Source organism: Trachemys scripta, chromosome 7 (assembly GCF_013100865.1).
Source record: "Trachemys scripta elegans isolate TJP31775 chromosome 7, CAS_Tse_1.0, whole genome shotgun sequence".
Classification (NCBI taxonomy): Eukaryota; Metazoa; Chordata; order Testudines; family Emydidae; genus Trachemys; species Trachemys scripta.
Window position 1 is genome coordinate 69,487,317 of NC_048304.1, and position 72,089 is coordinate 69,559,405.

The window sequence follows — 72,089 nt, forward strand, 5'->3', positions numbered from 1 at the left end:
ACGTCGTTTGGCAGCTGCCTGCTTTGTCCACTGCTTGCAGAAAGAGCAGCCCGTTGCAGCTGGTGGGGGCTTGGCATCAGCTCCTCCTATCAGCTCCCTGCTCCCCTAAGTTTGGTGTGCAGCAGCTGCCCAGCAGGCTATCAATTGCAGCTGTCCCTCCCCCCACTGCCATGTGCTACTCCAGCCCTCTGCCTTGGAGCTGCTCCCCGAGACTCCTGCTTGCTATGCGGGGGGGAAGGGAAGGAAGAGGGGGGCTAATGTCAGGGTGTCCCCCTCCACCCTGCTCCTGTACCTGGCTTACCCCATCTTCCATAGAGCAGGGGGGACACATGACAGGGCTAAGGATGGCGGGAGATTGCTAGCAGCAGCTGCGGTCTCAGAAAGCTGATCTAATTAACAAGGCAGTGTACTTAAGAGTAGGGTCAGCGTACTTAAAGGAGCAATGCGCATCTCTCTCTCACACACACACGGTGTGTGTCTCTGCGATGCTGTCTCCCCTCCCCTCCCTCCATTCCTGCTGCCTTTCAGAGTGTGAGAGATAACCCTTGAGGGCTCAGCCAATTGCTAGTTCATCATTTAGCAGTAAGGCATTCCCTGGGAAATATCCCACCCTCTGACTCCTCCACCTCAACCAAGCTTCACAATCATCATCACTGTGTACCAGTATTACATTGTTTGTTTAAAACTTATAGTGTGTGTGTGCATATATATATATATATATAGTCTTTTGGCTGGTGAAAAAAATTTCCCTGGAACCTAACCCCCGCATTTACATTAATTCTTATGCGGAAATTGGATTAGCTTAACAGCATTTTGCTTAAAGTCACATTTTTCAGGAACATAACTACAACGTTAAATGAGGAGTTACTGTAATCTTCAAGCAGATTTTTTAGAAAAAGACTTAAGTGTGTTTTTTCTTCACAGATTCAGGTCTTAAAAGTGAGGAAATCATGGTGGACACTGTCTTGGCACCATGGACAATAATCCTGGTGATCTTTGCTTCAGTGCTGATAATGAGCTTTCTGATGTTTCTCCCCCCTGTTGCCGTGGTGATCTGGAAAATGAAGCATATGCCCCAGATCTCTTTGCATGGAACTGTATAACCAGGCCTAATGGACAAAGAATCCTGCAACTAAACAAGCTACAAACTTACTCACAACTAGCAACTATTTAATAGGATCCATCACAAAAAAATGAGCTTTTCCCAGGCCTATGGCTGCTGAGGTCCTGCACGACACTATATATATAACTTTATATTAACTTGCTATAGTTCCTACCACTCTTCCTACATCTAATTGACTGCACTGTACTTCATATCACTTGTTTCTTGGATTGTGCTTCTATTTATGACCATAACTGACCAACGTATGACAAAAAAAAAAACAAGTAGCACATGCCTTTGTAGTTATGACCACTTGTAAACAGCACCAAAAAGACACAAGGTAACTATATTAGTCTGAAAAGCATGGTAAGCCCTGATAGATATATATATATAGTTTGATAGAAGCTGAATATATTTTCCCTCAAAGGGAACAGTGCAATGAATGGCATAGTCATTGCTATTAATTAACCACAGTCTTGTGTCTGTTTGGTTTGAAAACTTGTTCTTCTGTTTTGACCATTTCTTGTTGTTGTTGGGTTTTTGGTTGGTTGGGTTTTTATTTAATTTTTTCCCCAAAATTCTAAGTGTCACAACACAAAGCTATCCCCATCCCTTGGCTAGAATTCTTATGTTCTTTATAACCCAGTGCTCAAAGCTCAACGGTGCAAATGTAAAACACAAACTGTGGCAAGTTAAAGCACACATGCTGCAGGAATTTCCCCTGAATTGTAGTGACCGAATTTACTATGGAAAACAGAATGTGATTATTTAGGTTTAAATATGTCCTGTAGTTTGTGTTCCTTAGTGTGCCTTAGCACTTCTCAAACTGAATATTTGAGAATATTTGAGTCCCAAAGGAGGGACTAGGACAATTAAAAGCTTATTAGCACTCCTATCAGGAAAGCAACCTCCAGCATTTTATGTCGAACATACCCAATGTCATAAAAGACTGTGGGCCTGATTCTGCCCTTCTCATGCTGCGTTTAATAGGATGATTTGTATTATATGTGGTTAATGCTTTCCACTACTATGCAGGTTTGCTCTGAGCCACATTCTGATCTGTGTAAATCTGGCATAAACATGTGCCACTGATCAGACTCTGTAGTTTGTCCCTTTATTGGTCACTATTATGTCAACTTTAAATAATAATAATAATTAATAATCAAGAGGCTAAGTCCTGTTGTTCTTACTCAGGCAAAAGTCTATAAAGTTTAGTCTAAACAAGGCTCAAAGACTAGATTTCTTTATTTTGGGGGGGGGAAAAAGAGAAACAAGTCTGCTTCTTTTGAAAGGAGATAGCAATACTTTTTGTCTCACATGTAGGGAATTAAGCTACTGCCTGCAGTGTAACTGACTGAACCAGAAGACTTTTTTCTCTTTCCCTTGGCATCCTTTTCCACTTCCATCTAATAAATAAAGGAGGATTGTTCTGTTTAGTTATTGGGCTGAAATCAAATATTCTAGGTAATTTTACAGTCTGGTTTTTTATTTACTGACTTTTTAAAGCTATAACTTCACTTCTCAGATGCACAAAGTACAGTTGCCCTAAAATGACCTTCAGTGTCCTTGACGATAATGGCTAATGAGAGGGAAGGCTACTGAGGGCCAAGTGCAGCATAACAACGCTCTTTCTTTGGAACTACTGCTAAGAGTCATGAGGATTGGAAAAAGGAACTGATATGAAAAAGAACACGAACTGTGGGGGTGTCTGTTATCAGAGCTGTGGACATGGTGTACAGTCAACAAAAAAATAGAACAGAAACCTTCCAGACTCAGATAGCTTAGAAAACTAAGTAGCCACCAAACCCTTTGTTTATGTTTCATAATTGTTTGCTATCATGTTCTGTAACTATGTCACCCAACACAGATTAGTGCCGTATTTGAAAAGGACCTGGGATTGTTTTCTCGCTTTCTGCTCCAGGTGACCAACAGCTAAGTATTCTTTTCCTCTTCATGTTTCTCATTTAACTTGCTAAATGGTGATTAGATTTTTAGCAAAATGGGCTTAGCCTCAATCCTCCTCCAAACTTAAATGAGAGACCAAATCATTGTGTATCTCTTCTACCAAACCTGCCTCAGTATTGGATTGGAATCAGACAAGGAAGTATAGAAGGGATGTGGTTGGAAGCTATTGAAATCTTTCACGCAGCTAAGGGATTTGTACCCTCTCTGAAGGTAATGCATGAAGATGGGCTACTGCAAGTTCAAGGCCATGTGTCTCAAAACTCTTACAAGTGACATCATTAAAGGTGCCTAGAAAAGTTCCATGCTAGCAGCCATCTGTGGTTAAATCCTCTGAAGAAGAATTTAGTGCTTAATTGAAGGGTCAAGGTAAAATAACCAGAGACATTCATGATCCTAGTAGAGCATGTAAAAGTAGACCATGCTCTCCCAACTGTCTAGCCTTTGCGAGTGGCAAAAGTGACTTATGCTGCTTGCTTATAACCATCAATTGAGTTCATTACACAGTTCATTGCTAAGGCCAGCTAAATAATGGGGGAAGGGGAAATAATGACACTTTTTTCCTATGCGAAACTCAGAACGTACAGACATTTTCAGCGAGGCATGTCCATGGGCATTTAAAGTGTATAAACTCTCCAACGTTCTTGGCTATTGAGTATCATTAACTTTGCTCCTGCTCTGCTAAAAAATGTAGGCAGGAGTTGGAGGTTTGTGTGACATTAGGCATAGACTAGAAGTTAGTGCAAGATGTCCATTTGTAGCTAATCTGTTTAAAGGAATAACTGCACATGGGTCTTCACTGAAAACAGATATACTTGCATAGGTTTTTTAATCTGTTTTTCATTAGCTCATGTGAGCTACTATTTGCTCTGTTGTGTTGCAATACATCTTCATTGGCAATGAAGTTGAAAATCCAGCTAATCTCATTTTATCTATTTATCAAAAAGTCTGCTAGGCTTGGCCAAACTGAGTAAATAGCTTTTACCACAGTGGTACATGATGCATCTCTAAACGGTTAATGCAAAATTTCCAAGCTGTCATTTAATCAGACTTGCTATATCATTATACCATTGATGGGACTCCAGGCACTGTTATATCATCACTTTTCTATGGCATACAGTCCATTTCAAAACACTTTTCAGGGGTTTTGCACTCTATTTGTAGACCAGGCTATTAAAAAAGACACGCTTGTTTTACACACAGAGAGGGGATAGCTTCCTGAATGGACAGTTAATATCTTATAAATAAAATATAGAATTTTTAACAAAATGACCTTTTTAAAAATGTGTCTACTTTAAAAATGTAATTAATATCTCAGTGCTATCATTCCATATTCACTAAATGGTCTTAGATTTGACACATAAGTGGTCTCAGAATCTTCACATAGATGGCCTTCGTTTTGTCATTTGGTTGGCGTGAGTTTTGCACTTTAAAAGGGCTCAGGAGTGGTCTCAATTTTGCCACTTTAGTAGGGTGATTTTGGTATTTAAGTGGTTGCAGGGGTAACTTTTCCCACGGAAATCATCCCAGTTTTGCCACTTAAATGCCAAAATCACCCCACTAAGTGGCAAAATTGAGACCACTTAAGTGACAAAAGTCACCATACTGAGATACTTCAATGAGCTCTTTAATGAGATGATTTATGTGGCAAGTCCCCCCTTAGACTTCTTAAGTGGCAAAAGTCTCCTAATGTGGCAAAACTGAAACTATTCAAGTACTAAAACTGGAATATCTTAAGTAGGAGAAGTTACCTCAGAGATAGCACTAATATGGGACTAGTAAGACACTAGTAAGCACTAGATAGCACTAGTAAGGCAACTAAAGTGGCAAAACCACCCCCCAGGACCAATTAAATGGCAATCACATCCGAGACCACTTATATGGAAAAAATGGGACTCCCTGAGTGGCAAAAAACACCTCTTAGACCACTAAAGGGGTAGAACTGGGAACATCTACGTGGGAAAAGTCACCCCAAAGGCCACTAAAATGGCAGAAGTCACCACACTAAAATGGCAAAACAGGGGCCATTTAAGTGGCTAAAATCAACCAAGAGACTGCTAAAGGGACCACTAGTGGTAAAGACCACTTAAACAACAAAATCGGGGCCACTTAAGTGGCAAAAATAACTCATGAGACCACTAAAGTGGACGACACCAAAGCTGGGAGTGGTTGCAAGCATTTCGGAGGGCAGGATTTAATTTCAAAATGACCTTATAAATTAGAGAATTGGTCTGAAATCAACAAGATTAAATTCAATATAGATAAGTGCAAAGCAAATGTACAACTACAAAACGGGGAATAACTGTCTAGGCAGTAGTACTGCTGAAAAAGATCAGTCCAGGATTGTTAAACTGACATGAAGAAAGTTTGCGCATTCACTACTCATGCACTACCTGTTCCCTAGATAAAGAGAAGACTTCAGTCTCCAAGGCTGTCAATTAAGCATCTTTCATCAGCACTGAACAAATTTAATCTACATAATTGAACACTTTCTTTATTACATGATACACACGTTGGGAAATAGACCGTACTGCCTTAGCTTCAGCTCTGAATTCTATGCAAACTCCATATTTGTGCGCATCTAAGGGCTGAAGTTAGTTCAAATGATGGATGTGCTCTTCAACCCTTCCTAAAAATGCCACATGTTCATTGATCTGAGAACTATCCCATTAGATTGATATGAATTGACCTGCCTTTAGCTTTTAAAATATCCTATGACAATAACAAATATAGTAACCCACCTGCCTGCGCTACGTTTGTTGAACCATACACCTAGTTACCACACAATATACAATCAATTGCCATTTCACATTTCTGAGAGACATCCTTCTCAGCCTCAGCAAGTTCTCTGAGGAAGATTTCTATCTGCTCGCTTTCAGCAGTGGCATTGGCTATTGTTTGTTGACAGCACATGTGAGTGGGGAAGTATGCAGACTTGACTCCACTGATGGCAATTGGTGAGGCTGTAAAGACAAAAGGAGATTAATTACAAATCTGAAACCAGTGGACTAGGCATGGCAAGGGAGTTTGGGTAGTGGCCCCAGAGAAACTATATCCACCCCTACCAAGTGAAGTTCAGGAATAGCTTTTGCTGTCTGAAATAAAGCTGCTCCTCATTTTGACCCTCGCAATCAGCTCAAGTAAGAGTGAAATGAGTCTCCATAGTTCAGAGTGGAATGCTTTTATCAAACACAGGAAGGATGGCCTGGTGGGCAAGGCACTGAAGTAAGACTCAAAAAGTCTGTGTTCTATTCCTGACTCTCTCCCAGACTTCATATGTGACACATAATCTCTCTAGTCTTCATCTGTAAATGGTAGATGATAATGCTTTCTGTGTGCTCCCCTTTGTCCATCCTATTTATTTAGATGCTTTGGGGAAGAAATTGCCTTTTTATAGTGACTTGCACAACAGGTCCCTAATTGGGTTCCTTGCGCACTACTGTAATATAAATGGCAATCCTTCCTACTAATATCATTCCATGCATTGATACACTATCTACAGAAGACGTCAGAATCCACACATTGATCATCAAGCACACAAAAATAAAGTAGAATATATGTTCAGGTATAATGTCATAAAAGGTACCGCACGCACCAAGATGATTATTGGCTAATAAATGTGAAAAACAAAGCTGAAACACAAAGTTGACCTTTCCTTTACTGTGGGTTTAAAGCTAACAGTATTTCTAAACTTGCAGTAAATAAAACGGTACTATTACCCATATTGGAATATTTGCTAGTTAGAATTTTGGGAGTTTTCTTAAATCAGTGGTTTCCAGGGGTCCGCAGACTATATCTAAGATTTACAAAGGGTCCGCACCTCCATTCGAAATTTTTTAGGGGTCCACAAATTAAAAAAAAGTTGAAAACAACTGTCTTAAATAATAACAGGTTTCAGAAATACTCACAGATACAATCAGCCAGCCTGTTTCCACCAACTAGTTGTGTTGTCCAGGAATAACCAGTAGACTCTCCACATTTCTCATATACCCTGCTTCGTCTCAGAAATCCAAAGTCATAACCCTTGTGTAACACACATGAAAGATATTCTATGAATTAGATGACATCACTGAATCATGTTTACTACAATAAACTGTAATATTAGTCCACCGGATTTCAATGAGAGTACTTGTGTTAATAAATTTATACATGTTTGCAGAATCAAGGCCTTCATTCGTATATATGTGTGGTGATATATCAGGAGTTACAATATTAATTGGCAAATTGGAGGGAGTGAGAAGAAAGGCAAAAAAGAAGGAATTTAAAAGGATCTGAAACTATGATGAAAAAAAGGCAAATATAATCAGATGGCAGTTATAGGATAAAAACCTTGGGAGGAAATAACATTAAGGAGGCATGATTTAAGGTGTAAAATTAAGGAGTATTGACTTAGAACTAAAACAGGGGGAACAACAAGTTAAGTATCAGGACTCCATGAGACAACAAAGGAGGTGACTAGGTGTTTAGAGTCCAACAAATCCAATAAAACCAACCATAATGTGAAGTCATAATGAAATCTTCCTTTAGACAGGTCAAAAAAAATACAGCACAATTCTGTTCTGCAAAATCCTTCCTATTCCAAGCATCATTCCCCCCAATACAGATGGTGAATTATGGCGAGTGTGGAAAAGAACTCCAGGGGCTGATCTTGTTTGCATAGGCACACCCACTCGCCTGGCATGAAACAACAGCAACTCAAAGTGGTTACTTTGGCTGGTGTGGGATCCCCAATTTCTCTGTTATTGGGGCAGGAAGAATAAAGTTTTGTTACCCTGATTCTGTGAATCAAAGCCAGTGGAACTGTTGTATGACAGAAGGACTGAGGGAGTCCTTCACCATTACCTAAGTAGCACTTGCTTGACAAGGGGCATGGGTTACAAAACCCAGTGAATGGAGAGAGGATGGGGACAGGTATTTGTACCTGATGGGATGGGCCCCTCTCTGAGGGGTTGAAACACCAATTGCACTATCCCCTCTCTCCACTGTTGAATATCAGAGCTAAATTTGATTCCATTAGAAGTCTAGTTACAGACTGCTGAGCTGAATTCACTTTGGGCCAATGGTGCACTAGCACTGGGGCTCCCCTACTACTATGAGCTGAAATTGCTAAGAGCTGAAATCACAGAAGAGCTGAGATCACTGAGGCTGTGTTAACTAGTGGGGGAGCCTGAAGCTATATTGCTAAGCGGCTGGCGGAGCAGCGAGCAGAGTGGAGCCTTGCGAGCGGAGTGGAGTGGCTGGAGGAGCAGCGAGCAGAGCGGAGCCTTGTGGGAGCGGCCCAAGGGATGGCTGAAGTGGAGCAGAGCTGAGCGGCTCACAGGTCGGTGAGCAGAGTGGAGCAGCTGCCAGAGCAGTTCGTGGGACTGCGGGAGCAGCTCACGGGGCAGCTGGTGGGGTGGAGCGGCTTGTGGTGAAGGCTGCGGCGGAACCCCGTCGGCCTCGGATCACATAAGGTGCCCCTTAACACCCTGCGTGCCCCCCCCCCCGAACTCTGGAGCTGCACTGACCAGGGACAGAGACTTTGGGGGGTTGTTGGACTTTTGGGACTTTGGTGAACCTTGGGTTGCTGGTTTCAAGAACCCAAGGGAAAGGACACAGCCCAACTTGCTGGGGTGGGTTTTTTCGCTCATGGTTTGTGTTATGAATCCTGTTTGTGGTGTTTTTTCCAATTTAATGCTGATGTCATTTACCTCATGTTATTAAACATTTTCTGTTACACTCAGACTCCGTGCTTGCGAGAGGGGAACTATTGCCTCTTAGGGGCGCCCAGGGGGTGGTATGTAATTGTCCCAGATCACTGGGTGGGGGCTCGAGCCGGTTTTGCATTGTGTTATTGAAACAGAACCCCTAGATACAGAACCCGGCCCTTGTTGCTGCCAACTTAGATGGGCAGAAGGGTTACACAGACAATAAATGCACAGCGATATATGGACATATGTTCATACAAAGATTAGGCTAAGGGTAGCCTTCAAACTTAACACTGTGATCGAAGTATTCAAATATGTCTGTGATGGGTGAAGGAAAGAACTAGAAAAGAAGAGGATAGATGAGACCAGAGGTTTCAACACATACCTTTCAGGGTAGAAGGGCTACTGTATTAATGCACTGAGTTATTATAATACTAACTGTAAAATGTGTACAATACCTGGTTACACATTGGCTTGCAGTACTGGACGCTGTCAATGCTGACACACACAAGACCACCATTTTGGGGAGCCACTGGAACAGGGCAATTTTTTGGCATGAAGGCCTTGCAAGCTTTAGAAAGAGAAAATAATTCAGCGCATTGGAAATTTGGCAACCTTACAAAATTATGCCGTGTATGATAGGGTCAGGCCAGACAGCTACAGGAGAGTGCAGGGAAGGAAGGTACTAGCCTCAGGATAAGCAGGTCCCTCTTCCCCTGGTAACTGAGCAGGGGTTACTCCAGGTTAATTAGGACACCTGGAGCCAATTAAGAACCTGCCAGAATGGGTTAAAAACCTCCCCCCAGCCAGTCAGTGTGGGTGATAGGTGTTGTGAGAATGAAGCTAAGTGGTGTGGAAGCTGACAAGGACCAGGGGAGAACTCCACAGGTATAGTGATTGGGGAGAAACCCTACCCTAAACAGGAGCTAAGGACCCTTCCAGGTCCAAAGACCTGAAGAAAAGGACCCTGCCAGAGGGGAGAGATTGAGCTGTGCATTTGGTGTGGTGCTGCCATATCTGGAAGGGCTACTAGAGACTAGGGGCTCTCCCTCCCCTGCAGGAGGATTAGGAGGAACCCTGCCCAAGCAAAGTGGGAACAATAAGCCAAGGGGCATGGGGAAGTAACTCAGGAAAACTGACAGCATGAGGCTGCTATTTGTTGGGGCCTGGAGTAGAGGATGGGACTGCCCTCCTGCCCTTCTTTTCCTCTCACTGGATGTCCACCAAGGAGGCCAGAAGTCCTAGTGAGGGCCTAACAGGCCCAGAAATGGGAAGGCTGGTTGGAGACAGAATTTACCTGCCCACTATACACTGGGGGAGGGGGGATTCTGAGAGGCAAGAAGCTATCCTGACCAACTGCTAGAAAGAAGCACGGGACCCACTGAGGCAGAGAAGAAGCCCTGCTACATGTGATTGAAACAAGTCATAATTGCACTCAATGCAATTATCACCATCAAATCTAGGGTCCACATTCTCTTCCATGCTTTTGTCTCTAAGTCTCGCTCAGGAGGCTCAGAGCACACACTTTTCATGAAAATATTAGTTTTGTCAAACACAATTTTCCATCAAAAACTGTTTTGATAGAATGATCTTGACCAGACCTAGCTGTTATGTTTTAAAAGTTCATCATGTTGTGTATGGCTCAGGTTGGCATTTATAATCAGTGCAGAGAAATTTGAAAATATCACATTTAAAATAATTCAGATATTAGACAGTTTTATGAAAAATATGATAAACTGCCCATTCCTCAGTGCTACAGATTCAATAAACCTACTTACTGCAGCTACTTACATTTCTTATAACATGAAAGGCTAGAAACATTTTGTTTTTAATAACATCTTAGGGTTTAGCTACACTGGTGCTGAAAAGTTAGTAATGTCCAATTCAAGGAGAAATATTCACACTAGCTTTGATCAAGCTAGCGTGCTAACTAGTATCTCTAGTGTAGACACAGCAACACAAGGGGTGGAACTGACAAGCTGCCCAAGTATGTATTTAAGATTTCAGACAGGATCATACTTATAGTAGCTAGTCCCTCCCATCATTTGCACCACCATGGTTATATATTTTTAGCATGCTAGGCTGATCAGAGCTAGTTACACCTTCCAGCTCCAGTGTAGACATTGTCTTAGATTCTGTAGAAAATGTGATCCCCAGAATAATACTCTTCACTACTTACTCAGGGGCATAACCCCAACTTTGAATACCTCTGGTCTAAAGCCTCGTTGTAAACACTAATATCCTCCCATTTTATGTAGATTGTGAGGAAAAGACTTGATAGGAGAAATGGACAATATTGCTTCCAAAATCTCAGTAAACATCATTTTCTGTGTTTGGACATGGCGAAGGAGGAGAACTGGACCCAAGGAATATATGTATCTGGAAGGAATCCATGTCCCCAGCCAGGCCCATAGCAATCCAGACAAGGATGTAGGTACACATGTGTGCAGTGTGTGGAGCTGCATAGGAGAACATCTCTTGCCTCTCAGATGCCCTTTGCATCTCAGCCTACTGTGGAGTGTCTAGAGGGCAGGCGGAACTGACGAGGCCCTTTTACCCTTGCTGGGGTTAGGGATGCTGGTGGCAGGATCTTCCTTTCCCCTCTGTCCCCATGAAGGAGAGGGAAACCAGCAAGGGGACAGATCTACCTGTAGCAGAAGGGAGGCTGTTAAGGGACTCAGAGCTTGGACAATTCTTCTCCAAATCCAGTTCAATATCTCTCGCTTCCTGGGTAGAAATTGAGGCAAAGGCCTCTCTGAGGTTGCTGGCTCTACACCTCTGGCTTTCTGGTCTGATTTCAAGGGCTAGGCCTTTGTGATGTCATTGACTAACCACATCTAAGCTTGCTTGTCTGAGGTCAAGGGACAGGCTGTTGTGAGATCACTGGTTCAGCATCTATAGCTTGCCAGACTGTTGATGGCACAGGCCCCTGTGAAGTTTCTTAGGCCCAGATCTTAAAAGGTATGTAGGTTTAGGCTTTAAGTACCTTTGAGGAGCTGGGACTTAATCATGATTTTTTCCTGTTGCTTCCACTTTAGACCTGATAAGTTCTCATTTTGTCAGCCAGCAAAGAGCAGGAGATGGGGTGGGGTTGGAAGAGCTGAAGGGGGTTGAATCTGACATTCTGGTTCAAGCCCATCATTAATGATGCCCAAAAAATTCCTCAGGCTAGTACACTATGAACATAGATTCCCCTTTTTCCAATAAAAGATAGGATCCTCACCTTCCCCTTGAACCTCTCTTAGGCGATTAAGTACCTGTTGCAATGACCATGCAAGGGAGTTGATTTCAGTTCTCTTATCATCGGGAAGCATTTCAAGGAAGCACTGAGAAAACGTCTGTGGAGGGAGGAAAGACTGGATTGTTAATGTGGGAAAGGCTTGTGAAATTCAGAGAAAAGAGAAATCTCATATTGTTTTTCATTATCGTAACAAAGATAATTTTTCCTAAAAATAATTAACCTAAACCTGAAATTTGTGTGCTTATAATCAAATCTGCTTAAATAAATGCAGAGACTCATGTGTTATTGCCGGAGAGCTCTGGGATATTGACCTTGGTTGTTTTATTTATATTATATATGTATAAGGAGCAGTGTAAAAGTGATTTTAAGCACAATTACCCCCACTGCCACCACATGCAACCTCTGATGCCTTCAGAATTACACAGAATTTGCAAAGAGAGGTGAGACAATAAGTAGGTACAAATCTGGGTTCCGTCAGAACAACCATGCTTGGATTTCCTAATGACCTAAGCGCTAAGGGTATGTCTACATTGTATTGTAAGCCCAACAGTCGACTGGTATTGGGGAACCTGGGCTTACGCATCTACATTGTATCTTAACCCTATGTTATGACTTTTCTAACCCGTGCTCGAACCTAGGGCTCTGGCATCCACACTGCAACGAGCAGGCCCCCAGAGTCCCTAGCATCCACCCCAAAATGTGCCTGCTCTAGCCCTATGACCATGGTGCACTGTGGGAAAACTTTACTGCCTACCCTGCTCATTACCAGGAAGCAGCTCACTTTCCAAAAGGCTTGATCGGTTCGTTCTCCATTGCGAACCCGGGAGGCTCTCTGATAGCGTGCTTGCAGATCAGTGATCAGAACAGAATGGGTTAATGCTGCCCTGAGCTACTCATTCACAGGGGGAAGGAGGTAGCTTCCATTTTCAAAAGAAGGGATTGCAGATTGTTGGAACAGAGAAGACTAAGAAAGTTGTCCCATGGAATTGTGGGATACTTCTGGAGACTCCCGGGACTCAAGACAAGCAGGGCTGCATCTACACTGCAAAGCAGACCCTGGGGCCTGGCATAACTCAAGCTCATACCTTCCAGCCCTACAGGGTCCCGGGACCCTGGGTCATCCTTCAGCTAGTACAATTGCAGTGTAGCTGCAAGGGCAGTTAGGCTTGAGCCTGGGCTTATGTTGCAGTGTAGCCATACCCTAAGACTACTGTGGTGCCAAGGAGAGCTGCAGGTGGCATGAGTGGAAGGAATAAAAAGCTGCAGTCCATGGATTGTCAGCAGAACCACTCCTCAGAACTGCAGCTGTCTGTGTGGTGGGTGTGCACCTTCTTTATGGTGAGAATGGAAAGAAGATCAAATGTATTTGCTTATCCCCCTGCCCCATCCCAGCTCCTCCATCTCCCTTCCTCTGCTCCACCCTTTCTCCAGTGCGAAAGGAGTCTTCTGCACAGAGTCCTGACATCCTGTTCCACCATTTCTTCACTGAGTGATTTGCTCCTAATAATGTTGTTAGTCCATATAAAGATGAGGCACAATTCCATGCAGAATCCTCCAGCCCATGGCTGCATTTATGCTTGTCTTGTACAGTCTTACAACTGAGGTGCAAACTCCAATCTGTCTGATTAGTAGGCAACAGCTCTACCAGCTGAACTAAAAGTGACCCTCTTCGTTCTGGTCTAGCCAGAAGGAACTGTTGCAGACTAGTGTACAATGTAAATCCCTCTTCTTTATACATCTTAAACCTCATCAGCTCCAGCCCCATACATACATACAGCTATGAGACCACAGAGTGTATAAAACCAGGTCTTTACCTTCACCTGATGATTCAAATCACTTAAATCAGCATTTTTACAATCAGCAGTTCCAGCTTCAATAAAATCTAAAAACAAACAGACAGGGCAGCATATATATCTGTTGATGCTTCTAAAAATAAAAAAAGGTACATTTTTCTCTGCCTGTTGGAATATTAGTGGAGCACTAAAAAAAGGTGAAGGGGGGGGACATTATTCTTATTATATTTATAATTACATGCACATTTTTCCTCCTTAGAGACTCATATCATAGGTACTAGCATCTGTTCTCAATGATATCACAACTAAAGAGACACTCGAACAGTGTAGGCCACATAACGCACTATTCTAAAAGGAAGTTAAAACCAAAGCAATGTCTTTAGCAGAGGATGACATCCTGATGCAATTATCAATATTTTGCTCATCCCATTCAGAAATACTTTGTGACATTTGTGGTGGGTAGGTTTGAGACCTAAACAGGTAAACTATGTCCATTTACCACATGGGACCAAATTCTGCTCTCAGTGACATGGATGTAAATCTAGAGACAGACCATTAATTTCAGAGGTGTTATTGTAGAATTATGCAAGTGTAACTCAGATCATAATCTGGCCTATAAAGTCCATTGGGAAGAGAGGATTACTACGGCAGTGGCTACTAGACTTTTGTCTTTGGAGACCTGGGTTTAAATCCTGGTTTAGGTCACAAGCAAAACTGAGCTTTGTTGGTTTTACCCAAATGTCTCCTCTGAGGAGGGTCTTCTAGCCCTCCAAGCCTGTACAGTAACTCCTCACTTAAAGTCATCCTGGTTAACGTTGTTACGTTGCTGATCAATTAGGGAACATGCTCATTTAAAGTTGTGCAATGCTTCCTTATAAAGTTGTTTGGCAGCCGCCTGCTTTGTCCACTGCTTACAGGAAGAGCAGCCCGTTGCAGCTAGGTGGTGGGGGCTTGGAACCACGGTGGACCAGCAGCCCCCCTATCAGCTCCCTGCTCCCTAAGTTCCCTGTGCGGCAGCTGCCCACCAGGCTACCAACTGCCAGCAGTTCAGCTGTCTCTCCCCTCACTGCCATGTGCTGCTCCTGCCCTCTGCCTTGGAATAAGGGGGCTAATATCAGGGTGTCCCCCTCCCCTCTGCTCCTGCCCCCCGCTTATCCCCTTCTCCATATAGAGCAGGGTGGGGACAGGACAGGGCTCAGGACGGAGAGATCTGGCCACAGCTGCTGTCTCAACTTCCTGATCTTTTTAAAAGCAATGTACTTAGAGTGGTGTCAACGTACTTAAAGGGGCAATGCACGTCTCTTTCTCTCTCTCACACACACGGGGGGGTGTCTCTGTCTGCCATGCTGTCTCCCCTCCCTCCATTCGTGCTGCCTTGTAGAGTGTAAGGCTACATTAACAACAATGTGTTAACCCTTGAGGACTCAGCCGAGTGCTAGTTCATCATTTAGCAGTAAGACATTTCCTGGGAAGTATCCCACTCTCTTCCACCCTCTGACTCCACCACCTCAACCAAGCTTCACAATCATCATTGCTGTGTACAGTATTAAATTGTTTGTTTAAAACTTATACTGTGGTGTGTCTGTGTATATATATACACATATACATATAAAATATAGTTTTTTGTCTGGTGAAAAAAATTACTCTGGAACCTAACCCCCCGCCCCCCATTTACATTAATTCTTATGGGGAAATTGGATTCGCTTAACGTCGTTTTGCTTAAAGTCGCATTTTTCAGGAACATAACTACAACGTTAAGCGAGGCGCTACTGTATATGCCAATATATTTGTTGGTCTAGTGAAAGGTATCACAACACCTACCTTTAGGGTTGCCAACCCTCCAGGATTGTCCTGGAGTCTCCAGGAATTAAAGATTAACTTTTAATTAAAGATAATGTCATGTGATGAAACCTCTAGGAATTCAGCCAACCAAAGTTGGCAGCCCTACCTACCTCGTCCATAGTTTTATTAGCACCAATACTGTCTTAGCCACAAGGTGAGATTTGGCCTAGTGCAGAGGGTTGTCATTAGAAATCAGAGTTCTAATGGTGCACCGGGCTTTGTGTGGGGCCCTCAGCATTGGGGTGAACTTCATCCTGAGTAGTTAAGTATGTATACTCCCTTTGAGGGGGGCAAAAAGATCTTAAAGGGGCCCCTGATGTCTCCCCTTGCCCTGTGTAAAGTAAATCCCATAGAGCCACCACAGCAGCTCTTACCTCACTCCCTGATCCCAATCCCTATCTCAGGGCACATGTTTGAGAGAAAAGTGGTCAAGCCAGGGAATTCCTACCTCCCAGGAATCTCTGGCTGCTTGATCCAGCCTTAATCAGCCAGGTGTAGGTTAGATTGAAGCTGCTTTTACTTATGCTGAGGACTGCTTTTGTCCCCCGCCATCCTAGGTTTAGCTGGAGAGGTGTAAATGTTGCTTAAAGCCACCTTTGCCCCACCTCCCTCACTTAGCTGCACAGAGGACAGCTCAGACAGCCCCACAGCATGGACTTCTTGTTAACTCTTCTTCTTATGCATGACTAGTGTATCTCCCTTTGAAATTACTGCTAGGTCCCTAGCTCACCCACTACCTCCCCTGAAAAGAAATGACAAACTTTATGATCACAGTTGTCTGGAATAAATCTATCTTCAAGTCCCACTGTAAAGACTGAAGGTGACAAATGGAAAATAGGAGGTTTAAAACAAACAAACCTTGCCTGTCAAACAAAGGGTGTCAAATAAATAATCTCTACCAGCATAGTAAGAACAAGCAAAGCAGAAAGAACAGGGATAACTTTGTGTGTATTTTTGCAAGATAAGATGGTTATGGTTCAAATTCTAGCTTGGATAGCTGAGGATATCAATTTTCAAATTCAAACCAACTGCAGAAGGTGCTCAAATGCCCATTTTAGACACCGCCTTGTCTATTTGGGTGCCTGAAGGTGGAAGTAGCTGCCTATCTTAGGCTGAAAATTGTTTTCTGTAAGGTATTATTAAAGACCGGTCACAACTTACCTGTAATAAGCCACACGGCACTGATGAAAAACAGCATTCTCCAGAGCAGGTGGGAGTTGTACTTCATCTCTGCTTCCGTGGAGCAGGTAGTAGTTACTCTTTCCTTGTGAAGTCAAAAACAGAAGTGCAAGGGAAGCACAGACAAGGCTGTATTTGCACTGGGTCACTGGTTATTTAGCTTGTGCTTTGTCCAAAGTTAACAGTGTTCCCATCATGGAGTATGCGCATTGCCCAAGCTGCTGGGAACCCACTGGAGACACTGCCAGGAATGCACCTAGGAAAGATGTTTATTTACATGTGTAAGCAGAGTCAGGATGAGCTCTACCCTGACATCTGGTGGTGAATTATGGCGAGTGTGGAAAAGAACTCCAGGGGCTGATCTGGTTTGCATAGGCACACCCATTCACCTGGCATAAACAACAGCAACTGAAAGTGGTTACTTTGGCTGGTGTGGGATCCCCAGTTTCTCTATTATTGGGGCAGGAAGAATAAAGTTTTGTTACCCTGATTCTGTGAATCAAGGCCAGTGGAACTGTTATAGGACAGAAGGACTGAGTGAGTCCTTCACCATTACCTAAGTAGCACTTGCTTGACAAGGGGCATGGGTTACAAAACCCAGTGAATGGAGAGAGGCTGTGGACAGGTATTTATACCTGATGGTATGGGCCCTCTTTGAGGGTTTGAAACACCAATTACACTACCTCCTCTCTCCACTGTTGAATGTCAGAGCTAACTTTGATTCCATTAGGAGTCTAGTTACAGGCTGCTGAGCTGAATTCACTTTGGGCCAATGGTGCACTAGCACTGGGGCTCCCCTACTATGAGCTGAAATTGCTAAGAGCTGAAATCACAAAGGAGCTAAAGTTATTAAGAGCTGAGATCACTGAGACTGTGTGAACTAGTGGGGGAGCCTGAAGCTATATTGCTAAGCGGCTGGTGGAGCAGCTAGCAGAGTGGAGCCTCACGGGGACGATTGGAGCAGAGCTGAGTGACTCACAGGTCAGTGAGCAGGGCGGAGCGGCTGGAGAAGCAGCGAGCAGAGCGGAGCCTTGTGGGAGCGGCCCAAGGAACAGCTGAAGTGGAGCAGAGCTGAGTGGCTCACAGGTCGGTGAGCAGAGCGGAGCAGCTGCCAGAGCAGTTCGTGGACGGCGGGAGCGGCTCACGGGACAGCTGGTGGAGTGGAGCGGCTCGTGGAGAAGGCTGCGGCGGAACCCCACGGAGAGGCAGCCGGTCGGCCTCAGATCACGTAAGGTGCCCCTTAACACCCTGCGTGCCTTTCCCCCCCACCCCTGCTTGAACTCTGGAGCTGCACTGACCAGGGACAGAGACTTTGGGGGGTTGTTGGACTTTTGGGACTTTGGTGATTCTTGGGTTGCTGGTTTCAAGAACCAAAGGGAAAGGACACAGCCCAATTTGCTGGGGTGGGTTTTTTTGCTCATGAAGCCTGTTTGTGGTGTTTTTCCAATTTAATGCTGATGTCGTTTACCTCGTGTTATTAAACATTTTCTGTTACACTCAGACTCCGTGCTTGCGAGAGGGGAAGTATTGCCTCCTAGAGGCGCCCAGGGGGTGGTATGTAATTGTCCCAGGTCACTGGGTGGGGGCTCGAGCCGGTTTTTCATTGCGTTATTGAAACGGAACCCCTAGATACAGAACCCGGCCCTTGTTGCTGCCAACTTAGATGGGCAGAAGGGTTACACATGGTATTGGATAGGGGTGCCCACAGTCCCTGCCACTGCTGCCACAACTGGGAAGTTCTCTGACTAATTCACTAGTTTGCTGTAAACCTTTTGATCACTACTTATTTTCTAATCTTCAAATGATTTGTCACCTTTAAAAAGAAAAATATCAAAAAATTGGCTCACTCACTACTAGTTTTCACCCACTTTAGCAAAAATGGGCCAAACTCACAGCTGGTTTTAGGATACTGCAATTAGCTAAGGGCAAGAGGTAGCTGAATCATTCATGGAGTTAACCCTTTTGGGCCTGATTTTCCACTATTTTCTGCCTTTGGTAGCAAGCTACAACAGTGCAAAGTGAGTGAAGAACAGCTCTAAATGCTACCACTGTGTAAGCAAGTGGATAATTCTGATTTGTTAGCATTTTGCCCCTGCTTTGTACCTATGTAAATGGCTACACAAGTTCAAATACAGTGGAGAATCAGACCCTTTCTCTGGGAATCATACACATATTAATCCTGATTTCTGCTATTTACTGGTAAGTTTTTGTCAAGTTCAGACAGTTTATAGACTAAAGTTTGTTAACAAATTGCTTGCTTTGACTATTTGTTATTCATTATTCATGTTGTCTGAGCGGTCAGCTAAAGTCATATAAGATCGATTCTGCTCCCTCATTGGAGGACTTTATAAAAAGGTGAATAATTGACGGTGAATAGTATGTAATAAATTGCAAACAGCAAATACCCCTTCTTTCCATGTGAAAAGAGCTATCCATGCCATAAAAAAAAACCCCACACACTCTCCAAATCCAGCCATTTCCAAAACTTCCATGCAAAGAAAAACCTGTTCACATTAATGAATGCGAGTAGAAAATTAAAAGGAACATCAGCATGCTGGACCCAGAGAGCCACTAGGAATTTGAAGGGCTGTTGGAAAACACTGTTTTTGCAGGACTCCGCCTGCTCTATTTGAATCACTCTGGTAATATGCAGAAAGACCTCACTACCACTACACATGCGTTTGTCTCTTCTGTGGATAAAGAAAGGATGGCTTCAGCCTACAGGATTGCCAAGCCAGCCCCTTTCACTAGTGCTAAATTCACCCTGATAAATTTGCTAGCATAGCTTTATCTAGATGTCTCTCTTCAGTTGCTCACTTGACCTCCTGAGGCCCAGATCTTCAAAGGTATTTAGGCACCTAACTCCCATTTATTTCAATGGGAGTTAAGCACCTAAATACCTTTGAGGAGCTGCGCCTGAATGTCTAACTTTCACATCTCATGGGGAAACAAATACAGAAGCAATTTGTGAAAATGTTGATCATGGTTTTGATGGTTTTGACATGACTTCTACATATGGGTTTCCAGCCCAACGTAACAAACAAATGAGCTATTGTTTGCACTTTTATGGGAGCTTTGCAATTGACTTCAATGCTCTCAGGACTAGTGTGGGAGACTCTGAATGTGAGTAGGCCCCCAGCCAAGAGGAAGGGTAAGTATCTTAGCAAAGCATATGCCTTGGGCCAAATATTTTCAGGAATTAGGCACTGACAGACGAGGTGCCAGATCATTCATCTCACTTCAGCTGCTTTGTGCTGGTCTGACAAAGCAAGCCAGCCACAATGCTAGTTGATCTAGTCAGCTGAGGCTTCCCCTAGAGTAAGGGGAATTCCTGGATTCTCCATGACAATACTTCCCCACAGCCATGCTGTCAGGGCTGGATCCCCACTTTGAACTTTAGGGTACAAATGTAGGGGCCTGCATGAAAACTTCTAAGCTTAACTACCAGCTTAGCTCTGGTTCGGCTGCCACCATTTCAATGGATTCCCTCCCTGGGAAGCCTTGAAAAACCTTCACCCATTCCCTGGTGAAAACAAATCCAAACCCCTTGGATTTAAAACAAGGGGAAATTAACCATTCCCCTCCTTCCTCCCACCAACTCCTGGTGAATCAGTTCCAACCCCCCTTGGGATCTACAACAGGGAGAAATTAACCATCCCCCCTCCTTCCTCCCACCAACTCCTGGTGAATCAAGATCCAAAACCCCTTTGGATCTAAAACAAGGAAAAATCAATCAGGTTCTTAAAAAGAAGGTTTTTAATTAAAGAAAAAGGTAAAAATCATCTCTGTAAAATCAGTATGGAAATTAACCTTACAGGGTAATCAAACTTAAAGAGCTCAGAGGACTCCCCTCTAGTCTCAGGTTCAAAGTACAGCAAACAAAGATAAACACTCTAGTAAAAGGTACATTTACAAGTTGAGAAAAACAAAGGAAAACTAACACGCCTTGCCTGGCTATTTACTTACAAGTTTGAAATAGGAGAGACTTGTTTAGAAAGATGTGGAGAACCTGTATTGATGTCTGGTCCCTCTCAGTCCCGAGAACGAACACACTCCCAAAACAAAGAACACAAACAACAGCCTTTCCCCCCACCCAAGATTTGAAAGTATCTTGTCCCCTTATTGGTCCTTTAGGTCAGATGCCAGCCAGGTTACCTGAGCTTCTTAACCCTTTACATGGAAAAGGATTTTGGAGTCTCTGGCCAGGAGGGATTTTTATAGTACTGTACACAGGACAGCTATTACCCTTCCCTTTATAGTTATGACACATGCTATAGGGGTCTTCTCCCCAGGGTGTTCTGTCTGTGGAGTGTCTATGTCTTGGCAATCCCTAGCTGCTGGGACTCTCCCTTGGGACTCAAGAAGTACAACAAAAATTCTTTTAGGGTCAAACAAACTTTTATTGTGAGAAAATTGAAAAGAGTTGTTTCATTTTTGATCATTTAAAAATATTAAGGGGTTTTATAACATTAAAGAAAATGTTAAACCAAAAGGTCTTCTGAACCAAGAAACTGAAACATTTAATTCTGAAAATGTCTAAATGAAACATTTCAAATTTATCAGATTTTTTTTTAACTGAAACATTTTGGCAAAATAATACAAATTTGCAAAAGTTTTGGTGTCATCAGAGCTGCATTTTTCACTGATTTTTTGCATTAGAAGTCTAAGTTTCATTGAGGAAATCAATGGGAGTTGGGTGCCTAAGTCACAGGTTCTTATGAAAATTTTACCCCATGTGTGTAGCAGTTGTTTTTTTGTACAATTAATACTGACAGGAAATAAGATCCAGTTTGACATAGGTTTTATTGATTCAAAACTACTGTACATTGAAACATGACAAAATAAAAATTAAACATGGAGGCCCTTTGCTGTCTATTTATTTTTCATACACAGAACCAACAGGAAATGAATAAGGAAAGATGTCAGCAGCACACACAGATCTCAACAAATAAGACCTCTTGGCAGAGAAATCAGAAAAATACTTTAATCACAAACATGCTTGGAGATGGATTTTCACTTAAATGTCATAGGTGTAAAAATGTCACGCAGACAGGCAGCTCTCTGACCAGCTACCCAATGGGGCTTTGCAGCATTCCTGCTATCCTCATTGCTGCTGTGCAGTTGCCAATCATAAAGGCTTTATCCCAGTCTCATAGTTACTGGTTTTGCTGGATATACAGGCTCCACAGGCCAGATTCTCAGCTGGTGTAGATCAATGAAGTTTCCCATTAGACTGATCCAGAATCTTTCTGGACAACTATGATGTAGGTAGTAAATATCTAATTGACATCAGTAGTGCTTTGGTGATTTACACAAACTGAGGATCTGACCCTACATATTTTTATACTTTAAGAACTTCTCCTTCTATATTTAGAAATATCAAATTAGTCGCTTGGTGGTGATGCTCCTCCCTGAAAGAGGAGGTGGTATTTTATGCCAACAAAGGATATACATTTCTAGTCATGTGAAATGGGGCTCTCAGGTGAGAAGAACCTCAGCTGGTCTGTTTTATTCCATCACATAACATTCAGTATTATGTGCAGAGTTTTAATTCTTCCCAGCAAATGAAGCTTGGAGAACTACTGAGGGTAGTCACTTTGTAACTGCAGTGGCCAAGAGTATGCTGGATTGAAAAAAATTACCGGGCTAGCTTCACAGAGATGCTGAGCACCCACAATTCCCATGGACTTCAGCCAGACATACAGGTAATCAACCCTTCTCAGGATCTGGCCCATTAGCAGCTGCACTGTGGCGCAACCCTTAAAAAGAGACCTTGTCCGAAGTGGTTAGAAGGACACATTGGCAAGGAGATTGTCTAGTGCAGTAAGAAGGAATGGTATTTTGCTTCATACCCACCCACGTTATTTCTGGGCAACAGCTACAGGGGAGGGTGGGTAAAACACCTCCCTACTGAAAATGATTGAGGGGAGCCAGTTTTGAGCCACTGTGTTAACACTCTTTGGCTGCCCCAGAGGAGGTGTAGCCATTACAGCACTTTTAGCTTTCAGATCTCAAACTGGTGGATGTGTGGAAACTAGAAGGCTGGTTGGTGGGATCATCTTAGTTGGTGGTGATGCAGTGACCCAGCAAGGTTGGGGCATCAGTCAGGTTAATGGGAGTTGGGTTGCTTGGTGAGGGGATGTATGTTGGGGATAACATTGGGGTGGGGCTCAGGTTAGGATGTTTGTTTGGGATGTAGCTGGAGAGTTTGGCAACTGAAGAGTGGGAGGCGGAGATGGGGGTGGAAGGATCAAATCTCTTCCGCAAGTGAAGTAGCGGTGTCAACCATTGGAAAAAATGGGGGGAGTTGGGTCAAAGTGCTGGGAATTGTGGGCAGGCTTAGCAGCTGGAAATTAGGTGTTTGGGCATATGGAAGGGTTTAGCAACAGAGAAAGCAGGCTCGAGTTGGGACCTCGTGACAGGGATACATTATGGACAGTAATGCTTATATGCAGTACTGATTACAAGTAAACTCATCTGCAATGTTAATACTAGTATTTCTACAGCACCTTTTACCCACAGCTCTCAAACCACTTCCCAGTAACAAATTCACCCAGTCACCTCATAACACTTCTGTGAGGTAGGAACATATTATCCCATTGCACAGACAGGGAAACTGACACAACTCTGACTTACTAAGGATCACACAGGCAGAGCCAGGAATAGAACCCAGGATTCCTGATGTACACATTCCCCACTCTAACTACTAAACCAGTCAAGAGGAAAGTTTACAGGATGGAACAAAGGAAGGGTAGATGAAAGAATCACGCTTCTCATGGTTAGTTGTTATTCCCATTCCACATTTAAATAACAGTAAAAAGAAGCATTGGCATACAAAGTAGCCACTATTATAAAGTTTAAGTTCCACAGACAGACAGGAAACCCAAAACTCAATCACAGTCTCCCATTGTGCTGGAAACAATTTCCCCCCGTCTGTACTAGCAGTTTAAACTGGGGTTTTCTCACTATTTCTGGTGGGACCCCCTGCTGACAAGTGACCTTAGCAACAGGTCAGTTTCCCACAGACTGGACTTCAGTGTGTTCTTGAATCACACATTTAAAAGCAGTAGTGATAGGCTATGCAAAAGAACAAAAGGAAATTACTAAATGCAATATAAAATATAAAGACCCATTTTCTAACATGCTTATAAATTTTTTCATGCAAACCCTGCTAGGTAAAATATATAATTGGCTCAGTGTTTTTATGTATCCAACATAAAATCCTTAGCAATTTTTATTTCTACCTGTAATGGGCTTCCCTTGCCGAGAACTGTTGCTACCATTTCCCATGAAGCAGCTTGAGTCGATCATGATAGGATCATGGCACTTTTATACGAGGATCAGCAATTTTTTTATGTATATTGAGTTCTTTCTAGGATTGGGTGCGGTGTTCTTTGTTGTTGGTGGCTTACTCCCTCTCCCAATAGTGATATAAATCGTTATGGTCCTAAGCCAATGCTCAATTAAGGCAGTGGAAAGATCACAACTGCAGGCGAGGCTGCCTGTGGACTCCTGGTGGAGTTCCTGGCTGAAGAATAGTTGTAGAACTGCAATCTATTTTTTGCATAATAATCCTGAGGCAAATAGAACAGGTCACTTGCTTGTTATTAATAACCTCTATCTATTAGTAACTGTCTATCCTTGGGTGCAATATAGGCAGATAAAGGTTCATTAGGTAGTTTTTGAAAAACTATAGCACTTTTTTTTTTTGTAATAACTTAGCAGCAAAGCATGTCTTTTATTTACCAACGAAAGTTACTTTGCAACAGTTGGCCTTGTGGGCTCCTGTGTTCCTTGTATGGAAATCAATGAGAGCAGGACCAGACTCTGTAATGCAGTGGATCACCTTGTATTGCACTGCTAGGGTGATCTAGCCTTACAATGGCAAAATCATCCAGGGAAGATCAACCCAGAGTAAAGATGGTCCCCTGTACAGCAGAACCTATGTAGGGGCTCTTATGCCACTCACCCTCTGTGCTCCCAGCATAGCAGGGAAGAGAGGTAGTGGCTGGAGGAAAAGGAACATGGCCAGGGTGCTCCCATGCTACTGTAACGCCAACAGACCCTGGTCGTCCGCAGGCAGGCTCCAACCTTGGGCCTCTGGAGCTTAGTGCATGAGCCTCTACCACATGAGCTAAAAGCTCTATGGCTGCTAGCTAAGGCTGTAGAGCAGACGCATTAATCCCTCTCTCTCTAAGTGGTCCCAATGCCACTAGATGGGGCAGAACACCACACCCAGAAGGTGTGTTGGTTATATTACCACAATCCATAGCCTGTTTTTGGACCCTCAGGGCCATTTGCAGATAGCATAAGTTAAAGCAGCCCTTGGGCTGTTCCAACCCAGCACAGGGAGTGGACTTTACAGAGTTACAACATAATCAGCCCTGGCCCCTAACACTCAGTCTGAGTCCTTTTATCCTGGGCATCATACCTAGCCGTAGGGCAGCTGAAGTTCAAATTATGCCATCAAATTCACTTGTGTGAGCTCATGGTGTTCAAATGATGCCCTCAGGTATACGTATGTAGCCCCATTAGTCCTGAAAGGGTTTTCACAGGTGGCAGTTAGGGTGTAATATGAAGGCAATGGAGCAGCACAGGTGTATTCTAAGGTGTCATTTGGCCTCTATTACTAGTGATGATGATGCATGGGGTTGAAAGAAACCAGCTTGCCTCTCTGAGCCTAGGCAGAATTTTGTGGACTAGCAGTTACCAATAACAATTTAATTTACAAACTGTGCAAATCTGATCTGGAAATCAGTGAGTCAGAATGACTACAGAACCCCACAATGCCTTTTTTGGGCCAAATGACTCTTTTACGTGCAGCTGCACTTTGATATTTTCCTACCAAAGGGCAAGCATTTGTGTGGCTAGAGGACACGGATTAATGTTCCAATTTCTTTTTTCTGGCAATATGGGTTCCAAGCCACACACAGAGAAACAAATAGTTTTTGGTGGGTTTTTTTGTTTTTCATTCTAGCTGGTACACATTGCACAGTCTAGCACAGATGCTGAAGAGGAGAGACTTGTTCCTTGAATAGGAAGGAGGCACATTGAATTTGAGATGCACTGAAAGGGGAGAAGTTTGCACAATACCTGGCTAAATCATACCTACTGTTAGCCAGTGCTATTTAGTTCTTTATTTTAATGATCACCAAACTTAAACACACAGCAATGAGTCAGGCATTAGATTATTCCAACTGCTCCCATTTTCAGAACAAGTCAGGAGACAGTGTGCAAAGAAATTGCATTCTCCTGGAGCAAAATTTCTCAAATGCCGAAATTCCATACAAGGGCCACCTTAACCCTTATGTGAACTTTGAGTGGCATTTTCAGTCAACCCCTGCAGCAGCATTAATTTCACTCTTGGTACCTACAACATCAACATGAAATGGTGACAGAAGCCCAGAGCCTGGTTTCATTGAAGTCAATGAGAAAACCTACCCATGTCTCCAATATAACCAAGACTGGCCTGAAGTCCTTTGCAGAAATGGACTAATCCCATTTCCTTTCACTCACACTTTAAGACAACACAGTATGTGGGTACACAAACGACACGCTCTCCCTTAACCAGCTATTGCCTGGATCACAGAGATCCCCCATCTACAACTTGTAAGTAGAACTGCAAAAGTAAAAAGCAATTGGTTACTTTTAACTTTGGCAGTACCATGTACACAACTCAAGCTATTCTGGAACATTGCCTAGAGCCAAGTGTTTTCTACAGATGTTAGACATATAAACCTAGGGTGGGTAGTACTGCCATCTACAGGATTACTCAATCATTGACTTTCAGTTAAAGATGCTGTCAAATTTGGTAGATCCACATTTTAACATAAGGACCTTTTATTTCCAATGTGTTCTGGTTATTTTTGTGTGCATATTTTGTCCCCATATAGTGGTCAACATCAAAAATCAAAGCTTTGAGCCTACCACTAGTAAGCAATGCTCCAAAGCAAACCAGTGTGTGCATAAAAATAACAGATGGCACATTTCAACAAAGAAACAGATTTCAGTGTCATTCTCCCAAAGGGCTGTTGTTATAAACACCAGTGGGAGAAAAATAACTCCACAAATTGTGGATGATACCTTGACACCATGCCTTTAAAAATCTATTAAAATAGGGTACTAACAGCACTCTGCTCTACAGTGTTTAAAAGCACTGTCGCTACTAGGCAGTGTTCATATTAGCACAATCCAAGAGACGTCAATGGCGCTCTAATGCGCCATACACTGGGACGAGCCACTGACTCCAAAATTTGATGTGCTAATATGTAAACACACAGAAAAGCAGCACTTATAAGTACATAGTAGCTAAAAGAAAAAGTTTGAGTCACCAAATCACAACTGATTGGAACACTGTGGTAAGCAGAGATAACTAGTGAAGGAGGTCTAAGCACCTAACAACATCCTTTAAAGGAGCAGCTATGTTGCAGTTACACGATAACGAATCCCCTCCAAGCAAAATTCCCCATAGGTGTATGCAATACCAGCTCCTATAAGAAAACTGTCCCCTGCAGATTTCCTAGTGTCCAGTCAGGGTGAAGAAACCTACTGCTCCTTAGCTAGAATGATGAGGGATACCTTTTCTTTTGAATGTAAGATCACACTGTAACAGAGTTAAGGCCCAAACGTTGGTTTGTATGTCCTAGTCAGATTTTGCCTTTGTCCGTGGAACCAACATAGCAGCAGTAAAATAAACTGTATTTTGTCTTCTTGTGATGATAAAAAGACTCTGCCTTTAGTGTTTTTGACAATGAAATAGGATAAGATTGAGAGTAAGAATTAATTCCCATGAGAATATCCTGTCCATTTAAAATCTGAAATTCCTTGAGCTGGATAAAGAGTAGTCAGTGCTGATTTCTGCCAACCTCTTATTGACTAGTAGAATCTTCTTCACTTCTGCTTTGCGGACGGACCCATTATTGTTGAAACACAAGTTTCTTAGGCACCTCCCATGAAAATTCATTTCTTCCAAAGTGACCATAACAGGCAGTCTTCTGATAAATTGGCTTCTTTAAATCCAAATCCCTTAGTGTTCAAGAAAAAGAAAAGAAAATAGTTTAGTCTGAAGTGTAACACTATAAATCATTGTTTTAAGCTAGTTCCTCCTTTCAGTCCAGCAAGTGGGCTGAATTTTGGAAGTGCAAATGTACCAATGAACTTGTTTTATGGAATAATGACCATGAAAGTGTCTATAAGGATTAGTCTGAAGCCTTTTTGGGCCAGACTCAAAACCCATTGAAGTTCATGGAAATTTTGACCCAATTTTCAATCAAATATTTATGAAAAATAGTCTCAATTTCTCAAACAGCTCTAGTAAAAATGAAGTAACATTACTGTGAGCCAAAACTATTTCAATGCCACATACTACAGAACACACACATGTAGCTGTAGTAACCCCTATGCAGGGCCAAATTCTGAGAGGGGATGTACTATAGGGACCAATACTATATTAGGACAAGAGGTTGGTCAGGCTGATTTAATAGCTCTTTTTCTTCTGTAACGTCTATACTTCTTTGAGAGGAGTTCCAGGAAGTGTTCACTCTGACTGTTCCATATGCGTGTGCTCCTGCAACATGCTTACCTGACAATGACTCCAGGTCGAAGATCAAAGTTCTTGTGCACAATGTCCAGTAGCTCTTTCTCTGTTTTCTGGGAAGTTCCATAAGTAAACAGTGAAATGGAGAGAGGTTGAGCCACTCCAATGGCATAAGAAACCTTTGGCAGACAAACGCATTAGTTAGAAAACAAGGATGGAGCCTCATATGGCCAGCAGGGCATGTGACAGGACAATGTAGTATCAGAACACCCTCCGCCAGCACAGCAAGAAGATAGTCGATACCAGAAGACTGATGGATCCAGTAAATATCCAGAATAATCTCCAGTAAAATGTAAACTATCCAAAAAGTCCAAGCCTGAGGAAGCTACTATACTGAAAGCCCCCGTGACTCTGATCTTGAACTAAGCAGAACAAGATCTTTCTCCTGATCTTCCTTTTAAACTCAATCCAGCTCCAAGCTAAGCTTCCAGAATTCCATAAACTTCTGATTTCTCTCCACCTGTGCTATCACAGACATAATCAAGCCAAGGATAGCTTGATAAGTGCTGACCACCTCACCAGCTCTCTCCCTCACAAACCCATTTTTCTAAGGCACATTTTTCAGGGAAAAGGTAAAAATTAAGTGTTTTTTAAATAAATAAATTTCAAAAAGCAAAAATCAACAAGATTCAAAATGGAACATACTTGAACCAGAACACGATGACACAGCCCGGCTTTCACCAAAGACTTGGCCACCCAGCGGGCTGCATATGCTGCTGACCGGTCCACCTTTGTATAATCTTTGCCTGAAAAGGCACCACCTCCATGGGCTCCCCATCCTCCATAAGTGTCCACAATGATCTTTCGACCAGTAACGCCAGCATCACCCTGTAATATTCAAACAAGTGTCACTTCTTGTGCTTTTATTAGCTAATAGCTTTTTTGTGAAAAAAGAATTCCACTATTTCACTATCATTTTATTATACTGGCTCCAAGGAATGAACACTTAAAATGTCTGATGAATACAGTAATTGCCTCACAGACAAAGAGACTTCCAGAAAGCAAGATAGTGACTAGTGCATTCTTGAGGTGCAACTGTAGCAATTAACTTATCTAATTGAATTACCATAACAGTGGCTATGTAAGTTCTTTTAGGGCCAGATTCCAAGCACACTAGAATTAATGGAAAACTCCCACTGATTTCACTGCGCTTTGGATCAAGACATTAATGAGGAGCATTTAGCGGTCAGGCAAAGAGGTTGCAAGATGGCTATTTCTGCCAGCACTATTTCCTAATGCCTTTTTCAAAGGCAAATATTATATGCTTTCTTAGCTGCCATCAGATCCCAAGTATCTGCTTTAAAAAAAAATGACTTTTATACTGGAACCATACTGAAAAAAGATGCATTTACTTGCAATGCAAAAAGTTCCATTGACATCAATAGGAGTTTTTTCTGTTGATTTAATGGAAGCAGGATCAGGCTCTATTGCTTTGGATAAGATCTAAAGCTGGGTGAATAATTCACAATAAATACTGTATTTGATTTCCTCACACATGTTCACAATTTAAAATGAACCAATTCACTTTCAGGTGGGTTTATTTTTCCTCTAGGGATACGTTGATATTGTTAATAATAACACTGGTCTACAATTTTTGAGAAGTCGTCTGCTTCAGAGATAAAATGTGCTATTTATTATGTATTTTGATGTGCTGAATTCAAATATAACAATTAAAACAACTGATTGGCTACTGTTTCTAAGATATTTAAGTTTTTACATTTTAGGTCTATGTATATTGTGTAGATAGTAGAGTTTTAATAATAAATTGCAAACCTAGGTCTTTTCATGTGTTTATGGTTGCTTTACATGATAATATTTCACCTGTCCTGTTTATGTAACACTTTAAAAATCAGCAAAAGGGTTATATAAATATAATTTATTATGAAACAAAAGGCAAAAAACTATTATGTACATAGTTTAGTCCTATTCAGTGTCTACTCGGCGCTTCTTGGCTTGTCTCTTGTATTCATTAAATGGAGCATCTCTTGTCACTGTCCAGCAATAGTCTGCAAGCATTGATGGGCTCCATTTGCCCGGATAGCGTTTCTCCATTGTTGCAATGGCCTGGTGAAATCGCTCACCGTGCTCGTCGCTCACTGCTCCGCAGTTCGGTGGAAAAAAATCTAGATGAGAGTGCAAAAAATGTATCTTTAGTGACATGTTGCAACCAAGCCTTGAGGAGGTTTTCCACCAACAACCTGTAGTTGTCTGCCTTGTTGTTTCCGAGAAAATTTATTGCCACTAACTGGAAGGCTTTCCATGCCGTCTTTTCCTTGCCACGCAGTGCATGGTCAAACGCATGATCTCGAAGAAGTTCACGAATCTGAGGACCAACAAAGACACCTTCCTTTATCTTAGCTTCACTTAACCTTGGAAATTTTCCATAGAGGTACTTGAAAGCTGCTTGTGTTTCGTCAATGGCTTTGACAAAGTTCTTCATCAGACCCAGCTTGATGTGTAAGGGTGATAATAAAATCTTCCTTGATTCAACAAGTGGTGGATGCTGAACACTTTTCCTCCCAGGCTCCAATGACTGTCGGAGTGGCCCATTTCTTGATGTAGTGGGAATCTCTTGTACAACTATCCCATTCGCAGAGAAAACAGCAGTACTTTGTGTATCCAGTCTGCAGACCAAGCAAGAGAGCAACAACCTTCAAATCGCCACAAAGCTGCCACTGATGTTGGTCATAGTTTATGCACCTCAAAAGTTGTTTCATGTTGTCATAGGTTTCTTTCATATGGACTGCATGACCAACTGGAATTGATGGCAAAACATTGCCATTATGCAGTAAAACAGCTTTAAGACTCGTCTTCGATAAATCAATGAACAGTCTCCACTCATCTGGATCGTGAACGATGTTAAGGGCTGCCATCACACCATCGATGTTGTTGCAGGCTACAAGATCACCTTCCATGAAGAAGAATGGGACAAGATCCTTTTGATGGTCACGGAACATGGAAACCCTAACATCACCTGCCAGGAGATTCCACTGCTGTAGTCTGGAGCCCAACAGCTCTGCCTTACTCTTGGGTAGTTCCAAATCCCTGACAAGGTCATTCAGTTCACCTTGTGTTATGAGGTGTGGTTCGGAGGAGGAGGATGGGAGAAAATGTGGGTCCTGTGACATTGATGGTTCAGGACCAGAAGTTTCATCCTCTTCCTCTTCCTCATCTGACTCAAGTGAGAATGATTCTGGTGCATCAGGAACCGGCAGTCCTTCTCCGTGGGGTACTGGGCGTATAGCTGATGGAATGTTTGGATAATGCACAGTCCATTTTTTCTTCTTTGACACACCTTTCCCAACTGGAGGCACCATGCAGAAGTAACAATTGCTGGTATGATCTGTTGGCTCTCTCCAAATCATTGGCACTGCAAAAGGCATAGATTTCCTTTTCCTCTTCAACCACTGGCGAAGATTTGTTGCACAAGTGTTGCAGCATATGTGTGGGGCCCACCTCTTGTCCTGATCTCCAATTTTGCAGCCAAAATAAAGGTGATAGGCTTTCTTAACCATAGTGGGTACACTGCACTTTTGTGATGCAAAAGTCACTTCACCACAAACATAGCAGAAGTTATCTGCACTGTTCACACAAGTACGAGGCATCTCTGCTCACTTTGGCTAAACAGAAATATGTCCCTTTGCAATATCAAACACTGACAAATAAGAGAGCACGACACTGGATGATTTCTAGAGCTGATATAGGGCAATTTGTTCAGCAGAGTGATGTAAGCTTCGTTATGATTGCATCATCCATGACTTCTAGGAATAACATGATGCAATTCATATCATGTATGACGCAATACCAGCTTCAGATTGCATCATTCATTGTTTTGCCTAAAAAGCAAGTACTGTCCAAACCCAGTCATAGATTTATTCATAGATCCAGTCAAAGATGTATTTTAGTCATTTCTGGTTTAAATTGAGATCCCTTCCCTTTATAACTCACTTATCCTCCGCCATTCCCAAGTCAAGGGTCGTATATACTGACCCAATAGCATATCTTGAAAACTAGAGCCAACCAACAATTTTAAGCATCATTTTCATTCTCAGTGACCCAGAATTAGTAAAGTTTGACTACATTTATTTCAGAAGCATTTTGGCTGTAGAGCAGTGTAATTTGTGCCATGGCAGCACCCATAGGTCTGTCAGGCCTGAGTTTACATTATCCTGGGTGCTGTACAGATATACAGGAAAACCCAGTCCTTGCCCCAAGGAGTTCACAGTCTAATTTAAGATGAGATGCAACAAATGGGAGTAACAGAAATAATTGGGGAAGGAGGAAGAGGCTATCTAAACTAGTTATGCACATGACTTGAGGGTTCTTAGTCATTTTAAGTTTATGATTATTATGTATATTAATGACCAAATAAAACAGATATTCCCACTGGCCAATATTTGTCAGTACTGATGGTGCTTGTTAATAAAACAAGCTGTGCAGTATTAACTGACCACTTCTAGTCTACATTTCTAGTATAGGTTATAGTACAATGATGGACTAACTTTAACAACATGCCTTATACCATAATATCCAAGCACCAGTACATTAGGGTAACAGCCACCCTAGAAATACCTGAGATGAAATTCATTAGGTTTCAATAAAATTAACAATGAAGGATAAGTAGGTCTGACCATCTGTTTAGGATAGACAGAAAATTGGCCCTACAGTCAGGAGTGCTCCTGGTAAGAGGATATGGTGCTGGCCTAGTTATGTAAGGAAGCATTGTAGGGGGAAGCAGAACAAACAATGGCCAAGGAGGATGTTTTTCACAAAATCTGGACTAAAGGCCTGGTCCTGCAGCAGTGAAGTCAATGGGAATTTTGCCATTGACTTCGATGAATGCCACATCAAGCTCTAAATCCTGGCTCCTAAGCCTTAACCAGGCAAAACTCTCCCTCCCGTTCTCCTCTTGGACAAACCCGGCTATAGACTGATTTTCAGAGGTGCTAAGCACCCACAGCTCTCATTGATTTCAACTAGCGTTGTGTGTGCTGAGCACCTCTGAAAAGCAACAGCTTTGAAATGTTTGGCTGTCCCATTTACTTCACTGAGTGTTTTGGCTGAGAAAAGATTGAGGGCCTGATCTTGTGAGATGCTAAACTCAATGGGATTTGAGGATGCCCAGCATCTTACAGAGCTGGACACTGAATATGCAAAGTAGGACTTGACCCAACTTGCTAATATGTATATGACATAACCATGCCTTCAGAGGTTTCTTTAGAATCCAGTGCATTAAGGCCTTGGTCTGGCTCCCATGGAAATTAGTGGTTATACTCCTATTGGCTCCAATGGTGCAGGACTGGTCTCTGAACAGGTGTTTAGTCTGTGCCCTTTTGTTAGAAATACAGGCTGAGGACACAAGTTAATCTGTAGCACACTATGATGGGAAAAGGAAAATTGGCAGAAGGATCAAAAGAATAACTAAACACACACCTGTGGCCCCCCAATGACAAAACGCCCACTGGGCTGAAGGTGGTAAATTGTTTTCTCATCCAAGTATTTGGCAGGAACGACAGGTTTAATCACACAGTCTCTCAGGGTTTTGCGCATGTACTCCAGCGAGATGGTTTCATCATGCTGCACAGATATCACAACGGTGTGAACACGGACTGGGATGACGGCTCCATTTTTCTGGGTATACTGAACAGTGACCTGAATATGAACGAGGGGGTAAAAGAAACAGCTGTATGATACATTACCGTATTGTATAGATACACCACACCAGGCAGTACAATAGCAGATGCACAGGAAGGTGCCTGCGGCAACAAAGTATGAGGAGATAACTGTTTAATGGGTGTGAGGAATGAAGTGTATGGTTTTCACGTTTGCTAAATACATTGGTGACCCAAATTCAGAAGGCTCATGTACAAAGCAAATATTTTACTTCTATGCACCATACACTCTCCAGTGACACCCTTAGCAATACATACTAAGACTGGGATTTTCAAAGGAGCCTAAATCAATTAGACTCTCAAATCCCATTGAAATTTAAATCCTTCAGTGAAAACTACAGCCTTAATTTGTAGGCACTGATGAATCAGATTTGCCCTTTAGATTTCCTGACACGTTTTCAGGCAGCAGGGAACACCCAGCTCCTGGTACTCAAGAGTTAAATATTTCTTCAGTGCTATGCAGTGTCATGTGTCAAACATCCAGGTGCATACTAACAGTTTTTGCGACACTCAGGAGATTGCATATAAAGCAGTTCCTCTGCTCAGCACAATTTAATTCCTAACTGATCAGTAGGAAGCTGAAGTCAGACTGTATGTTATAATGTGGAAATCCTGGATTATCCATTTAAAACGACATTCTGAACTGAACAAATAGTAGTAATTAAATATTGGAAAAAGAAATCCAGGATTTTCTGGGTAAAACAGTGGCTTTACTGAACCAGACAGATAGTTAATAGCCTGCGAGCGATCAGGACTTGAAAGGATTCTTTCCATAGCTCCTGTATTTAGCAGAGGGACACGCTGAGTGAAAGCAATATTTACCTGTGTCTTAGAGTCGGGTCTAAGCCAAGGGAGATCACCACTGTGTCTCAGCTCTGCTAACTTGCTGTTCAATTTGTGAGCGAGGACAATAGTGAGAGGCATACATTCTTCTGTCTCATCTGTTGCATAGCCAAACATCAACCCCTGTAATGGGAGAGGAGGGATAGATTTTAAATCACTGGGGCAAGCAAGGCTTTCAATCCTGTTAAATTATTAATATGAGCATTACAGAAGTGCCTAGAGACCACAAAAATCTCACCTGAGGCAAACAGTGCCCTACAATTACTTTTTATTATTGGTGTTACAGTAGCATCGGATGGTCTACACTGCCAATATTTTTTTGCCAAAAGGCAACTTTTGGTGATGAAGCAGCAGAGGTGTACATACTGCAAAGCCACTTTTTGTGACGAAACTCCTCAGTTGCAGTGCTGTAATAAAACCACCGTGACAAGAGTGATAAGGCTTTTTGCGCAAATATTTTATCGCCAAAGTGCCAGTGTAAACACCTTGCTTGCTTTTATCGCTGTAAATGGCCTCCAGAGATGCCCAACAATGCCTCCAGTGACTGTGCCCCTCCCGTTTCAAAGCTCCATTCTGACAGCCTGCATGCTGTGCTGCTCTGAGAAACAGAGCAAATCTTTAATGTGGCTGGAATGCTCCTGCTGTCTCCCACACTAAGAACACAGAGGCAGGCAGGGGTGGATGTATGTGTGTTAGAGAGAGAGAAACAGAGACAGACAGACACTCTGTGCAGAGCCAGGGATGGAGGTGGGGGCTGATGTCAGGGTTTCCCCCTTCCCCAGGACAGGTTGCTTTCAGCTGGCTGGCTGAATTTATGAGACAGCATGCCGACACACTCACTCTCCCCCCCCAACACACACTGTCTGTCTCTTCCCCTCACCCCATACACACACGTGCCCCGTCTCACACTCTCCCCCCCTACACTTCAGCTGGAAAGTGGCTGGCAATCTAGTAGGATGCCCATGGAATGATGGGATGGAGAAACCTGCATCATGTGATGCCGTACCTGCCCTATGAGGCATTGCAAACCCTTCCCAAACCACCCTGCAGCCAGTTGCACAGTGGGATAGCTACCCACAGTGCACTGCTCTCGGTCGTTGCAAGAGCTGCTAGCGTGGATGCACTTCATCAACACAAGGAGCAGTGTGGACAGGCAACAGTGGTTTAATTAAAGTGCTTTAATAAAAGTGGTATAACTTTTGGCAAAAAAAAATTGGCAATGTAGACATAGCCTTAGAGGCCTCAATTGAGATCAGGCCTCCACTGTGCTAGGCACGCCCTAAACACATAATCAGAGACAGTCCCTGCCCCAATAGTTTTCAGTTTTTGTTAAAACATTTTCAATGTTTGGCTGAAAAGTCTGACAGAACCTCAAACTTTTCTGTGGCAATTTGTGTTTTATTGAACAGCTTGGATGGAAAATTTTCAACCCACCCTATTGGCAAGGACTATACCCAGATAATATGAGTGATTTATCTAAATGCAAAAGTGTCCAGGCATATTTTGAACCCAAGCCTTGCTTCTCTTAGGCAGAACTTCACAATGAGTAAGATGGCCTGGATAGGGTTAGAAATAGGGCTTGGGGTTAGGGCTGACGCTTGTCTGTGTTTTCCCAAGATCACTCCTTTTTTGTGGTAGCGGTCCTCAGAAATCCATAACCGTGCTCAGTATACACTGCCAGCTGCCTGATTCATGGGCTCAGGATCATTCCAGATGTCCCAGTTTTTTGTATATCAGAGGTGACAACCCTGTCTGAAACTTTCATTAGTGAATGTTGTCACACTATGAATGACCAGGCCAATGCTGGGAGTTAGCAAGGATATTTCCTTGGTGTTACCGTTTCCTGTCATGCAGTTCAGTGGAATGGCAGCTCATAAATGGAATTATTTAAATACTGCAGAGAGGAAGCAAGGCCATGTGCTTAGGACTTGGGAGACCTGGTACTAGTCATTTTGTCTCTCAGTGCCTCAGTTCCGCACCTGTTACATGGGGACAATAGCACTGCCCTACCTCACAAGGGTGCTGCAAGGATAAATACCTTACAAATTTGTAAGGTGTTCCACTCCTGCAGTAATCAAAGCCATGTAAGATGCATAGATGCATTTTTATTTGGGCCATCTGCTGATAGAAATGCCTATTAATTTAGTCCTCAGGAGGATTTGGGGGTAATATTACTTTGGTTCCAAGGCTCTATGGTGGTTCTATTACAATTCTCAACAACATTACCAAAAACTAGATATTACTGCTAATGAGAACTACTGTAAATGTTAAACACGCATTCATATTGGCTTCAGTTGGATTTTTGCAGGATTTTTATGTTCTTGGGGAGAAACTGTAATCATCTCCATTTGCTATTCAGCTCACTGAAATAGGACTTGGACAGTCTTAATTATGCGGAACGCCAATTATACTAAAACCGATCCCTGCCCAAGTGAGTTACAAATGTTCAGGCAGAATTGCCTTCATTTTAAAAAACACTGCCATCCTGCTTGTACTTGACAGAACACCCCTTTACAACGTCAAAGCTCCAATGTTATGTAAGCATGGCAGGATCTTATATGATTTTGTTTATTATTTATTTACTTAATCTTACTGGGCAAGTCCTGCTGCAAAAGGAAATAGCTGATTAATCTAACCCTACTAAGAAAGAACTAGGAAGCATACTTGAAAAAAGCTAACTTTGCTAAGCTTTAGGGCCCAGATCCTTAGCTTCAACAGTCCTTGACTTCAACGAAGCTATGACAATTTAGATTAGCAGAGGATCTGCTGCATGGTCTCCTGTGTGGACAAAAACTGTCCTTGGTGTAACTCCACTGAAGTCAAAGAAGTTACACCAGTGATTAATTTTGCCCTGTGTGTCCCATGGGAGCTCCATCAATGTATTCACACAAATATGCATTTTATTCTGTGTTAGCAAAGGATGAGATTGGGCAAACTCATGAACTGTGACCATGCTGGTTTTCAGGGCCAGCTCCAGGCACCAGCCAACCAAGCACGTGCTTGGGGTGGCACCTTGGAAGGGGCGGCCAATCTTGGGGTGGCGGGGGCGCTCGGGGTTTTTTGGGTTTTTTTTTGGTTTGGTGGGGCGGTGCTCGAGGTTTTTTGTTTGTTTGTTTTCGTTTCAGCTGCGCGGGTGGGGCGGGGGCTTCGGCGGCGCGACGCTGGAGAAGCGAGGGTTTCGGCGATGCGGCGTGGCCCGGCGCTCAGGGTTTGGGTGCGGTGGGACGGGGTGGTCCTCAAGGGGGGGGTTGGGTGATGCAGCGCTCGGGGGGACCGGGGGTTTCAGCGGCCTGGCCCAACCCGACCCAGCACGGCGCTCGGGGAGGGGCGGGGGTTTCGGCAGCCCGGCGCGGCGCTGGGGTGGAGGTTGGCAGCGCAGCACTTGGGGGGCGGGGGGTTCGGCAGTGCAGCGCTGGGGGGGGGGGTGTTACGGCGGGGTGGTGCTCTTTTTTTTTGCCTGGGGCGGCAAAAAACTTAGAGCCGGCCCTGCTGGTTTTGATTTAGAAAATATGACAATGGGATGGGTAAACCCTCACTTTCTAACCCTGACCATTTTAAGAAGAAAATGTTTTCATTTTAAGGTGATACAGTGATCCTATCTCTCCTAGCACTGGGAGTAAACAGAGCTGGGAGTGTACTAGCGAGCTGCCCTAATGAGCTGATAGGATGATTGTAGAGTATGTTTTATTTTACTATTGTTTTTGTAAACAGGGATGACTTTTGATTACCTGGTCACCAGCACCAACATCCTCTTCATTCCTGTACAGATGAACACCTTGGGCAATATCAGGCGACTGTTGTTCCAGTGCCACCAGAACATTGCAAGTCTTGTAGTCGAAGCCTGTTTAGAAGAAGACACAGAGATAAATTAACTTCCTTTCACAGCGAAGCACAGCTACATGGAACCATATGCCAGAAATTCCAATCCTGGACAACAGTGCCTTCAAAACTCAGAATCTGCCTGCTCTTTGCTTTTACATTTTTGTCAATGCAACAATTCTAATGTGTTCTTCTCCGTTCAACCTCACAGCAAGGTCTCATCTCTCTTAGCTGCTTGGCCACAAGCATTTAGTCTAAAGCAGAGGTTCCCAAACTTATTTGGCCTACCGCCCCCCTTTCAAAAAAAAATTACTCAGCGCCCCCCTGGAAATCTACCTTCTTTAAAAAGCAACAGAGGGTCCTGTGGCACCTTTGAGACTAACAGAAGTACTGGGAGCATAGTCTCAAAGGTGCCACAGGACCCTCTGTTGCTTTTTACAGATTCAGACCAACACAGCTACCCCTCTGATACCTTCTTTAAGTGAACAAACAGAAAGATGCAGTGACAAATTTGCGTTCTTTTATGTATCTATTTCTACCTACGTCCTACAATATAGTAAAGAAAGATGTTGTTGTAAATATGACACCTTGAAGCTTGAAATTATAAAATTATTTATTAAAATCAACCATAGTAACGTTCGCATTACACACAGAAAATTAAGATAATGAAGGATAATATTAAAATAAAAATTACGAATAACATTAAAAATAATCCTAATGAGAAGGATGAACCTGGTGCGCTGCTATCAATTTATTAATGTTCTGCTCTATTTTTGTCAGCAGCATTCTTAAATCACCGCGATTAGCTATTTGCAGTCGGTTTCTTTTTTTAGTTAACAGATTTGTGACCGCACTGAACCCAGGTTCCACTAAACATGATGAAGGAAATGCAATTAAAAACTTTTGTACTATAGCCCATAATCCAGGATAAAGTGTAGGTATCTGCTTTTGCAGCCAGAACTGTTGGTAGCCGTCTTTGAATTTAAATTTAAATTCCTCATTTGTTGTTACTTCTATCAGTTCTTCTTGTAATTTTGGAGATTCTTCTGTGTTTGTACTTGAAAAAGGGTCCAAAACCCAATCAGGTATGTTCATTTTAAGAATATCTTCAAATCGTTGATTGAAGTCAGAATGGAGAGCCTCCAAGTGTTGACAATAGGTGAGCAAGTCTTCATCATGTTTTTCTACTGTTAATAAATTTGGAAACTGGCTGAATTCTCCTCATCCTAAATTTCGTTTGTACAGAAGAAGTTATTAAATAAATGTTAATAGTTAAGTTTTTTTATGATTTCATTCCCCTGTTTTCGTTAATATTGTAATAAAAAATGACAAATATATTGACTGTACACTTCAAATAGTACTGTACCGACACAAGCCTGCTACGATTTTATTATTAGTAAGCACTAGAGACACAGAAACATACGGTAGATATGTAAGAAAATGTATAAAAATACTCACGTGTAAATTGCTGTTTTACTGAAACAACAATAATACAATTTGCTTTGTATGTGATCCATAATCCGTAAAGATCGAAGGTATCGAATATGAATAAACATTTTTAAATACTTACTGCACTATTGTTAACTGCTTTTTACACAATTCAGAAACAATCTAAATTAGATTTCATACATGTCGCCTATTTATAGTATCGTATTGTAAACAAGTCATTACACGCACATATTCCTGCCGATGCATGCTGGACTTCCCGACAATGCGCGACACGCTCGCCTGCCAACACTTGCTTGTTAAGAGCTGTTGGTGGACTTGACACCTGATCGGTTATAATTTGTGAATTTATTTGGAAAATAAAGTAATCACTTCAACTTTAACTCTATGTTGCACAACAGATGAAACATGTACGAACGGTTTTTCAAAATTTTCTTTTATTCTCTTCTTTCTTTATGCTTCCACCGCCCCCTTATTTTTATTCAACGCCCCCCAATTGCACCCGAGGCTACTACTGCCCCCCGGATCATTCCAGTGCCCCCCAGGGGGCGGTATTGCCCACTTTGGGAACCTCTGGTCTAAAGCAATGCTCAGGAAAGTCCCAAACAACATGAAAAATAGGAAATGACAAGAGAGAAAATGTATGACCACAGCTGCTATGGTCCTTGCAGAATTTCTCATTTTCTTCCCCAGTTGTGTAGAAGATAATCAGCTTTTCTTTATGCTCACCTCTCCCAAAATTCCAGCTACTGACAGCTGCTTACCAAGTCTAGGATCAAACACCTATACATCAAATATACACATCCAGACAAGTATCTACTTGAAGAACACTCCATGCCCTCTTTCCTTTAAGTAGGCTGTGATGGGAAAGAATTCCATAAGGGAAAAAGTTGTATGCAATTCTACCCCTTTTAGCTTTTCTCCTATAGTTTCTGTAGGGCAGGGTTTTTGACTGGGTTCACTACAGGGCCCACACTGCTTTGGTGGTAAGGAGGTAAAAAGAGGAGATTTCTACACTACTGGATCTGGCAGTATTATGTTAGATAATATTCTGCCTTTGGTGCCAACTAGCAGATGTGCTTTTACAGCATTCTCGCACCATTCTCTCTTCAGAAGTCTTGTACCAACAAGATTATATCAACCAGGAAATACCGCTTTAAAAAAAAAAAACTTTTGTAAAACAAACATACTTAATCTTCATGGCAACTGTAAAACATTTGCAATATGTAAAAAATATGATCCAGTTTGCAATCTGTATAAATGTATGTTGAAATGTATCTCGGATATAAAACACTTTTTTGCATCATTAATACACTCCACCGTGCTATGAAATTTACTTTGATTGTAAGCACCTCAGGGTAGGGACTGTCTTTTTGTTCTGTGTTTGTACAGCGCCTAGCACAAGGGGGAGCCTAAGCTATGATTGCAGTCCCTAGGTTCTACAGTAATACATAATAATTATTAAATAATCATAATAAATAATACAAATTCACAAAGTCTTCTATTTCCATTCCATCTGACCAATTTACATTAGTCTGGTTGGCCATTTGAACAACATGCAAGTTGCAAGGAGTTAAACTGAGAAGTAAATTCTATAGCACAAATTATCAGCTACTTTGCCTGTAGTGAAGTGAGACTCACCACTGCAGCACCTCCTGCTGGTCATCTCAGGAATTAGCTCTTGTCCAGCTCAGTGCACCCTCTGTTGGCCAGTGGCTCACCAGCCTCAGGCCCCCGTGTCCCTCTCAGACTCCAGTGCCCTTTACCTCAGGGTTCTGCCCCAGCAGTACCCCACCATGCTCTGGGTCTCCCCTCCCAAGGGACCCCCCAGCCCTCTCACCCACCTTGCCTCAGTGGCTACTGCCAGTCGTCATCTAGCCCCCTCTGACTGGGGCAAACTGCAGTCTGTAAAAGCCACTCATCGTTGGCAAGGGGGTCAGACCAGCTGCCTCTGCCTAAGCCCAGGCTGCAGCCTCTGCAGTACCTGTTTTAGCCTTTTAGCAAGGCCCGCAGCTTGGGGATTTACCAGGCTGGAGCTCCTCTTACCTTTCCCCAGCCCTGCTCTGTTCCCTGAGCTCCCAGGCAGCCAGGTCCTTCTTTCTCTAAGGCTGGAGAGAGAGAGACTCAGCTCCTGACTCACAGCCCTTTTATAGGGCCAGCTGTGGCCTAATTGGGTGTGGCCCCAGCTGTGGCTGCCTTCCCCATCAGCTTATTCTTATTGGCTCTCAGCCCCAGCCCTCTCCAAAGGTTGGCTTTTAACTCTTTCAGGGCCAGAGCAGGGTGACTGCCCCACTACACAGCCAACAGTATTTGGTCCTGCCATGAGGGCAGGGGACTGGACTCGATGACCTCTCGAGGTCCCTTCCAGTCCTAGAATCTATGAATCTATGAAACGTGCTCCAGTCCAAAAAAATATCCTAGCTGCCTTTTCCTGCTGTGTGTGCTTTAACCATACAGTGAATAGTTTCTCCTCGGTATGTGATGGAGTCAGAATGTTTCTCTCATGACAATGTTTGAGCAGCTCCTAGCCAAGAGCTTGCAGAAGCACAAATATGCAAGTAGAGACAGACCTGTTCTGCAGCTACTCACTGACCAGCACACCATGTTGGCAAGAAACAGGATTCCTGGAATTTTTTGCACCAACCTTTAGCTGAATCATCATAGCCGATTTGCTTAATTGTGTCTCGAACTACTCGCTGATAGTCAACAACGGCGAGGGATGTGATCTCCCCACAGAGCAGCACCATCCCTGTTTTACACACTGTCTCTACAGAGAGCAGGAAGACAGAAAGAAGGAAAAGGGATAAGGGAGGGCTGGATAACTCAACATGCTTTGCAAATAACTCCACTTCTGGCAATGGTGAATTCTGAACAGCCCCTACTGAATACAAATAATATAGGTAGTTATCACTCCCATCTCCATAGTATTAGTTCCTCACATATATGAATCCATTTATCCTCATTACACTCCTTGAGGTGATTTGGTGACTTGCTCAAGGTCATACAGGAAGTTTGGGGCAATGTAGGAACTGAACTGAGATTCCAGAGCATCATTCCAGTGCCTTAACCAGAAAAACATCCTTCTACTCTGCTTATGGAGTAAGTTTGGGCTCAACAATCCACACTAATGGCCCACTGGTTTGCAACCTTGCCTCCAGATCTTCAAAGATCCTGTCTCCTATTATTTCCAACAGGAGTTAAGCACCATGGTTGAGGAACTGGGCCAGAGAGACAAAAACTGGTGGCTGTTTTTTCATGACTGCACAAGGCCAAGTTTGCACGAGCCCCAATTAAACTCTGTTTTGAGATCTTAAGTGGGACTTACATTGAACACAGGCCAAATGCCAAATATCAACCTCAGGTGTAAAGGTTGAGGGGAAAATGGGTCATTTCCATCATGAAAATGATGGCATTGGCCATTTACAAATCTGAGAATTTGGAGACATTTTTTTGCTGACTTGCTCACTGAGGGTCAAATTTCAGCAGTTTCAACATCTTAATAACAACAAATGGCAAACATAACCAAAACCGGTTAAAACATTTTTCTTTATGATGAGCTGTCAGGAAAACACTTAGAGTTAGCAATGAAAAATTTAAAGTATCTATAAAGCCAATTAAGTGTACTTTGCTACAAATGGTCACGGGTTCTTTGGACGATCGACGGTAGTGGAATTAAATCTCTTTTCCTCTGGAATACTAATTACATTTACAAAGTTATCTCTACCATTGGTTTGGTTATTTTAGGCTCTTGCTACAGTCCTCGAACACAATGTACTTTCAAAATTTCTTTGAGAAACGATGTAGTTACACTGTATAATTGTTTGTTCAGATCTTTTTCGTTTTGCTGTATAGTAACTCCTCGCTTAACGTTGTAGTTATGTTCCTGAAAAATGTGACTTTAAGCTAAACGATGTTAAGCGAATCCAATTTCCCCATAAGAATTAATGTAAATGTGGGGTTAGGTTCCAGGGAAATTTTTTTCACCAGACAAAAAGACTATATATATATACACACACACACACACACACACACACACACACACACACACACAGTATAAGTTTTAAACAAACAATGTATACCCCAAATTAAGAAACACACTAAAAGAACTAAAAAAGAGCCACCATGGCGTAACAACCATGTAAAAGAAGCAGTGAGAGATAAAAAGACTTCCTTTAAAAAGTGGAAGTCAAATCCTAGTGAGGCAAATAGAAAGGAGCATAAACGCTGCCAAATTAAGTGCAAGAATGTAATAAGAAAAGCCAAAGAGGAGTTTGAAGAATGGCTAGCCAAAAACTCCAAAGGTAATAACAAAATGTTTCTTAAGTACATCAGAAGCAGGAAGCCTGCTAAATAACCAGTGGGGCCTCTTGATGATCAAGATACAAAAAGAGCGCTTAAAGACGATAAAGTCATTGCGGAGAAACTAAATGGATTCTTTGCTTCAGTCTTCACGGCTGAGGATGTTAGGGAGATTCCCAAACCTGAGCTGGCTTTTGTAGGTGACAAATCTGAGGAACTGTCACAGATTGAAGTGTCACTAGGGGAGGCTTTGGAATTAATTGATAAACTCAACATTAACAAGTCACCGGGACCAGATGCATTCACCCAAGAGTTCTGAAAGAACTCAAATGTGAAGTTGCAGAACTATTAACTAAGGTTTGTAATCTGTCCTTTAAATCGGCTTCTGTAGCCAATGACTGGAAGTTAGATAATGTAACACCAATATTTAAAAAGGGCTCTAGAGGTGATCCCGGCAATTACAGACTAGTAAGTCTAACGTCGGTACCGGACAAATTAGTCGAAACAATAGTTAAAAATAAAATTGTCAGACACATAGAAAAACATAAACTGTTGAGCAATAGTCAACATGGTTTCTGTAAAGGGAAATCGTGTCTTACTAATCTATTAGAGTTCTTTGAAGGGGTCAACAAACATGTGGACAAGGGGGATCCAGTGGACATAGTATACTTAGATTTCCAGAAAGCCTTTGACAAGGTCCCTCACCAAAGGCTCTTACATAAATTAAGCTGTCATGGGATAAAAGGGAAGGTCCTTTCATGGATTGAGAACTGGTTAAAATTCCTACAAAGGGTAGGAATTAATGGTAAATTCTCAGAATGGAGAGGGGTAACTAGTGGTGTTCCCCAAGGGTCAGTCCTAGGACCAATCCTATTCAACTTATTCATAAATGATCTGGAGAAAGGGGTAAACAGTGAGGTGGCAACGTTTGCAGATGATACTAAACTGCTCAAGATAGTTAAGACCAAAGCAGACTGTGAAGAACTTCAAAAAGATCTCACAAAAGTAAGGGATTGGGCAACAAAATGGCAAATGAAATTTAATGTGGATAAATGTAAAGTAATGCACATTGGAAAAAAATAGCCCCAACTATACATACAATATGATGGGGGCTAATTTAGCTACAAGTCAGGAAAAAGATCTTGGAGTCATCGTGGATAGTTCTCTGAAGATGTCCACGCAGTGTGCAGAGGCGGTCAAAAAAGCAAACAGGATGTTAGGAATCATTAAAAACAGGATAGAGAATAAGACGGAGAATACATTATTGCCCTTATATAAATCAATGGTACGCTCACATCTCGAATACTGCATATAGATGTGGCCTCCTCATCTCAAAAAAGATATACAGGCACTAGAAAAGGTTCAGAAAAGGGCAACTAAAATGATTAGGGGTTTGGAACGGGTCCCATATGAGGAGAGATGAAAGAGGCTAGGACTCTTCAGCTTGGAAAAGAGGAGACTAAGGGGGGATATGCTAGAGGTATATAAAACCATGAGTGATGTGGAGAAAGTGGATAAGGAAAAGTTATTTACTTATTCCCATAATACAAGAACAAGGGGTCACCAAATGAAATTAATAGGCAGCAGGTTTAAAACAAATAAAAGGAAGTTCTTCTTCACACAGCGCACAGTCAACTTGTGGAACTCCTTACCTGAGGAGGTTGTGAAGGCTAGGACTATAACAGCGTTTAAAAGAAAACTGGATAAATTCATGGTGGTTAATTCATGAATGGCTATTAGCCAGGATGGGTAAGGAATGGTGTCCCTAGCCTCTGTTTGTTAGAGGATGGAGATGGATGGCAGGAGAGAGATCACTTGATCACTGCCTGTTAGGTTCACTCCCTCTGGGGCACCTGGTATTGGCCACTGTCGGTAGACAGGATACTGGGCTAGATGGACCTTTGGTCTGACGTGGTACGGCCGTTCTTATGTTCTTATGTAATACTGTACACAGCAATGATGATTGTGAAGCTTGGTTGAGTTGGTGAAGTCATAGGATGGAAGAGGGTGGGATATTTCCCAGAGAATGCCTTACTGCTAAATGATGAATTAGAACAGCTGAGCCCTCAAGGGTTAACACATTGTTGTTAATGTAGCCTCACACTCTACAAGGCAGCACAAATGGAGGGAGAGGAGACAGCATGGCAGAGAGATACAGAGACACACACCCTATGTGTGTGAGAGAGAGATGCGCATTTCTCCTTTAAGTACACTGACACCACTCTAAGTACATTGCCTTTTTAAGTAGATCAGCAAGTTCAGACAGCCCCTGCTGCCAGCACGCTCCCTCCGTCCTGAGCCCTGTTGTGTCCCCACCCTGCTCTATGGAAATGGGGTAAGCGAGGGGCAGGAGCAGGAGGGAGGGGGACACCCTAACATTAGTCCCCTTCTTCCCCCACCCCCGCCCCTGCACAGCTAGCAGGAGGCTCCCAGGAGCAGCTCCAAGGCAAAGGACAGGACCAGAACATGGCAGTGCGGGGAGGGACAGCAGAACTGCCAGCAATTGATAGCCTGCTGGGTGGCTGCCGGTCAGTTAAGGAAACTTAAGGGAGCAGGGAGCTGATTGGGGGGCTGCCGGTCCACCCTGATTCCAAGCCCCCACCAGCTAGCTCCAATGGGCTGCTCTTTCTGCAAGCAGTGGACAAAGCAGGAGGCTGCCAAACAACGTTATAAGGGAGCATTGCTCAACTTTAAACGAGGATGTTCTCTAATTGATCAGCAATGTAACAACAAAACAACGTTAAGCGGGACAACTTTAAGTGAGGAGTTACTGTACATATATTTTTGAACACAATAATTAGAATAAAAAATGAACGGGCACATGTTCCATCAACCTCCTACATTTACACATTACAAAGGGAAAATTACAAGCACTTTTCCATCTAGTCTAAGTGCAAGAAGAAAATGTGTGTCCTTACCACAAGCAACCTTGGCATCTGGATCTTGTTGAAGATGGGCATCTAGCACAGCATCACTGATCTGATCACAGATCTTATCTGAAAGAGAACAGATCAATGTGTCTAAAAACTGTGTTCTCTACAGAAAATATGGACTGTTGACATCACAATGAAGTAGAAAATAGTTTGTGGAACTGTTTTTGGCTTATCACCTATCTGTCTAGCTAGCTAGCTAGCATACTTATATGGCCCCATTACTGTAGTTTCTAAGCTTATATAGATTTTAAAAACCCTATGACACATTGTCCGGGCAAAGAAGATACACAGTGATGGTGCCTCAACCTGTTCAGCATCAGATGCCGTATGGTATTGGTGATGTAAATTAGCACTGAATGCAACTTTACCTGCCAGTTTTGCCTGTGAATTAAGGGTGAAAAATGATGGGGACAGTCTTTCCAACAAGACAATTTTCAGCTTTTAAGATGACCCCTTCCAGTCCTACAGAGAGTATAATACATTTCTAGGTAATACAGCAGTTAAAGCCTAAGAAAGAGACATTAAAAAATCTTTAAAGAAATTATAAGCATCCGCAGATCTCCAAATAAATAAAGCATATTAATAAAATATGTATCCACAATAGAAAGGGCAGCATCTGGAACAGCCAGTTTCACCCAGCCAGAAAATGGTAGTTTGCCTCATCTTACTCAATAGGATTTTATTTTTCCTAACAACCGGTTTATTAATAAGTTCAGTTATTTGATGCAATTGCAGCGTGATCATGCACTACATTTCAGGAGATTCAGCTGCCTATTAGTTTTGGTCTCTAATTTAAAATTCGACATTCCTGATTTTAGCAGTGATTCTGTTTAGCAGGATTTGCATATACTGGATTCTGCCATTTAAGTTTCTGATCTCAGCTGTCCAAGTCTTTTTATTAGCTGCTAAATATGACAGGATATGTCACATCATTATTATGTTATTACTGCTTTACCCATCTCTGGGAATGCATTATCCTCCACAAAGTTAATAAAAATATCACAAACTTTTCTAACAGATAAATAGGGAGTCAGCAGGACCACACACAACGTACAGTCCTTTTCCCTAATTTGAGAATATGGGCAACAGGACAGTGATTTGAAGGTAGAATTGCACTGTCAGTGATTCCCTTCACTGGTCTCATAGGTTTACTAGACCAAATAAATAAATAAATAAATAAAACCACACCCTATCAGAGTGAAAAGAACATCTCAGATTGTCCAAAGAGAACTATGTTTGGGAATTCTCATCCAGAAACCCAATCATCATGTAGGTGGAGTTCCTTTAGCAGATGTGCTGATTGTGTAGAGAAACAGCTTTCCATGGCTACAGAGGGAAAGGAAGTGTCTAAGAGAGTTGATGACAGAATTGTCTTAAAATACCCCACTATTAACTTATCTCCTTTAGTTAGTATTTTAATGAAAAGGCTGATGTCTGCAAATTAGTGGTACACTGTGTGGGTGTGCGTATATATATATAAAGTGAAGTCTTCTCCAGATACTTGGACATACATTTGTAATACAGACATCAGTTTGTCCAAATAAATGCCTTAATTTTCAGAAATGCTAAGCCCCCACAATTGAACCCCACATCAGCAAAGTTAATGGGAATGTAGGTGCTCAAGACATCTGAAAATCAGCCCACAAGAGTCTTTGGATTCACAAGCTTAACTGACTCACAGAAAAACTCTTCTATGAGCAATAGAGGTAGCCAGTGCATCTCCTCACCCAAAATGAATTTCAAATAGGCAAATATTAAAATTAAAGCAGGCCAGGAAACAATTTTACTGTTCCATGAATTATTTTCAAGATATCAAAAAATATGTCATGTTGTTAATCAGGACAAAGAGCCCAAATCGTAAAAAATTTCATGAAGTAAAAATCCAAAACAAAAAAATAAATGGTTTGGGTCAATTGAAACATTTCATTTGATCTTTTCAAAACCTAACATTCTAATTGTGACCTTTTCGTCTACTTTTTTTACTCTACATTTACTAAAGTTTCTAAACAAAAAGTCATTTAGCCTGGAAACAGAAACTTTTTGTTTTGAAAAAGTTGAAATGGGACATTTTGACAATTTCAAAACTTTTTCTCCGCTCAATATTTTTTTAAGTCAGGAGATTTGTTCAAACTGACCTTGTTTTGTGAACAGCTTGGGTTTCAACAAAAACTGAATAAAAAATGAGTTATTGAAAAATTCCTTATCTCTTGTTAAAATATGTTCGTAACCAAGTGAGTAGCCAAATAAATATGGCACTTTCTTACTTCCTGTTGTAGAAAAACAGGTTCTTCAAAAAATATCTCCCTTTCCTCTCCTATGTGTCTTTGTAGCTCATCTACTTCTTTAAGAACATAAGAACAGCCACACTGGGTCAGACCAATGGTCCATCTAGCCCAGAATTCTGTCTTCCGACAGTAATGTCAGGTGCTTCAGAGGGAATGAACAGAATAAGTAATCATCGCAGGATTGTTTCATTGAAACAAATTAGATTTTACTGCCATCAGCAGTGCTGCAGAGCCAATATAACTAGGGTAGGGCAAGGTGGACACTATTATGTCTCATGCCTCATCATCAAAACTGCCAGCTAATTGTGAAATGCTGGATGTTTATGATGCAAAAGGCTGCAGAGAACCCAGCTTGGTTTTCCATTGTCAGATAGACAGGGCCGGCTCTAGCTTTTTTGCTGCCCCAAGCAAAAAAAAAGGGCGGCCAGACTGCCGAAGCAAAAAACAAACAACAACAAAAAACAGCAGCCGCAGGGAGCGCGTGGAGGGCGGTCAAGGTGCTCGCAGGGAGGTGAAGGGTGGAGACTCGCAGCCGGGCGAGAGGGGCTCCCCCCTCTGGCCTTGGGGTGTCTCTCCCAGCCGGGCAGGCGGAGCCCCTGGGGGCTGCAGGAGGTACTGGCTCAGCCGCTCCTTTAAAGGCAGCTTGGCTGGGTCGGGCTCAGAGCAGCGCGGGAGGCGGAGGCCAATGCAGGCAGCATGGAGTGGCATGTCCCGGGGAGCCCGGCGGCACGGTGAGCGGCGGGGATCGCTAGTTCCTGCCCCCCTGGGCCAGGGTCCATGCCCCTGCAGAGCTGGGCTGGGACTGGCGGAGCGCGGGGAGCCAGACGGGGGGCTCTGGAGCTGAGGACCGGGCTGCCAAAGCAAAAAAAAAAAAAAAAAGAACCAAGGCAGGGCGGCCGGAATGTGCAGCCCCAAGATTGGCCGGAATGCCGCCCCTTACAATGTGCCGCCCCAGGCACGTGCTTTCTCGTCTGGTGCCTGGAGCCAGCCCTGCAGATAGAGTTTACAATGCAGGTAGCTGGAAATCTCATTTGATCTGTAAACAAATCTAATATAGAAAACTAATATTAAAACTCTCAATGTTGTTTGTAAAGATTACCCTTTCTGACTACAACTATGCTTCAAATATTATGATTATCTCCATACTTTATTCCATATGAGTAGATTGGGTATAATGAATAACCCAGCTGCATATTTTATATTTATCATTAAATACATATTTATGTACAGAGTTCATGACATAAGAGATACACATGCCCAGGACAGCTTATTAATCACAGATTTCTCAGACCATATAGTTTGGAATACTGCATGTTTACTTTATCATTTATTACATATGATACCCTTACAAGGTCAGCTAATATGGCTTCTTACAATATTCTATGATCCAATGGGTAAGGATTTCATACTACTATATCTATGGAAAGACTTCCATTTATGTACTTTAATGGACTTTGGATAAGGTCTGAAGCACATTGAGAGACAATATTCAGCTTTTCTGCATTCTACTTAAGGTGCATATATATCATTTTCACACTTCAAAGTGTGTGCCATTCCAAGGAAACCATGTAGTACTTACCAGACTCCCAATTTGAACTGATCGGAAAATGGGACGGGTCCAAACAAGAGTTTGACTTTTCATTTAAAAAAATTAGATGTTTTTGATTTTCAACAACCAAAAACTGAAGAATTTCAACAAAAACTTGAAATTTTCATCTAAAATCTGCCAAAATCTGAAAAAAATCAGTTTTCAGCCCAAAAAATGCAGTTTTCTGACAATTTTTTTTTTTAAAAGTTGGGGAAAGCATTTTCCACAAAAATTTTCATTTTGTCAAAACCCCAACTTTCCATCAGCCCTATACTCATAAAGGTGGCAGTAGAAAGTGTTTCCACCCCCACCCCATGTTTCCTCCTGTTCTATTGTTTATATTTTAAAAAATACACAGGATTGTTAAGTTAAAAGACTATGACAATGCAACATTAAGGCTGCACTGTTTAAATGAAAAAAAGTCAAAAGTGTAAAAGTGAGGATACTTACATAAACATTAAGTCAGCCACACTGAATATATGCAATACTTTGCATATCTGTTCTCTTTTGTTAAATGTATTGCTTAGTAATATTATTGTATATGTTGTTAAATGCCATCAAATATACAGGAGGTGCACGGTGAATAATTTAAGCCTGCTGTAAGAATTTGCATTTTCTGACTTTTTGTAACATTTTACTTTGCAATATTAAGGTTTTGGTTGGTTGGTTGGTTGGTGTTGTTTTAATATGGTTGAAAACCTTAGGACATTTTTAGTGGAAACTTTTTTTTATTATTATTTTATCTTAAAAGACTTCCTGAAACTTCATGGAAAACTCTGAAAGACATTCTGTTTGGAGGCAATTCTGCTTAAAGTTACATCAGCCATTTTGGGTGAAGAGGAGGGTTTAGTTTTAAGTGCCAAAGGTTTGGGACCTGGTAGGCACTGTGACTCAGGGAGAACAATGCCTTCCAAAGCATAATGCACCATCATCAAAGAGATGCAGCATGGCTTCCCTTTCTTGGCCAGAGGGTTTCTTGCCAGTCAGTTCTCCTGTACAATTCAAAGTAGAGCATATCTTAAATGGCTTGGGACCTGGTGACCTGAGAAAACATCTTGCTTCCCATATGCAGTTGTGATTAGTGGAGGTGCTTGAATTGGAATTTGGAATTCACTCTCCTCTTTAGTCTACAAGACCCCAGGTTTGTTAACCTTCTACGAACAAAATACCACTTTTGCATAGCCCACCTTTATTCTGAGATGTTTGTGAAGAGGTTAAGCTGCTGAGGTGGGAGACAGGGAGTTATTATATAATGTTTACTTGGCAGTATTGTGTAACGGCAGTTCATTAATTATTGTCAGATCTCAACAGTTTGTGCTGAATCTGTTTTTTTTTAATACATGTGATGCATAGAGCATGCTACAGGAGATCATTACATCTAAATAAATAAATAATGTATTCCCTGTATTTCCCCTCCCTCTCTTGTTAAGAGGGACATTTATATGGGAAAACCATCCAGTTCACACCAACTAAAGATCTTGTCCAGGAGCTTTACATCTTTGAGTGTTCTCAAGCACAATTTTGTGGAAATTATTCTAATGTCCAGATAGGAGAGGTATAATCACCAGTCACAAATGAAATACCTTTTCAATCAAATGTTTCCACAGTATCCAGCAGAGGAAGAGAAATGTGAACATTTTAGTGCTCTCTGTGTCTAAAGAGAATGTTCTAAAAGTTTTCCATCAAATGTTATCTTATCTGTAACATGAGGACTCTGTCATATTCATTATTATATTAATATCATCATGATAATTTAAAATATCTATTAACACTGTAAAAAGAGCTATAACTCTGTTACAATCCCACCCCTTCAACTAGAGGATCCACCAACAGCAAACCTAGGCTGCTGGATTTATTAATATTGTGCATGTGACATTACCACATGTAGACAGTGCCAGCCTTTTGCTTTTTCTGATTACTTTAATTTCTGTAAAGAGCCCAGGGTATAGAGAACATTGTGGAGATAGTACATAGTATGATTCTGTAAGTGGTAAATTCTAATAGTATATCTATTTAGACGTGTGGAAAGATGGTGTGATCTATACATACACAGCTTCAACTAAAGCCAGTTCATTGAGTGCAATGTCCAAAGAAGATTCCTCTGTCCTCCCTGATGGGGACTTTGGTACAACTGACATAGTAACTTCCCCCACAGAATCCATTCTAGATTTTACATCAAAAACTGGGAGCACTTTTATGAAGCACTGAAATATTTCCCATCAGTCACAGCAGAGAACACACTGGTATTCTTAAGCACCTCTTTTTCCAGAAGAAATGTTTCTTTGTGCTACAGAATCTTTATATTCCAAGAGGCACCAAGAGAAACAATGGGCATTTTAGACATTCCCATTGACTGGAGGGGCTAATTACCAATTTAAAAGGGATCACAGAGAAATGTTCACAATTAAACCAGAAACTATGCAAGAGTCAACTGGTGTCAGTTTTAGTTACAAACTCAAAACTCAGGATGAAATCCCAACCCCATTGAAAACTACTGTTAGCTTCTATAGGGGCAGTATTTCAGCCTCTGCCTCAGACCTGGACCTAGTTTTGAGAAAACCTAAGATGATTTATGGTTTTGAGCTGCCACCTAGAGAAATTTGTGGTTTCAGACAATTTTGCAGCTGAATGCCGAGTTTCACCTTATATATTTACAGAACTGATTTAGATTTCTACAATACTTTGACTTATTGGGCTTGTTCTCACTGGAAACTCAAAGCAAAATTCAGGAGTAACTCCACTTTAGACAATAGTGTTCCATCAGTGTAAGTGACAGAAGAATCAGGAATGTAAATCTATGCAGGTGTAAACCAAAGTAAACACTGGCATCAACCCCAGTGGCTCAAACGGTAGATTTTTCACAGTTTTACTATTTAGTTTTAATTTAATGTTTCAAATAAAAATTAGCTTTGGCTGGTTTGTTCAAATCTGGATCCGGATCCAAACGTCTTGAGAGGCTGTGGGCATTCAGAGCTGGGCATTTGGTTTGGCTCATCTTTAATTAAAATTGTGTAACTAATTCCTCTTCTTCCCTAATCACAAAATTAAATGTATTTACAGGTAACAAATGCTCATCTGTTTCAGTGCTTTATAATGTATAAGTGCTCCCCGGACTGCCTCTGACTTCTGTTACGAAGTGCTCTCACTTGCTGTTTGCACAACTCCAACTTGGCAGTATTTGATATTTCCTAACAGTGCCTGGGAATTTTATCATATACATTACTTTCGTCAGTTCTATACAGACACCTAGCTAGAATGAATGCATTCAAGGAAGCTTATTTTTTAACATTAACACTCAGCAAACTTGAGATCCTGGAGCAAATTCATATTCTTGTAAAAGACTATGTCATGCGTCTATTGCAGGGGATATTACTGTAGTGTAACAAATTCAGTGTTCTTTGAAAACTGAGGAGAAACCTGTATTTTAATACAGGTTCAGTGGGTTGAGCAATTAACAAATGTAAAAAGAACACACTTGCAAAAGGTAGAATTTAAGAATTTAGTCTGATATATTTGATAGTGTTCTCCCATCGGACACCCCTCTACAGACCTTAGAGCAGATCCTTAGCCCTGTTAAGTCTGCTTTGCTCCACTCACGCGTCTGCGTCAAGTCAGTTTGGCTGCACAGTGAAATCTGCAGAAAACAGACTTAAGCCTAGCTTAAAAGGCCAGCTGACACAGAGAAATTCTTGGGTAACCTAAGGCTAATGTTGCAGCTCCTACATCACCTCCCCGTGGGCCTGTGTAGTAGCATAACTGGGGAAAAGAGGGTTTTGACTAGGATGCAACTGCATCCTGCTGACCTCCAGCAGCCAGAACAGCCCCAAGAGGCCATTGACAGCTGGAGTATGATAGAGCCCCAGGATCAGGGAGCTGAAAGGGTGTCTTGGTGCCACCCTTGGCTGCCCCAATCTGGAACCTGTTGACTCTTGTTTGGGAGGAATGATTGTTTTTCACACTGTTATATATGAGGATGGGTCTGTTGGTTTGGAAAGAACAAACACTGGCCCATACGTTAGCTCAAACATTGACTTGAACCAAATAAACCCAAATATTTGTATATGGCGGAATTCAGAAAGCCCTGGCATGTTGCACCTTCCTGCTCTCTCTTTTTTAAATCTACAACAAGCCTTCTTTCTTCACAGAAATGCAAGTTGAAACCTTTGGAGATCTGGCAATCGCTGCTGGGGGAGATGCTGTCCACAAATCTTATAAATCCCTAAGTTTTCCTAAGACCTGAGGAAGTTCCAGTTACCATGAAATGTGGGAGCTTTAAATAGCCAGAGAGTTCAGTGGGGAGAGAGACAAGCCTGAATACTCAATGAAAAATCACCAGTGGTGCAGTTAGTCCTCCTGGTGATCAGAAAGGGAACTGGGGGATTAAAGTGATGCTGGGAACTGCAAGAGGGAGGAGGACATCAGTGAAGCCCTTGGAAGGTGAGAGAGGGACTTTTGGAGATGAGGAAAGGAATTTGAAGGTCAGTTAAGCTTAAAGATGGATGAGGACAAAGAATAGGAGACAGAATAAAAGGTGAAAGGGAAAGAAGCTAAGTGAAGCACTTTCGGGTATTTATCTGAACCAAATCTCCAAATGCTTGGCGGCTCACCATCACTGACTGAGGGAATTAAAAAATAATTAAGAGACATTTTGGACCCATCATCCTTGAGAGTGTTGCTTTAAATTAAAAAGCCTTCTTTAGAATGACATAAGACTCTTGGTGCTATTAATTGCATGTGCTCTATAGTTGCTGAGCAAACACTATGGTGGAACCTACCCTTCAGTTGTGTGTCTTTGTTTCTTGGTCTTGTTACATCAGCCACTGACAATTGGGAAAGATCACCAAACACTGTAAACTGGCATAGCTCCATTGAAGTCAACAGAGATACACCTGTTTGCATCAGCCGAGGATTTGACCTGTAGTAGCCAGTTAATATTATGGAGGTAAGCAAAAATTGGAGAAGCATAAAAGCAGTTTTGGTTTTGCCACTGATCCTTTTCTTCTTATCAGATAGGTCATCCGCACCCCACCCCCTGTCCAATTTCATTATTCACCCTTATATAATCCAAGTAAGTGCATAGACCTGGAAGGCATTGTCATGGCGAAAGTTAGAGGATGCAAAATGGTTTTCTAAAATACACTTTAAAGGACATCAAATAGGTCATTGTCCTCTAGCATTATTTGTAGGAAACAAACTGCATGTTTATGGCAGATGATCATTTGTTTTCAAATTAAATTAAATTAAAATCTGCTGATAATACATAAAATTTAGCATATAACTGTCCACTGCCTGCTTAAGCAATCCCATATGTTTTAACAAAAAACAGATCATGGGGGAGGGGAATCGGGAGGCTGCCATGCATAGCTGATGGGGCCTTTCATTTTTAACAGTTTTGAAATAGCCTGCTCAGAGATATTCCTGTCATTGTGACTGGCAGTTTTATGGCAGAACATGTATGCAGGAGAGTTTCACAAAACTTCAAGGTTGTGGAACTCAACATGTGTGAAACTTGAGGCTATCAGAGATGCAGTATGATCTCAAATGTAATCCGCTGAAAGAAAGATGCAAAATAAACAAGCAGAAACAAGAGCAAATTTCCACATGGAAGGAACACACAGCCAGTTCACAGATATGAATTAGAGTGGCAACTCACCGTATCCTGCAGCAGCATCATAACCACCAGCATTTTTAAGTCTAAATGGATAAGCATCCAGTGGAAAAATACTCCACCATCACCACCGCCCCGTATGATAATACTGATATTGACTGGATTCTTCACCAGACTTTCTTAAACAGAATTTAATTGAAAATATTCTGACTTGTCTGTACCCCTGCAGCCAGTTACTTACCTGGATGCCCTTCTCCCACAGACTCTGATGTGAACATGAAAGCACCTTCATCATTTACAGTGTGATCACATAAGCCATCCACTGGTCCATTCATGATTTTGACACTTTTCCTGATGGGTTGATCAAAATAGTAGTTCAAGAGCTCTGTCTTTAGTGCCTTTCCCTTTCTGAGTGGAAGGACTAAACTTCTTTATCAGCAGGGCTAACACTTCTGTCAATTACTACTTTCCACAAAAACTTGAATTGAGCATGTGAAGTAAGTGTAGTCAGTGTGTGTGTGTGTGTACTGATCAGGCATCTGTCTGAGGTCTGTACCTCTACCTACTTTGGCTGTCACTCTGTGAGTTGCTCCTATATATGGAAAAGTGAAAGTGCCTGGTTAATCATGTGAGGGAACTGGGAGAGCCCATTTCCTGGGAGGGGAGCAAGTTAATATTGGGATATTTCACTTATTAACTCACTTTTCAGTAACTCAGTATTCAGCCTGTGCAAGATCGGTAACCATAAAGATTCAATTCAGCAGGAGTTAGTACAGGAGTTGTAGCTTCAGTTCAGTTCAGTGGTTTTTTTGGTTTAGCTCTCCCCTAGTTTGGGGCTGTTTGCTGTGAGTGTTCTCAAGCATGTGTTGTGATCACACAGAAATAGAAGAAAGTTGTGTAAGCTTGTCCCTTTCCTGTCAAAAGAGTCAGGGATATAAAGTTTGTTAAGCACAATATGACTTTGTTTCCTGGTTTTCATTTTCATCTCTAAGTGTGATTCTCCCCTGGAAAGTCTTGTACCTTTGCATTCTTTGTGTGCTGTTCTGAAAGGAAATACTGTACATGAACTAGTACCTGAGTAATATAGATTCTGCTGATCTGATTTTGTAAACAATCTCTATTCAGCCTCCTCCTTCTTTTGCCTTCTCGTCTGCTAATTAGAGTCCATCTTAAAATTTCTGTAATTCCTACTAGTCCCTAGCAATTAGACATGCACTGACTGCCAGACCTTTCATTTAAGGGAGCTGGAAAACACCACCATTTTTCTAAAAAGGCTTTCCCGGTTAAGAAATCTTCATGGTTGTGCCTGAACTGCTTTGGAATGTACCCAACCTCAGCCTAAGCCTTGGGGAAGAAACAAAATATTTATATGTAGCTGAGATGCTGAGATCTAGTTACAAATGGATCAAAGGAAGCTATTGCTCAGGCTGGCTACGGAAAGCTTTTTTTGACATGCAGTGTAGTTGTAGCCATGTTGATCCCAGGATATTAGAGAGGCCAGGTGGATAATATCTTGTATTGGATGAACTTCTGTCGGTCAGAGAGACAAGCTTTCTAGCCACACAGAGCTCTTCTTCGGGTCTGGGAAAGGTACTTCAAGCATCAGGTAGGGTAGTCAGTGTTTGGTGTAGGATGAAAGAGAGAGATTTTACTCTGTGTGTGTGTGTGCGCGCGCGCACGTGCACACGCATGTTCATAGAAAAAATGTTACCAAACACAACCTAACAATGACTATGTGCAGATACAGAGTCCTCAGCACCTACTGTACCACTGCAAAAAAGAATCATAAAGATTACCTCATTTAAAAAAAATCATTATGGGTTCAGTCCAGTGCCAACTGAAGTAAATGGGAAAGTTCCATTGACTTCAGAAAGCATCGGATTAAGCCCTATGATGTATTTTTCATCCAGTTGCAATGGTGATGTACCTGATTCATGGATCAGTACTGGACATATTGGTTGCTACGTATACGTTGCAAGTTAGACAGCAGCGAAGCTGTTACTCTTTGTCACTGTCCAATTTGGCATCTGACTATATACTTCTCCTCCACTGATTATTATGATTATTTTACAAGCAGGAGGAAGACTTGATAAGTCACTTCTGCTTCAAATTTTTGCTTTAATACATATTTGCACAAGTACTGTATTCTTGAGACTTTCATTTTCTGCATCCTTTCCCGAGAACTATAATTTACACCAGTAATTTCTTGCATTGTTTGCCCATGTCTAATCACTATGGACAGACAGTGGGGCAGCTCTTCACTTGGTGTCTGTTATCATTGTTCCATTGCCATGGGATCTGCCCGAGTCCGTATGCAATGTGGGTAAATGCTGCATTGCTATGATTGAGGAAAAACTGATATGTTGAAAAGAAAAGTTCGTCATTTTTAGAGGACCAAAGAGTAACACCAACCTAATTAGGTAATTATATTAACTCCAGTTAATGAATAACATTTGAAGTTCATATTAACTTTTAACGTTACATAAAACCAAATGACAAACATTCCTCTGTTAAATCCAGACTTTTTTCTGTATGTCAAAACGCGGACACAACGGGCGCTGACAAACACCTGGGAGAAAAGCTTTCTGTGTGAACATTTCAGAACCTTTTCCTCTTCAATCAAGGACAAAGAAAGGTTCCACTCTAGTTCGTTAGTCCTCCAAGGAAACCTCCAGCAAAAACAGAACAGACAAGATTTGACATTCTAAATATTTATAAGGTAAAACACAAACAGAAAAATCAAAACACATACACAGACCTACCAGGCCTTCTTAGTTCAATGTAAAGAAACAAGAACTCCAAAACACAAGCCCCAATCCTGCAAACACTGATGGATGTGAGTAACTAAAGGGGAACTGCCAGTGAGCTTGCAGGGGCCCTGTTTGTTTTGCCTTTGCAGCTCCCCTATAGGAATCCACATTTCTGGAGATGTGAACTAATCTTGCAGATCTTTAGAGAATCACCTATTCTATGGCCTGTGTTAAGTGAGAGGTCAGACCAAATCAGATTGTTCCTTTCTGGCCTTGGAATCTATGAATCATCAAGTATAACAGAAGTGCATATGCTAATAATGTTCTAGAAATGCTGTATAGCTACTGATCCATGTAAAAACAATGAGAAGTACTTATGGCACCTTAGAGACTAATGGTACGTCCAGACTACCCGCTGGATCGGCGGGTAGTGATTGATCTATCAGGGATCAATATATTGCGTCTCGTCTAGACGCAATATATCGATCCCCAAACGCACTCCCGTCAACTCCAGAACTCCACCAGGGCGAGCGGCGGTAGCAGAGTTGACGAGCCGCATCCATCGATCCCGCGCCGTGAGGACGGGAGGTAAGTCGAAATAAGATACGTCAACTTCAGCTACGCTATTCCCGTAGCTGAAGTTGCGTATCTTACATCGACCCCGCCCTCCTAGAATAGAACAGGCCTAAGGTACTACAAGTACTTCTCATTGTTTTTGCTGATACAGACTAACACGGCTACCACTCTGAAACCTGATCCATGTAAGACTTCCAGTTTGAACTGCTTCCAGGTATAGGTTTAATATTGGAAGTAACATAACCAGAAATGTTTGTGCATGGAAATATTGCATGGTCATGGACCTCCTTGACATGCTATTTTTCAGAAACTTTGTTACCAAGCATGAGCCGTTATAAGTTACAATAATATTTAATTTGGCTTCTCTTCCAAAACTCCTTAATTTGTTAAATATTTGTAAAATGGCAAGACTGAGCTCTACTATCATGTGTAACTGACAACCCTCTAAGGCAAAAGGAACATAATAAAGTATTGCATGTGCCCAATTTTCCCCTTTCCCACTCTAGTGATAGTGGGCTCGATGCTGCAAAACCTACTCAATCTGGCTGACTCCCATGATCTGAAAGTGCAGCCATTGTCAGGAAAGTTATTTTGTAAAAACAGCACCTCCTTACCCATCAGGTCAGGTCCCTGTGTGTATTCATTCAGATCAGCTGACTTTAGTGACTACAAGGCAATATCCAAAGCCAATGAAGCCAGTGTGAATCTTTCCTTTGAGTTCAATGGTTTTTGGATCAGGCCCTATAATGAGCTTTTACTAATTTTTAGCCAACCCAACGATGGAAGAATGTATTGTACTAGCTTCTGTCTCATACATCATTGACAGAATCATTCGTTAATGTCAAAACGTAGGGCCAAATTCTGCTCTCAGTGAGCCTGTGTGATCTCTTTGAAGATAATGTGATGGCACAGATGTTAATGAGGACAGAATGTAATGCACAAAATTTCTATCACCGGTGACAATGCACTAGCCAGAAAGATTTTATGTCCCAGGTTAATCCAGAAAGGTTGGCAGCAAGAAAAACAAATCTGACATAATAAAGAGTCTAAAATATATATCAAGCGGTAGCTGTGTTAGTCTGTATCCACAAAAATAACAAGGAGTCCGGTGGCACCTTAAAGACTAGCAGATTTATTTGGGCATAAGTTTTTGCGGGTAAAAAACCTCACTTCTTCAGATGCATGGAGTGAATGTTACAGATGGCGGCATTATATAATGACACATGAAGAGAAGGGATTACCTCACAAGTGGAGAACCAATGTTAACAGGGCCAATTTGATCAGGGTGGTGTCAATTCCAGGAGAGGCAAAGCTACTCTAGCGACACCATTAGAGGACCCAACCACACAGCCACACCATCAGGGGATCATTCACCTGCACATCAACTAATGTGATATATGCAGGGCCGGCTCCAGGCACCAGCCCACCAAGCTTGTGCTTGAGGCGGCACCTGGAGGGGGGCAGTGCGGTGCTCCGGCTCTGGCCGCCGGGGAGAGCGGAGCCGCGGCGGGCTTGCCGCCGGGGACAGCGGAGCCCCGGGCAGGCTCGCTGCCCTCCCCCTGGCGCTCTGGCCGCCGAGGACAGCGGAGCCCCGGGCGGGCTCGCCGCCCTCCCCCCGGCGCTCTGGCCGCAAGGGATAGCGGAGCCGGGGCGGGCTCGCCACCTTCCCCCCGGCACTCTGGCCGCCGGGGACAGCGGAGCCCCAGGCGGGCTCGCCGCCCTTCCCTCGGGACTCCGGCCGCCCTCCCCTGCCGCGCTGGGGGGGGGGGGAGGCTTTTTTGCCTGGGGTGGCAAAAAAGCCAGAGCCGGCCCTGGATATATGCCATCATGTGCCAGCAATGCCCCTCTGCCATGAATATTAGACTAACCAGACAGTCCCTACGTAAAAGAATAAATGGACACAAATCAGACATCAAGAATGGTAACATACAAAAGCCAGTAGGTGAACACTTCAATCTCCCTGGACATTCTATAACAGATTTAAAGGTAACTATTCTTGAACAAAAAAACTACAGAAACAGACTTCAAAGAGAAACAGCTGAACTAAAATTCATTTGCAAATTTAACACCATTTATTTGGGCTTGAATAGGGACTGGGAATGGCTGCCTCATTACAAAAGCAGCTTTGCCTCTCCTGGAATTGACACCTCCTCATCTATTATTGGGAGTGGACTACATCCACCCTGATCAAATTGGCCCTGTCAACACTGGTTCTCCACTTGTGAGGTACTCCCTTCTCTTCATGTGTCATTATATAATGCCGGCATCTGTAACTTTCACTCCATGCATCTGAAGAAGTGAGGTTTTTTACCTACAAAAGCTTATGTCCAAATAAAATATATAGATAGCAATTGAGAAATCATCCTAGAGCCAAGGAAATTTTATGGCATATTATTTCTGTACAAAATATTCCTCAGAAGCCAAGGAACTTTCATAATTTTCTTAGCTGCTTGATGCTCATGCAAATACTTCCAGCACTGGCTGGAGTGCCAAGCATACATTGTGCACAGCCTACACAGAGCTTTTCCTGTCAATGCACCTCGCTACTGACATGATGCAATAATCTCTTCTCTTGCAGGTTAGGGTAGGGTTTAAGAAAAGTGTCCTTCAGTGTGCACATGTGATCCCTGTTGAAACTCAGGCAGCCTTTCCACACATTGTACTTCATTTCAGAAATCTAACAAGCCCCTATGTTGGTGATTCTTGGTCATTTTTGTCAGAGCCCCGAGAGAATTGTTATTTCTGCTTTTTAATCCCTGGCAGGTGCACAAATACTTGGGGTGTGGAGGGCTGTGTAAGAAAATAGATTAGATATGAGATAGAATTGACACTTTGGCCTGGTCCCAGACCACTCATGCCTTGTTGCCATCACTCACTTTTATTTGCCCATTTTCCCCCTCCCGTTCTCTATGCTGTCCTTATCTGCTCTTTTTGCCCCAGTTTGTCCTGTTTTTCTCCTTTCTGTGTATTTTTCCTTCTGTTGTCCTCTTACCTTTTTTATTCTTGTTTCTCAAACCCATTACTCTCCCCTTTCTCCCATACAACTCACCATAAAGCCACAGACCACCCATGGAGAATCTATTGGTGGTGCTCATGGAGGAAATGGAGCCAGTGGGAATAGAGAAAAGAAGCTTGAGTTAACAGGTTGAAGCCAGGATAGCTTATCGGGAGCTGCTCCAGTGGCCAGCTACACTCAGGGCTTTCATAACAAAGAGGGAGGAAGAGATAGGTGTCTAAGAACTGGTCACCATCATTTTACTGCAGAAGCAGAACCATGTTTGCATGGGAAGTAGATTTGGAGTCATTCAGCTTTCCTCACTATCACTGGTCCTGTATTCTTGGTACCTCATGAGCTATTCTGGTGACTCCTAGAGAAAGAGGGAATGAAACCAGGGCACAGTCAGCTTAGGAAATACTGCACTTCTATGAGCAGATTTTGAGAAGACAGTCACTTAAATCATCTGTAATTTGATTTAGTGCAGCTCCTTGTCTCAAGAGAGACAACATTTTGAGCCCTGATTTAGGAAAGCATCCCTATTAAGGACAACACATAAGCCAATTGTTTAACTTTATATATATGTGTAGCTCCACTGAAGTCATGGGATTTAAGCACATGTATAATTTAAAGCATGCTTGTAAGTGCTGTCATGTATAGGAATAGACTTAAGCACATGGTTGAGTGTTTTCCTGGATCAGGGCATTACTCAGGAAAAAAAGAACCCAGCAGTGTACTCTCTCACCTTTTATGTCTGAATAAGATAATGACCATCTTAATGAGTGTATTTACAAACATCTCTTCTCCTCTCCTTCAAATTCAGGTACCCTAAACAATGGTTAGTAATTTAAGTTATTTACCAGTTTGCTTTCCTCTGACACTTCAACATTATGAACTATAGGGAATTAGCTCCACATCCAATTTATACATGAAGGTATAAAGCAGTTTTCTACAGTGCTCTGTTACAATGTCTTCCCAGTTTCAATACTGGTTTCATTTATACACTCATTTAATGGAAGTAGTTCATATAACAAAGGGATATATAAGGTGTTTAAAGGAGTCATGGGGGTTCTTTTTTTTTTTCCTGATATGGAAATGTGCACAGAATTATGGGATCCTCCCTAGGTTTTGTTTTTAACTTTTTACCTGTTTTGCCTGCAGAATGACAGCACAGCATAATGCAGTATGGCCTGAGGCTGAGGCATTCAATATAATAATAGTAATTAGCTCTTATTGAGCACTTTTCATCAGTAGATCTCAAAGCACTTTACAAAGGAGGGCCTTATCATTATTCCCATTTTACAGATGGGGAAACTGAGGCAAAGAGAGGTGAAGCAATTCGCCAAACTCACCGATCAGGCTACAGGCAGAACCCAGATGTTCCATAATTCTCACTCTATACCTGTGCATCCACTGATAACAAGGGATCTTACTAGCTTCCACATATAGTGTTAAGCTAGGATCAACGACATAGAAGAAATGGGAATTTGGCAGGTAAGATCACAAATATATGGGTGTGAGGACACCTGAATAGATGCAGCTGAGTGCTCAGCACTTTTGAAAATCAAGTCACATTGGGCCTGATCCAAAGCAGATTGAAGTCAATGGAAAGACTCCCGTTGACTTCAATGAGCTTTGGATTGGGCCTTTTATTTGGAGTCAGGAGCCCAACTTTAGGCTTCTATTTTTGAAAATCTTGGCCTATGTGTATACCATGGCTGATCTGAATATAGAGTCATAGAGTTTAATGCCTGAAGGGACCACCAGCTCATCTCATCTGACCTCCTGTATATCACAGGCCACCAACACCACCCAGCACCCACACACTGAACTCACCAGCCAAAATTAGACCAAAATATTACAGCCCACAGCAGACTACTCTATTATGTGCCCCAGGCAGAGACTAGAAGGGTCTGAGATGCACCAGTGCCTGAGGCTCCCACAATGGCAGAGAAATGATTAAGTGAGATATACCCAGATAATTCTGGCAAGTGACCCACACCAACTTTGCTGCAGAGGAAGGTGAAAACCTCCCAAGGTCACTGACCTGGGGGAAAGACCTTCCCAACCCAACTTATGGTGATCAGTTAGCCCTTGGGCATGTGAGCAAGAACCAGCCAGCCAAGCACCTGAGAGAGAGAATGCTTGGTGCCACCTCAGAGCACTGGTCCAACCTGTCCAGTCTCCCATCTCTAGCCATGGCCATCTTGATTCTTCAAAGGAAGAAAACAAAAAAAAAAACAGAATACATGGAGGGAGCAACAGCTGGAGTAAAGCCCTTCCTGACCCATGCAGGTGGCTGGCTGAAGCCCTGAAGCATGAGCATTTAGGAACATAAAACATAAACTACTAGGGGCCCCCTGGGATCCTGAGCCCCACCACTCAACTATCACAAGCAATGCCAACATACAATCACCCTTATAAATTTGTCCATCTCTCTCTTAGAGCTAATTAAGTGGTTTGCCCCCACAACTCCTATAGAGGGGCTGTTCCAGAATCTCATCACTGTGATGGTTAGAAACTTTCTCCTAATTGACAGCCTGAATTTGTTCATGGCCAATTTATATCCCGTTGTTATTGTGCCAATATTATCCTTTAACTTAAATAGCTCTTCACCCTCCCTTGTGTTTCCCCCAATGTATTCATAGAAAGCTGTTGTATCCCCTCTCGGCCTTCATTTTGCTAGGTTAAACAAATCAAGCTCTTCCGGTCTCCTCTCACAAGATAGGCCCTCCATTTCCTTGATCATCCTAGTCGGTCTTCTCTGCACCTGTTCCAGTTTGAATTCATCTTGAATATCAGTGAGCAGAATATTCACTATGGCATGTATTGGTGGAGCAGAAATAGCATCCAACCAGAACCAGGAAATTTCAAACTGAAAACTGAGCTAGGCTAAGCATTAGTTACCAGTAATCGTCTTCATTTCATTAGAGTCTCTTTATTTAAAATTGACTGAACTGACTTGTCACCATCAATGCAAAGAATGTGAAACTAACCCAGGATAAATGGGGCGTTTCCTTTTATAAGGGTGAGATTTATCTGTGGCGTAACTCGAAGTCTCCAGTGGGCTAACCACAGGAGTGATTTTAACTCCAACTGGTAGAATTCTACAGGTGGTGAGTGGCTCTTTGTTTTGGCCTCATAATCCATATTCTGGACCCATGAAATATCTGGTTTTGGTTGTTCCTAGGAGTAAATAAGTCAACCCACATTTGGGGCCAAATCTTGCTTCCGTTAAAGCCAAAGATGGGAGGAGGATAGTGTACTGATTGGTTCCCACAGAGCAGGGGCACTAGCATGAGCTGCACACTAGCCCCTTATCTGCTGATTATCTTGATAAAACTCTCAGATGCTGATATTCAAACCATTCCTGAGCTCATTCCTGGCAGCTCTGTATATTAAACACCACTTTACAAAGACATGAACTGTGACATGCATCAAGGATGGATACCTTAAGTTCACAAACAGTAATGACAAATTAAAGTGTCTCCGTTTACTAAATCAGTTTTTATACATTGGAGCTGAGGAAGACAGAACAATAACAAGATTAGTCACTGAAGCAAAGTTTATAAGGTTTCTTTTACACGGGGATCCGTATTGCCTCCAAATCCTATAAACAGCTCAGATCAGGTTGTAGTCCCTTGATATCTGAGTAGTTTATTTCCAAATGCTCTGTTTCCTTTCATTCTTTTTGGTGCTCTTGGCCAATTGGATACATATGCAAGTGTCCCTCTGGATGAGATATAAAGACAAGTATGATCTAGTGGGTAGGACACTAACGTGAGTGTTGGAAACCTGGATTCTATTCTCAGTTCCATACCTCCCAACAGTCCTGGGTTTTGCAGGACTGTCCCACTTTGACTTCCAACCCCTTTGTCACAGTTGAAGTTGGACACAACCCGCATTCAGTGGCACCCACAGCCATATGCACATTACACACGGTGCTTACCATGGGCTGAGGCAAAGCTAGGGAAGGCAGCAGTTTCAGCTGTTCCTTGGCATGTTCAGACCTCTGAGGAATACTCAGTGGCTGCAGGGGAGCTCAGGATTGGGAAGTGACACTGCACTGGGTAGGCCAGGCTGGAAGGTAGGGGCTGAGCATGGCATGGACTTGGTGCGTCGGGGACTAGGGCCAGTGGCTGCAGCAGCATTGGTTCTACAGGGATTGGCAGTGACCAGCTGCATCCCATTTTAACCACTTGAACTGTTGGCAGAGAAGCAGTTCTGCTGTCTGATCTTCAGCAACTGACTTTGTCTCTCCATACCTCTGGTTTACTGCCTGCCCTTTGTCTGTCTTGTCTATTTGAATCCTAAGGAACAGCGTACAGGAGCCAGCAAACAGAGCTGAAAACAGGGGAGTTTGAGTGGAGATCTGTTGGAGGAGAAGGGAGGCAAACCCCTGTTCCTTAGAGGCAGTGAGTGAGTTCTTGAGAGTGTATCTGCTTGCAGGTTTTTTATGTTTGTTTTCAGTTTGCCTAGGTTGGTGTGGGTAGTGTGTTATTCACAGACAAGCCCTGATTAGGGGACGGGACTTCCCTGATTAGGGGGAAGGGCTTCCCTAATCAGCAGGCCTATAAAGGCAGCCAAGCAGCCAGTCAATGGCACAGGAACCAGCAAACAGAGCCTGAGTGTGTAAGGAGAATTTGGGGGAAGGAACTGTGTGGTGTTCAGTTTTTGTGTGTGCATATATGTGTTGGTTTTTTCCTAGACAGGTGCTTAGGAGAGAAGGCTATGGTAGATCAGGGATAGTGATTCAAGGAATGGAAGAGACAATGAAAATGATTGGATGTGGTAGTTTCAGGAAGTACATTATCCTGGAGAGGGTACCATTTGTATGATATGCTGCCTGATAGATCTGATCGAAGAGAAGATCCAAGGTTTGGAGATGAAGGTAGAAACTATGATTGAGTTTCAAAGGGGATAATGGATGGAAGAAGAGAGGAGACTGAAGGGAAAATTCAAGACCTGCAGAAGCAATCTGGACTGGAGAATTCTGAGAGTAGACTGCTGGGTGAGGAAAGTAGTCAGTGGAAGCATGTGACTATGAGAACAAGGCAGATGAAAAGACCAGTGGAGAAATAGAGCTGAAGAACAGGTTTGCTGAGTTGGCAAATGAAGAGGGAGAGGCAGGCAGTAACAGAAGGTGGGATGGCATGGAAGAAGAGATGAGTAGCTAGTCCTACAAGAAGAGGGGAAGAGTCGGTGGAAATAGCCTGAGTTAAGAGCCCCAGGAGGACAGAGGATGACTAGCAGAAGACTGCAAGTGAGAACAAAAGACAAAAGAACTTGCAGCCAGAACTAACAGGATGAAGGCCATAGAATTGCACCAACACCAGGAAGAGGCAGGTCTATGTGACTGGGGAGTCAAGCTGGAGGGAGGTTACTAGTGGAGTTTCTCAGGGATCGGTCTTGGGACCAGTCTTGTTTAACATTTTCATTAATAATCTTGACACAAAAAGTGGGAGTGTGCTAATAAAATTTATGCATGACACAAAGTTGGGAAGTATTGTCAATATAGAGGAGGACTGTAATATCATACAAGAAGAGTTGGATGACTTTGAAAACTGGAGTAATAGAACTGGAAAGAAATTTAACAGTGCAAATTGTAAGATTATGTACTTAAGGACTAACCACAAGAATGATTGCTATAAGCTGAGGACATATCAGTCAGAAGTGACAGAGGAGGAGAAAGACCTGGGTGTATTAGTCAATCACAGGATGAATATAAGCAGCCAATGTGATGCAGATCTGAAAAGAGCTAATGTATCCTGGGATTGCATCAGGAGAGGCATCTCCAGTAGAGATAGGGAAATATTATTACTGTTATAGAAGGCACTGGTGAGACCTCATCTGGAATAGTGTGTGCTATTCTGGTCTCCCGTGTTTAAGAAAGATTAATTCAAACTGGAACAGGTGCAGAGCAGGGCTACTAGGATGATCAGATGAATGGAGAACTTACCATCTGAGAGGAGACTTAAGGAGCTTGGCTTTTTCAGCCTAACAAAACGACGGATGAGGGGAGGTATGATTGCAGTCTATAAATACAGAGAGAGAAACATTAGGGAGGGAAAGGAGTTATTCAAGTTAAGGACTAATGTTGGTACATGAGCAAATGGGTATAAACTGGTCGTCAACAAGTTTAGGCTTGAAATTAGACAAAGGTTTCTAAGCATCAGAGGAGTGAAGTTCTGGAACAGCCTTCCAAGGGGAGCAGTGTGGGTAAAAACATTAACTGGTTTCAAGACTGAGCTTGATAAGTTTATAGAGTGGATGGTATGATGAGACTGCCTACTATGGCAGGTAACTGATCTGCAACTGCTAGCAGCAAATATGTCCAATGGCTGAAGAAGGGACGCAAGATGGGGAGGACTCTGAGGTACACGGTGAATTCTTTCCCAGGTATCTGGCTGGCAGGTCTCGCTGACATGCTCAGGGTCTAACTAATGGCCATATTTGCGATCAGGAAGGATTTTTTCCCCCAGGTCAGATTGGTAGAGACCCTGGGGGGTTTTTTTGCCTTCCACTGCAGCGTGGGGCATGGGTCAATTGCTGGTTTGCATTAGGGTAAGTGGTGGATCCTCTGTAACTTTAAGGCTTTAAATCATGATTTGAGAACTTCAGAAACTCAACCAGAGGTTATTGGCCTGTTACAGGAGTGGGTAGGTAAGGTTCTATGGCATGTAAAAGGTCAGATTAGATTATCACAATGGTCCCTTCTGACTTTAAAGTCTTTGAGTCTATAAATAAGCTCTTTGTGTCTGCTTCTTATTGTGTGCTTATACAGTGCCTACCACAATGGATCATGCTCTTAGATAGGTCCTCTAGGTGCTACTGTAATAAAATAATTAATAATAATAAATAAAGTATAACCCAGACCCCATTCAGGCTTTGCCTCCAATCACAACAGAGGGATTACTTTATAAACATGAAACTATATAACTGTGTTGCCTGAGCTGAACATATATTTGCCTGAGTTCACAATTAATATATTATTTCATTCATTATTAAAGATATTCATTGGACTAAAATGGAAAAGCTTTTTGATCAGAAGTGGGCTTCCTCTAAATTCACAGTCATGCATGCTTTCCCCACAGGATAATTGTCTTTGAAATGTGGATTAAAGCATTGTCATTCATTTCAATAACATTGGGACAGATTATACCTAAAATGCACACACATACACAACTGCCACTGAGTATCAGAGGGAAGAATCTTGAATTTAAGAATCCTTGTTGGTACTTATCTATTTTTAATGGTAATTCTGCCAGGTCACCTGCCCATGTTGTCCCATACCTAATTAGATCAGTGGATTTCAATCCAGAACAGAATTTTGTCTTGAGAACCTTGGCATTCTTCCAAAAGCTTAGAATCTGTACAATCTCATCCGTTCACATTGCTGGATATATTATTAGCATAAATAAATAAGATGTTCTGACCTCCTAACTACCTTAGAAAACAGAGCCTTTTATCAGGGGTTCTCAAACTGGGGGTTGTGACTCCTCAAGGGGTTGCAAGATGGTTACATGGGGATCATGAGCTGTCAGCTCCATAGGGCTGACAGCCCTAACCCCCATTAAATTAAATTACCCCCCCCTTTTTTTTTAATTTATAAGGGGGTTCACTCAGAGGCTTACTATGTGAAAGGGTCACCAGTACAAAAAGTTTGAAAACCAGGGATAGTGTATATAATACTGTAAATTAGACTTTGAACTGTGAAACAAATATTGACTCTAGCACATGAAGTCAGTATTTTGTGAACATCCAAAACCTACCCACAGTAACAGAGTTGTGGAGAGACAGCTTCTGTGAATCTAGGCAGGCTGGCTTCCTGACAAGGAACATTAGGTTAATTTCAGATACTTTGGACTTTGTCCAGGATATGAAACACCAGCAGACTCTTTCTTTCATGTGGTGCACAACTGTAATTGCATTACTTGATACATACTTAATTACCTACCAGTCAAAAAACATATATGAGTTTCTCTGCAAAAGTGCCCACAGTATTTGCAGTTGTACCCCATTTGCACATACAAAAACTCAAATTTCTGCTCGCCAGATAAATACTAACAATTGCCTGATATGAGCATGTAAATGTCCATTTGTACACACAGATGTGGGGTCCGGGATTTGCACATACACGTGACAGGTCTCATAAAGAAGTATTTGGAGGCAGCTTGAAAAATTCGTTCCATTACATGAAGAGGATCATAGGTCTGGTCTACACGACAGGGTTAGGTCAACATAAATTGACTTGTGTCAACCTAGATGTGGAAGTGTCTTCAGTTACATTTGGCTCCCGCTGACGTAAGTGCCTTTCTATGCCAATTTAATAACATCACCTCCTCGAGCGGCATAGAGTCAGTCGATGTAATTAGGCCAATGCAGTCTCAGTGTAGACACTGTGGTACTTACGTAGACTGCTACTAGCTTTCAGGAGCCATCCCACAATTTCCCACACCGGCAATACAATCAGTACAAGCATTCCTGATGAAGATGCACACCACCGACACAGGGAGCCAAGTGTGCACACACACACGGGCGATTTTATAACTGTGGTGGTTGTATGCTGATGTAAGTTAGGTTGACATAATTTTGTAGTGTAGACATGGCCATAGGATTTTAGATCACATGCATTGTGGTGTAAAATGACCCATTTTAGATTGAAAAAAATAGCAGGAAAGTTTATTGTGGGCTTGCAAGATTCACCCTTTAGCAAAAAGAGGAAACATGGATATTTTTGAACTGGATAGCCTGGATCCAAATAATTGATTAAGGAAAATCTCTAAAATGTCACATACATGGAATCCTGGGAGAAGCTAATGAATTATTGATGCCTTTTTATATGAATTTTTAATCCTTTCCTTCTGTTCCTG

The 72,089-nt window shown here is 42.3% G+C and overlaps 2 protein-coding genes across 2 annotated transcripts; both read right to left on the reverse strand.

Moving 5' to 3' along the window:
* Positions 1-5,296: 5,296 nt before the first annotated feature.
* On the reverse strand, positions 5,297-16,947 carry LOC117880448. The gene is made up of 6 exons (XM_034776638.1): positions 16,789-16,947; positions 13,807-13,874; positions 11,975-12,089; positions 9,210-9,322; positions 6,973-7,087; positions 5,297-6,027 (listed from the first exon to the last, which is right to left on the reverse strand). Exons 1-6 carry the CDS (start codon positions 16,853-16,855, stop codon positions 5,837-5,839), a joined length of 669 nt encoding a protein of 222 aa, XP_034632529.1. The 5' UTR covers positions 16,856-16,947; the 3' UTR covers positions 5,297-5,836.
* Positions 16,948-21,590: 4,643 nt separating this feature from the next.
* Positions 21,591-57,457, reverse strand: MAT1A (methionine adenosyltransferase 1A). The gene is made up of 9 exons (XM_034776089.1): positions 57,137-57,457; positions 47,400-47,477; positions 42,827-42,949; positions 38,646-38,758; positions 34,897-35,040; positions 33,836-34,054; positions 29,048-29,230; positions 28,388-28,521; positions 21,591-27,831 (listed from the first exon to the last, which is right to left on the reverse strand). Exons 1-9 carry the CDS (start codon positions 57,228-57,230, stop codon positions 27,723-27,725), a joined length of 1,197 nt encoding a protein of 398 aa, XP_034631980.1. The 5' UTR covers positions 57,231-57,457; the 3' UTR covers positions 21,591-27,722.
* Between the last annotated feature and the right edge of the window lie 14,632 nt (positions 57,458-72,089).

Excerpts from the sequence above, each read along its gene's own strand:
- LOC117880448 (XM_034776638.1), bottom strand. The coding sequence starts at position 16,855 with ATGAAGTACAACTCCCACCTGCTCTGGAGAATGCTGTTTTTCATCAGT. Across the intron at positions 13,875-16,788 it reads TGCCGTGTGGCTTATTACAG|ATTTTATTGAAGCTGGAACT; the intron begins GTAAGTTGTGAC and ends GTTTGTTTTTAG. Across the intron at positions 9,323-11,974 it reads AAGAGAGGTTCAAGGGGAAG|CTTGCAAGGCCTTCATGCCA; the intron begins GTGAGGATCCTA and ends CTCTTTCTAAAG.
- MAT1A (XM_034776089.1), bottom strand. The coding sequence starts at position 57,230 with ATGAATGGACCAGTGGATGGCTTATGTGATCACACTGTAAATGATGAA. Across the intron at positions 35,041-38,645 it reads ATGTTGGTGCTGGTGACCAG|GGGTTGATGTTTGGCTATGC; the intron begins GTAATCAAAAGT and ends CTCCCATTACAG. Across the intron at positions 29,231-33,835 it reads TTGTCATTGGGGGGCCACAG|GGTGATGCTGGCGTTACTGG; the intron begins GTGTGTGTTTAG and ends TGAATATTACAG.